Consider the following 71,089-nt stretch of genomic DNA (forward strand, 5'->3'; position numbering starts at 1 on the left):
GGTAAGGGCATGAAAATAATTGCTGACCTTTATATAGCCAGACACTATTCTCACAACACGACGGAGTCGCTATAGTAATTAATATTGGTTCCATCCAACTAGTGAATGGGAGGCTTCCGAATCTGTGCTCTTAATCTGACTCTGCCCTATTTGCCCACAGGCCTATGAGAGATGCCTTGGTTTTAGAAATTCCAACTGTGGGGGAATCCTTAGGAGGGTCTGGAGGTCTGGAGTCTCCAGACCTGGAATGCCACCTTCGGAGCGCAATGCTAAGGCAGGTTCCCATTGAGGACCCGGGGGCTCTATAATAAGGGTGACTAACTTTCCCAGTTTTTTCAGAGCTCAGAGGATTCTTGGGATGTGGTACTTTCCACTGGGACGGTCCTGGGCAAACGGGATAAGTTGATCATCCTATCTGTAACCAAAGGTCTGGGCAAGAACAAGTGCCCTGGACTTCAGGACCCACCTGCGGGCCATCCTCCTCCTCACACCTCAGGACAGAAACTCACTGACTGGCCTGCTGATTAGGAAGAGGGCAAAGTAACAGCCAGCTGGCAGCAGCTCTTCCCAGACGCTTGGGAGAGGCGGACAATGTCACGTGGTAATAGCGCAGGGACACTGTGGCCCTTGAGCTTAGTGGGAACAAGGTGCCTTCTGGTGTGGCCAATCCGAACACAACGGGAAGACTAAGGGGAATTCTCAGGTGAGGACTGGCAGGCAGGTAGGCCGCATGAGCCTGGTGACCTCAAAGGAAGCCAGAGGCGGGGCCTAACCCACTCTGACGACAGGGAGGAAGTTTCTTTTCTGGTTCTTGAAACTTAATTCCTGCCAGGAATGGCCTCGCTTCTACCCACCTGCCATCTGGATTCACACTGACTGCATTCCTAGCCCAGCAGCCCTCACCCTTTTTCCTCTCTGACCTGCTCACCACTTGTGTCCTTTTGTTAGTCTCTTCCGTTGGGAAGATCTGAAACTCAGTGAAGCAGCACCCACAAGATTTCAGTAGAAGGAACTTGGGTTCTGAAGCACCGAATCCAAGGGCAGAAGTGCTGGTGGGCCTCGGGAGGGGTCAAGAAGCCTCAGGATCACAGGCAGCGATTGCTTCCTTCATTTCCAGCCCCACTTCTCTGTGGCCGGTTCCATTCTTTCAGCTCATTTGCATCTCTGTGTATTGGCAGAAGACAGGATGTTTACGTAATTTCAATTCCAGCCACACCCAGGGACTGACAGACTGTCTTGAATCTCAAATCCAAGTTCTCTCTCTCTCTCTCTCTCTCCATCTCCCTTCCTCTCTCATATTTAAAAACCCCAAATATTAAAATAAATAAATAAATAAAACCTGAACCCTAGGAAGTTTGTCAAACATACTTGACAAGAAAAGATTATATATCGTTATGAAACAGTATTAAATTATTCATTTATCCAGAGTGATCATAGAAGATATCAAAGACAAATATAGGTTACTTATTGTTAGCTTAGCAACACTTTAGTTCTTAGGATTGAAAAGATTGTTTTCTTAAGTAATCAAGGACTTGATTAAGACAATATAAATCACAGAGCTACTTTAATAATACATAGACTCTTTGTTTTCTAGGCAGAAAACTTTTCATAATAGCTTATCTAGAGTAGAACAATAAATACAGGAAAAAACTGTCTTCAACAGAGCAAAAAAGAACTAAAGTCTAATTCTGTATGGGCTTATTTTTGATATTTAAATTCATTTACTTAAATTTATTCCAATCTGATTCAGCTTAACAACACATAACATTTCCTTTCTCAGGATTCCTTTTCCACAAACTTTCTACAGCTTCATCCCTCTTAGTTTGCCTCTTCTTACTCAGAAATAACCAACTTTAGTACAAACTACTTTCTTTTAATTCCCTTAAACTGTATCTCCACACCTTATATCTTCTATTATCAAAACAATAATTTCTTTCTATTTTAATTAGAATTCGTAACCCTTAGAAACCTTAATTTCTCATGACAACTTAAAAGTAAGTAATCAGTTCTGGCTGTTCTTGCTCAGTGGTTAGAGTGTCAGCCCATGTAGACAGCGCCTGGGAAGGCACATGGGCATTTCTTTAATTATTGTCAGCTGAAACCAAGGCCACGCCCTGGGAACATGCTTTGCCAAAAAGTCAAGAGTGTTATCAGCACTGACTCTTACCTTTGCCCAGGTGTCGGGTAGTGGGACTTTGATATGTAAATCCAGTCATGCACCAGGAATGCTCGGGCCTACTCAAGAATGCAAATAATCTCCTTTGATCCTAACTTTTGGTGAAACTTCCTGGTATTTGGGGGTATAAATAAACAGGCTGCTTCGGCTCTGGGTCCCTGTCCCTCCATCAGAGAGGACAGTGGTCCCACCTGGCTCCCAGCTTTTTCCTTCTATCTTTGTGTCTGGTCTCTTTCTTTCTTTTATTTCTCAATCCCCAGCCACCTCTATTCAGAACCGGTTCCTCTCTCTTTCCGTGCTGGACTGGGAAAAGAGAGGCCCCGCCATAAGCCCACACACCAGAGGGTCATGGATTCAATTCCTGGTCAAGAGCATATCCATGCCCTGGCCAGGGCACGTGTGGGAGGCAACCAATTGATGTGTCTCTCTCACATTGATGCTTCTCTCTCTCCCTCTCCCCTCCTCTCTTCCACTCTAAAAAAAATCAGTGGAGCCCTAGCTGGTCTGGCTCAGTGGATAGAGCATTGGCCTTCGGACCAAAGGGTCCCAGGTTCGATTCCCATCAAGGGCACATGCCTGGGGTTGTAGGCTCAATCCCCAGTAGGGGTCGTGCAGGAGGCAGCCAATCAATGATTCTCTCTCATCATTGATGTTTCTATCTCCCTCTCCCTTCCTCTTTAAAATCAATAAAAATATATATTTTTAAAAATCAATGGAAAATATATCCTCGGGTGAGGATTAACAACAACAAAAAAGTAAGTAATCAGCATTCTTTAGATTGGCAAATTTATGAATACATTTCACAACCTTTAGAATCATAGGTTCTTTCATTGGCAAATATATTTACAATTTTTTAATATGAAGTATAAGACATATTCATTAATAGATCCAAATTTATCTTTCTATTTCTCTGTAATAAGAAGTCAAAAGTAGATAAATTTAGACCACTCTAACAATGTTTTAGAATTTCATGTTATTTGAGATATCTAGATATTCAATCATTTTTATCATTTAACTTATTAAAACTCTAGGTTTCAAGTTATGAAAATAATTTGTGAAGCTATGTTTAACATATAATTATTATTGAAAGGTTTTGTCTTTAAAAAAACCGTTTTATTGCCCTGGCGGGGTAGCTCAGTTGGTTGGAGCTTCATTTCTGATGTGTCAAGGTTGAGGGTTCATTCCAAGTTAGAGCTGTGGACGAAAGGGGCCACATGCTAACCTGACAAGCTCAGGGAAGGCCTGCATGGTGGCCTTGCAAACTCAGAGATCTAAAGTCACCACAAAGGATGGTCTGAAATTAAACTTTAACTAAAATCTGTTATGGTGTGTAGTTACCTCCTAGGCCAGTATTTTCATTGACAAGGTCAACCTTTACCTTAACTGAGCCTCTCTGTCTTTTTGCATCTATGATAACATATCCTTGAAATGTCTGGGTAACTTCCCTCTTTCTGGACCCCTTGGGGCACAACCAATGTGCCTGGGCGCCATGACAGATACCACAAATTCCTTCATTGTTATTGTTATCTTGTTAATTGTTGAGTGTTAACTATCCTGCACCCACCTAAGTATGTGTCTGTCATTTTTTTTCTTGTGTCTGTCATTTTGCTTTTCATCCAACCCCAGAGTTCACCCCCCCTCTCCCTCCCCCGCCCCGCTTTGCTTTCTCCCGTCTCACTAGTCTATCACCAATGGATTTCATGTAACCCACCTATGTCTCCTCCTTTGATTGCAATGTATAAAAATAGACGAAAGACCGACATTCTCTGGAGCACTATCCCAATCCATTGAGATACTGCTTCCCAGCAATTGTTGACAGTTTGGCTCAAATAAACTCACAAAAATTCTTTACAGGTTTGAATGCTTTTATGTTGACAGGGCACATACAAGAATCAACAAATGGCTCAGCCGGTGTCACTCAGTGACTGAGTGTCGACCCATAAACCAAGAGGTCGCTGGTTAGATTCCTGGTCAGGGCACATGCCCAGGTTGCGGGCTCCATCCCTAGTAAGGGGTGTGTGGCAGGCAGTCGATTGGTGATGTTTCTCAATCATTGATGTTTCTATCTCTCTTTCCCTCTCCCTTCCTCTCTCTCTAAAAATCAATAAAAACATTAAAAGAAAAGAATCAACCTATGAATGTGTAAATAAGTGAAACAACAAATCAATGTTTCTTCCTCTCTCTCTAAAAATCAAAATAAAAAATGTTATTTATTAGTTAACTATGAGATATTAAAGTCAATTATTATCCAAGCTATTTTCTTGACAAATGTTTACGAGCTAACATGAACTTATTTCTGTAAATACAGGTAAAACAAAAATACATGTAATTTTAATGACTCTAAAAGACATGTTTATTTAACCAAAACTGAAACCAGCTTTAATATAAAATATTTCCCAGATATGTGACCATGACAGGCATATGGGTTAGTTTCATTTTTCTGTTTTGCTTAATCTTCTGTGATTTTTATTATGTCATAAAAGTTGACAAGGGAGCATTTGAGATCTTGCTTCCTGGCATTTGTCCTCAGTGTGGCTCAAATAAACTCTTCTAAAAATTCAAAAAAGAAAGAAAAGAGAACAGCAATCAAGATTAGTTTCTTTATATATCCAATTTATATAAGTATTTAATTATTTTAAGGCATTTAAATATTACAAATTAGCAATACTATCTGGAGGTAGAAAATACCATATTATACATACTAGTAAAGCATACAGACCAACACAAACATGTCACAAACAGATCAGAACATAAACAGAATTACTAATAGTTGTATGGAAGGCACAATTTTTCTCATTTGCTCTTTACAATTTTGGGTGGGGGGAAGAGAGAGAGAGAAACATCAATAATGAGAGAGAATCATTGATTGGCTGCCTCCTGCACACCCCCTACTGGGGATCAAGCCCGAAATCCAGGCATATGCCCTTGACCGGAATCAAACCCAGGATTCTTGAGTCCACAGGCCGATGCTCTATCCTCTGAGCCAAACCGGCCAGGGCTGCCCTTTACAATTTTTAAGTAGGCTGGGGAAAAGGGGATGGAGAGGGTGGGGTGTCCGGGCATGAGAGATTTCAGCCACTTTTGTAAGTGTTCCTTTCCCAATTTTTTTGCCTCAGGCTTCCCAGCCTCAGGTAGTTGTGGGCTGTGTTTGCATTTCCAATTGCCCAGCAGGAAAATCATATGAGACTTTCATAAGAGAAATATGAGACTTTCATAAAATCATATGAGACTTTCATCTATCAGACTTTGAAAAATCAACTTCCAATTCTGCCAAATTTCTGATCAATTATTAAACCCTTTAAATCTTCTTCTAATACACCAATTTTTATCATCTTATATCTCAATTATCTTTTTAAAATTTCCACCTTGTTGGGAAATTTCTGCTGGCCAATGGTCTGATGTCCATGGTCTCTTACCTGTAGCAGTCTAGGGAGCTAAGCAGTGTTCCAGCCACTGAACGTTTATTTAGAAAGTCACAGAGGTAGAAGTGAGGGTAGAAGAAATGGGCTCAAGAAACAAGTGACTGAAGCGAAAGAAGGGCCCTTGTTGCTTAGGAGAGAGAGAGAGGCAAGGAAAAAGGGTCTGGGAGCAAGGGGATGGAGAAAGGTGCTGGCAGCTCCTTAGAGAAAGCTGCCCAGGAATAGATTCTTAAAGATATAAAGGAAGTGGAGATTTCTCAGAACAAGTCAGAGCCAGCACAATCAAATTTCCTTTCTTGACAAGTTCCTGAACTGACAGATCACAGAGCTGCACTTGTTGGCAAATTGGACCTTCAGCAAGACCCTTAACAATCTCTGCCATGATCTTCTTCTTCTTTCTTTCTAATCCTCACCCGAGGATACTTTTCCATTGATTTTTAGGGAGAGTGAAAGAGAGAGGGAAAGACAGAGAGAAACACTGATGTGAGAGAAACACATCGTTTGGTCGCCTTCTGCACAAGCCCTGACCAGGACCCAGCCAGGCAAGGTACGTGCCCTTGACTGGAATCAAAACCAGGACCCTTTGGTCCGCAGGCTGAGGCTCTATCTACTGAGTCAAACCGGCTAGGGCTGCTATGATATTCTTATTGATTAAAATGAAAAAGAAAAAAAAATGGGTTAGATGATAGTATAATTAAGAGGAAAATTAACCTCTAAATGACTAGAGTGGGCTTTCTAGGATCTGAGAAAGTTGTACTTGAGGCAAAGGACTGATCCCAACAGATCGTGGACATATCCTGTCCTGGGAACAGATGTTGCTAGAAATGGATGGCTGAACTCACTATCTGGGGCCTAACACCAGTATCAGAGGCATTTTCCTGGAGATTGGGGTAAAGAGGGAAGAGGAGGAAGCCAGAGGAAGCCTACCTCACTTCAGGTCATGGGAGGAACTCCAGTTGGGCACTCAGAACAAAGTGTGGATGGGAGTAGCATCCTGACAGGCTGTTTTTGGTGTTGTGATAGATTAAAATTGGCCACAAATTCTTTACCACATTTCTCATCAATGGGTTAAATCTATTTCCTCTCCTCTTGAATCTGGGCTGGCCCCATGACTTGTTCTGTCCAATAGAATGTAGCAAATGTGTCCAAGACCTGACTTTAAGAGATCTTCCACTCCCTCCTATGCATTTTGAATACCCCTTCTTACAGTTCATCTGCCATCTTGTAAGGAAGCCCAAGCATCCATGTGGAGAGACCTGAGGAGAACTGAGGCCTTTGGCTAGCAGTTCTAGCTAAGCAGCCAGCCAGCAACCAACAACCACTTTTGGCCATGTGAGTGAAAACATTTGTACTTTTCAGACATTCTATTACCCAGGCAGAAAAACATCTGGTTAATACATAGAATTTTAAGAAATAATTTTTCTTAAGAAATAATTTGCTTTAAGAAACTAATTTTTGGTTAGTGTTTTTTAATAACAAGGGTTGGCAAACTTTTTCTGTAAAAGATTAGATAGTGGTGGATGAAAAAAGGGGTTCTATGGAAAGTAGGTTGATCTGATCATAAATTCCTAACTGGGCAGGTCATGGTGGGTAGTCATGCCCCAGACACATAACTTTTTAGTAAAAGGTTTATCTTTGCCTTAAGCAAGACCTGTCCATTGTTTCTATGCATCTAGGTTAAAATAATTTTGAATTAAGCCATAACCACTGTCAAGAAAGCACATAATCTTGCCCAGCCAGCATTGCTCAGTGGTTGAGTGTTGACCTATGAACCAGGAGGTCACAGTTCAATTTCCGGTTGGGGCACATGCCCAGGGTTGCGGGTTCGATCCCCAGTGTGGGGCATACAGGAGGCAGCCAATCAATGATTCTCTCTCATTTTTGATGTTTCTCTCTCTCTCCCTCCCCGTTCCTCTCTGAAATATATATATATATATATATATATATATATATATATATATATATGTATATATATATATATATATATATATATATATATATATGTATATATATGGAAAGAATAAAATATATATGAAAAGCACATAATCTTAACATCCTGTAATCCAATCCTCCCTCATCCCCACTTTTTTCTAACTTCATGTAGTCTTTCTTACACTCTCTCAATTTCAAATGCATAAAAGAAGTTGCAAAAATGCCCTGGCTGGGTAGCTCAGTTGGTTGGCATGTCATCCAGATGCGCCAGAGTTTCAGTTTCCATCTCCAGTCAGGGCATGTGCAGGAATCAACCAATGAATGCATGGATGGGTGCAACAGCAAGTCGATGTTTCTCTCGCTCGCTTGCTTGCTCTCAACTCAATCCATCAATTAATTAAAAACAAAACAAAACACGAGGCTGCAAAACTGTTCATCTCAGGAGCATTTGAGATCTTGCCATATGTTTTTCGGTTTGACTCAAATTCTTATAAAACTTCTCTACAGGTTTGGACACATTTTTTTAAATTAAAAATATTTTTATTGATTTCAGAGAGGAAGGGAGAGGGAGAAAGAGATAGAAACATCAATGGTAAGAGAGAATCATTGATTGGCTGCCTCCTGAACGCCCCACACTGGGGATGGAGCCTGCAATTGGGCATGTGCTCTGACTGGGAATCGAACTGTGACCTCCTGGTTCATACATTGACCCTCAACCACTGAGCCACAGTTTGGATATTTCTTATGTTGACATAGTAAATATTTTAGGTTTTACAGGCAAGATGGTCTGTTGCACTACTCAACGCAGTCATTGTAGCATGAAAGCAAACTGACAATAGGTAAACCTATATGCATGGCTGAGTTCTAGTAAAATTTCTTTACAAAAACAGGTGGTGGGCTGGATTTGACCTATGGAACCCCGCAATGGGTAATTGAAACAGAAAGTGATGCCTGGAAGTGGGGTGCTTCCAAAACCCTAAAACACAGAGCATTGACTTTGGAAGCAGAAAGCTTGCAGAGTCCTGAACAGTAGCAAGGAGATTGCAAGTGCAGTAAGGAAATTGTTACTGGAGATTGTTAGAGACCTAAATCACATACAGGCAGCATGCAGTTAGCAAGGATGATACAAAATGTATCCAATGAACTTGTGGTCTTGCTCTGGAGCAGCGGTTGCCAACCGGTGGTCGGCGGATCACTGGTGGTCTGTGAGGTCCGAAAGGTTGGCAACCGCTGCTCTGGAGAATTCCAGGCAAAATGTTCAAAGTTCCAAAGGACTTGCCCTGTGCTAGATTGCCACCCTCCCCTCCCCACCTCTCACCCCATCCTTTTCTCTTCACTGGGTTTCGATTCTACACACTGTCAATGCTGTTTGGACTCCTCTTACCTATTGGCTTTTGGATTGAATTGCTCAGAGAGGAAGAGGAAGAAGGTAACTTGTTTTATGTTTTATAGTTCCCTGGAACCCGAGGAGCCACACCTAGGCCTGATTCAGCAACTGTGCTGCCAAAGCGAGCACGTAGGCCTGATTCAAATGATGAGATAGATTCTGGACCAGGAGCCTGAGGCAGAAGTCCTAATGGGATGTTCCTTTGGGGAATCTTTGGAGGAGATGAATGTATGTTACATGTGGAAGGAATATAGATCATTTGTGACCACTGGCCTACTACTGTGGATTACAAAAGATGCCTGCCAACCCCTTCTCCCAAGGAGTCTATTTCTACTCCCCTTGAATCTGGATTCCCCTATAACTAAAATGCCCACATAAGTGATGGTTAGGGCTGGGCCTTAAGGAATTTACATTGTTGTTGAAATGCCCCTTCTTGGGATACACCCTCCAGTTTGTGAGAAAACCCAAGCAACCATGTGGAGAGGTCCATGTGAAGAAGAACCAAGGCCCCTGACCCACGACCCATTCTGACCCGGCCCCCAGCCAGCACCAACTGCCAACCATGTGAGGCCACTTTGGAATTTCCAGCTGTGCCAGTGCCCCAGCTGACACCAGGTGGAGCAGCACAGCCCAGGAAACAATTGTGATAAAGTGTTAGTTTTAAGACATTAAGTTTTGGGGTTGTGTGTTATTCAGCCATAGACAACTGAAATGATTGTCTACCAAGTGCCAGGCACTATTCTATGCCCTTCTGACCTACTAGGGTAAAACAGGAATGTAAACTGACAGGTGCAGACGAGAGTACTGTGTAAGGACAGAGGAAATGCCACTACCCAGCTGAAGGCAGTCTGCAGAGAGAAGCAGAGGGCTGTGTGAGTCTGGGCAGATCAGCATGGGATGGGCAAACTACCAAATCCAGATCCCAACTTTTGGCCAGTCAGCACAGCAACTTCCTCCTCCAAGCATCTCCCCGAATGGATTGTTTCACCTGACAAAGGTGAGAGTGGGAAGAGCTGGAGAAGGTTGCCGGGGGTCTGTCTGGCTCTCTAAATCTAGTTCATGTTGGACAATGTTGTCCTGACCTTCTGGAGCTTTCTGATGCAAGAAATGTCCTGATTCTAGGTACCTCTGGACAAGAGATGGTGAGGCTGGTGTTCATGCCTCAGTGGACTCTGCATGTTCCTGAGGGATAGAGCAAGGGTCTGTCCCTTTCCTCACTTCCTGGCCGCAGAAAGGGACAGTTCTGTGACCCTAACCTCCTCTCAATCCTATCTCCTGGCCATTACCTAGATCAGTGATGGCGAACCTATGACACGCGTGTCAGCACTGACACACGTAGCCATTTCTGATGACATGCGGCCGCATGCCGAGGATGAAACATTTGCTGCTCCTGAGGATGAAACATTTGCGACTAGAGTCTTGGAGTTAGTTTTTTCCTCAAAGTGACACACTACCCGAGTTATGCTCAGTTTTTTGGCGAAGTTTGACACACCAAGCTCAAAAGGTTGCCCATCACTGACCTAGATGCATGGAGGAAACATCTCCATTTTCCCCTCCCTTCATTTTTCTGATGGGGGCCAATCTGACCCGTCCTCACTCATTGGCCAGGCATTTTCCTCTTAGGCATACATAGGCTGTTATTGAGTCAACTTCATCGGCACCAACTTCCTAGTGAACAACTCCTGACTTTTGTGTTCTAAAATAACAATAGTTCTTCCCTTCTCCCCTTCCCACGTTAGCAAGACAATCATAAACATTCACTTAACAGGAATTTTTACAAATATTCATTCTGTGCCAACTATGTGCCGGTTCAGTTCTAGGAACTGAGGATACAGCGTGAACATGGAAGTTCCTGCACTCACGGAGCTGATCTGCTGAGGGAGAGAGGCAACAATAAATAAACGTCTAATGTTGGGTAGTGATATCTGCTCTAAAAGAAAATCAAGCTGCTTAAGCAGATTTGGGTGGGGGACTTTCTACAAGGTGGTCTAAGAGGACCTCTTGAGTGAGTGATCTGAGTGACACATAGGGGAAGAGTATTTCAGGCTAAGGGAACAGCCAAAGGCCCCCAGGCAAGAAGAAATGGGGCAAGTTCAAGGACCGGCAATTAGGCTAGTGTGGCTAAAGCAGGCAGAGTGATAAAGGCAGGGAGGAGAAATAAGAACCAGAACTTTCTTCTGAATAAAATGGCAGGATGTGATTTACGCTGACAAAGATCTTCCTGGATGCTGTTTGGAGAACAGACTGGGGAGGGGCATGGAGGAGGTAGAAGCAGGGTGACCTGTTAGGAGGCTACTATATAACCCAGGCCAAGATGATGGTGGTGGCTTGGTTAGGAATGGTTAAAACAGAGTTAGCAAGTGATGAAGCCTTACGACTTGGAGGTAGCACTGACAAGACTTGCTGAGGGCTTGGAAATGGCACTTAAGAGTAAGAGAGGCACACTGATGACACCTTTTAGGCTTGGGGCTTGGGGAACGGGTGAACAACGGTACCATTCTCTGAGGTAGGTAAGAGTGGGAGTGGAGTGTAGGTAGTAAGTTGTTGGGGGCAAGATGTGCTGAGTTTGAGATGCCAGTATGATAGGCAGTTGAATATTAGTCTGGGGGATCTTGGCTAGAGACAGAAACTTTGTAGTCATCAGCATCCAGACATTATAAATCAACCCTAAGGAGTACAGACAGAAAAGAGCATCATGGACATGGCCTGGGGCCTTCCACAAGGGGACGAGGAGGAGAAGCCCATCAGAGAGACAGGCGTGCCAGTGGAGTGAGGAAGACCAGGAAAGTCAGGTGTTCCAGGAGCCACGTGAAGAAAGTGGATTCTATAGGATCACAACCAAGGGCCAACTCCTGAGCGTGGGTTTTTTCCACCTGTGAGGTGGAGACAGTAACAGTTCCTTTGCGGGGTAGCTGGAATTGAATGAGATAAAATGTGTGAAGCAGTGAGGCTTGTGTCTGACTGGCATATAATAAACTTTCAATCTCTGTCTGCCCCACCCCCACCCCCACCCCCGCACTGCAGAGTGGCTGTGAGAGCCCTCAGCTTCTCCGCCCACATATAAGTGATAGCGCCTCCATGAGTCCTCCTCAGGGCTGAGGTTTCCTCGCTCACTTAGGCACTAGGTAGGCCTGAGGAGTGGCCTCTGGGTCAAATGTGAACCCACAAAACCTCCAGCCCTTACTTGCAAATGAACAAGGACTAAACATGTGGTTTTGTTTTTATTTAAAGTTTTGGAGCCAGAATTCTGCCCCTGCCTCCCAACAGCTGTGGGATCTTATGCAAGCTTAACCTTCCTGAGCCTGGAACTCTTTCATCTGTAAAATGGGGACAATTCCTCCTTCACGGGATTGGGTCCAGACCTGTGTAGATTGTAAATAAAGCCGGCTGCTCTCCTGCTGCTTGCCTGCGTGGAAGTTACTGAGGCTCCTCGCTTCGCTCCTAAAGCGTGTATCCTCGTGGGGTGGGATGCACTAGAAGAGCCCCCCCCACACACACACACACTAAACCGAGGCGGGCAGGCCTCTGAGATCCCGTGGCCCGGGCTATTCAGGAGAAGCGCACGCACCCACTTTCCTTCCGCAGGGCTCGGGTGAGCCACGTCTGCACGCTGGGCCCACAGCCGTAGCCTAGCCGGCCTGAGGAGGAGGGTTCCGGACTCCCAGGGGAATCCCTCCGCAGCTGTGCCGCCTCCCGCCCGGCCGCAGCCCGCTGCTTGGACGGCCTCTCTGCACCCCGACCCCGCAGGCCCACCGGCTGGAACGCCGCCGCGGCCCCCAACCCCCCCCCCCCCCCCAAAACAGTAACCGGCTGGCTCTCTCCTCCGCCCTCTTCTTTGCCACCACGCCGCAGGCCAGGCCCACCTCCCAGCCCCGGAGCACCCCAGGAAGTGGCGGCGCCCCCCGAGGGCGGGTCGGAGGAGGAGGCGCGGCTGCCCGGCGAGCGACGAGGTCCCGCCACCGAGCTCGGGAGGCCGGCGCTTGGGGCTGTCACCGGAGTCCCGAGCCGAACCCGGGCAGCACCTCGCCGGGGGCGCCTCGGGGCCGCCAGCCGCCCCGGCAAACAGCCCCGCCCCCCGCCGCCCAACTTCCCCAGTCCCCGCCCCCGGCTCGGCCCCGCCCTCCACCCCGCGCCCCGGAGACCCCGCCTCGCGCTCACCCTGAAAACTCCGCTCCGGCCCCGGCCCCGCCCCCGGCGGCCCCGCCCCGCCCCCGCCCGCGCCTCGGGCGCCCTGCTCCGCGCTCGGCGGCCGGGCGGGCGCGAGTCTCGGCGTCCGCTGTGTGCTCGCCGGCGCTCGCTCCCGCCTCCCTCCGCCCCTCCCCCAATTCCCGTGGTCTGGCAGCGCCTGGCCGGCGGCCCGCGGGCGGGCCGCCCTACCCGTTGGAGCCCACCCGCCTCTTAAGGCGGCGGCGGGAAGATGAGGTTCCGGGAGCCGCTCCTGGGCGGCAGCGCCGCGATGCCGGGCGCGTCCCTGCAGCGGGCCTGCCGCCTGCTCGTGGCCGTCTGCGCGCTGCACCTCGGCGTCACTCTCGTCTATTACCTAAGCGGCCGCGACCTGAGCCGCCTGCCCTATCTGGTCGGGGTCCCGCCGCCGCTGCAAGCCGGCTCGAACGGCGCCGCCGCCATCGGGCAGCCCTCCGGGGAGCTGCGGCCGCGAGGGGCAGCGCCGCCGCCTTCGCCTGTGGACGCCACTTCCCAGCCGCGTCGGGGTAGCGACTCCAGCCCCGACGCGGGTTCTCTCCCCGGCCTCGCGAGCAACTTGACCTCGGCCCCCGGGTCCCCTGTCACAGCACTGCCGCTGCCCGCCTGCCCCGAGGAGTCCCCGCTGCTCGGTAAGGACCCGGGTGGGCGCCAGGCCGAGGACTGGGACTCCCCCGGATTTCCCCGACCGGCCCCCTCCCCCCTGTCCCGGACGTGTGCCCACGCCCTCCTCCAGGACAGCCAGCCTACCTATTCCGGATCAGTCCCTGATCTCCAAAGCGGTTCCGGGCTGGAGGGGGGAGAGAGGTTGGGAGGGGAGTCCCTTTGGATTCATGGTGGAAGCCGGGGCGGGGGGCTGGGTGGGGGAGCCGCAGGGCCCTCTGGCCCCAGAACCAGAGAGAAGGCCTTGGAGACCCCTCTGCTCTGGCCCAAGCCTCAAGAAGGTTTGGATTTTGACTGCTTAGGGCTTGGAACAGCCTTCGCCCTGCTAACTCTGGTTGGGACCACAAGGCAGCTCAGAGTAACCCACTCCGGTTTGGGGGACAGTGAGCTCATCTCCCAGGTCACCTGTCTGCCTCAGAACCACTCTCAACTGAGTGGCTTAACCTCTTTTCCTGAGCATTCACGCCAAGTGACTTTCCCCTAAACTTCTGGTTCCTCGCCTGTTTAATGGGGATAATAAATGGTACCTGTTTCCGGAAGTCGTTTCGGAAGATTAGCTAAAGCAGTGTAAACAAAGGTTTGTATTAATGAGGGTAAACCCTCAGTAAATTGTCACCCTTGTGTTCAGGATCCTTCTCCCCTGCTTCTTGCCCTTGTAGGTTCCCCAAACCTCCATGAGGTAGGTCCCTCCAGGGGCGGGTGGTCGTTTGTGGGAATGGACATGTGAGCCCTGGAGGCTGGAGGGCTGATCCCTAACCAGTCAGCACCGCGTTGTCCCTTTCCCCGAGCAGCCTGGAGTCGCAGTGATCTTGCCTTAGAGGATGTGAACCTTAATCACCAGCGCCTCTCTTTTCAACTGGACTGGGAGCTTGGGTGGGGGGGGGGGGGGGGGTGATCGAATTCCCTGTGTCGGGAGGAGGCTGAGCCTCCTCAGGAACTTCTCTTGACCTGCATCCACCGGCAGTCAAGCCCAACGCGGCCACAGGTTTGCTTCCAAGATGACCCGACAGGTGGCTGCTCATTTCTACTGCCAGGGCTGAGGGAATGCTGTTCCCGGTGAGGGGCCCTGGCAGGCAGGCAGGCGTCCTGCCAGTAGGAACTCACACTTTTCCGCAGAATCCTGGCAGAGCAGGCCTCTTACAGGCTCTTGCTCAATTTCTCCAATAATTACTTCAACATTTTTATATCCACTTTGGGAGGCAGCTCTAGCAATCGGTCAGGCATGAACTGTGGTAATAAGGGGGACTTTTCTTAAAGCAGAAAACGGAGTTCTTTTGGACTTGATGATGGTCTCTGGGAAGCAGAAGTAGGCCCAGAGCGTGAAGCCGAGTCTTCGCCCGCTGCTAAGTGCATGAGATACAGTCCCTCCGAGTCTCTCGTGTACAAGATGGGGTTGTCTATGTTTAACGCACTTAGGTTATTTTTAGAACGAAACGAGGTTGTGTATGTTAAGTATGTGACAACTAGGACTTGGGACTTGAGGTTTTATATCGCGGGCTCCCATGGAGAGTTGGAGAAAAGAAGGAAGAAAGAGTGAGTCCCCTTACTCCAGCCAGAGAGGCCAGTGTCCCCCGTCACAGCACTGTCGCTCGGTCCTTTCGTTTTTGTAACAGTTGCCTGGACTTTTAAGCAGAAAGAAAGAGAAATGAATTAGCAAGTGGAAGTACCCCAGAGTTCATTCGATTGATGTTTGAAGTGTAGGGCCTTCCAGATGAATCAGGAGAGGCTGTGCTAACTCACTCTGCATTGTTTTATAATAGCATTCCTAGTGATTGGTGAGGAGTTATTGGCCTCTCTGAGCTAACTCCGAATTGGTGGCTGGAAGGGACTTTCGGAGAGAGAAGCTTTTGGAGGGCGAGGAGAGAGGCCCTGCGTCTTCTCCAGCTTGGCTGTCTATGTGACGGCCACGGGACCCTGGTATTTAGGCGGCTTGTTGAGGCAGCCCCGGAAAGAAGAGGCGGAGGGTTTTTCTCCATTTTAATTGAGCCCTTAGGTTTGAGTGGTTGGGTGCAGCTCTCTGAGGGGAAGTTCCTGGCCGGGAGGGAGCCTTAAGAGAGCTGAAAGTCTTCCTGGGAGTGAGTGTGTGTGTGTGTGTGTGTGTGTGTTGGGGGGTGGGATGGCCCATCTGTTCAGCTGGGCAGGTGTCTACCAAAGCCCTTGTGGGGTGGTTTTGAGGTTGGTGGGAGAAAGCATCCCTGGGGTTTAGAGCTGTGGCCTTTTCACTACTTGCATTTCCTTTCTACAACGTGGCTCTGCCTTCAGGTGTCCAGGGGTCTGGAGCAGATGCTTCGATCCCTCCCGGCTGGTAGGTGGTGGGTAACCGCCGTGCCCTTCCATGGGGGAGACATGCTGGGCTGCCGATGGGTCACTGTTAGGTCCGTTGTGGGTTGCCAGAGCTTTGAGCTTGACTTCAGGTAGACTTGGTTTGAGTCCCGTCTCTGTCTACACTATCTGTGTAACATAGGGTAGGAGTATAGTATTTGGAGCCATAGTAGGCCCTGCCTCTGGCACCCCCAGGAGCTAGTAGTGTGAGGCTCCTGAGTTCTCCCAGGGTGATCTGGCCTGTGGGTCGTGGCCTCCCGCCCACCTGAGGGCGGAGCAGCATACACCCCACTGAACTGTGGTGGTGAGGCCCCTTTCCTGGCTGCCTGGGTGTTTGCCTTCAATATAGTCAGCCCGGGAGGGGCCGAGACCTTGCGTTGTTATCTCTGCTCAGGTTTGGCGGCAGCTCAGTGTGGCGCTGGCACTGCCATCCCAGAGAGGGGCTGGGTAGGGAGGGGCAGTACCCTCAGGTTGGACTGGTTAGGGGAGGCAGGGCTGACCTGAGGACTCCACTGGGGCCTGCCTGGGACTTTTGGCACAGTCCCCTCAAGGGCACGTGGGGGCAGTGGGTGGTGGTGAGTACGAGACTGCTTAAACACAGCGGCAGGCCCCTCTTGCCCAGCGGTGCCATGAGGAAGTCTCTGACCTACAGGTGGGCACCTGGGCCGGCAAATAGCAGCCGCAGGTAGCCAGGGCTCTGGGAGCCCTTTGTTCCTAAACCAGTTCCCCTGGCTTTTGTGGGGGCTGTCAGCCGGGCCTCTGCCTCAGTTTGTGCCCACGGGAAGACAGAGCATTTGCCGGATCTCTGCAGAGCTCTCAGCTCTCAGGTGTTCCTCTACCAGCGTGCCATCCTCGCCCCCCGCCTCTCCCTCATAGGCACACATGTGGACACAAGCCCAGGACAGTGTGTACTTGGAGGACATCTGTCTTGGCCTCTGCTGGGGCAAGGGCTCTCTCCCCACTTTGGGGTTGAGTCTTGGGACCTCATCACCTTCCAGTTTGGGGTGGAGCCTCATCCTAAGGGTTCGGGGAGGCACAAGGAGCCTCCCTTGTGTCCAGATCTTTACGTTTTGGGAGGTTATGTAACTAGTTTTGTAAGCCAGTATTGTCCTGTTGCTTTTCTGAGGGAAAATATTTATTGACATACACACAGACATGCCTTCTAGTCCAACAAGCTGCGATTGAGAAATACCCTCCATGGCTGTCCGGCTTCCTCATGGGGGCAGGAGTGATTCCCGCCTGCTGTAATTCCTCCCAGACTCTGAGCAAGTGTGGGAGCCTTTGCCTGATGAACCAGGTGGAGACTCCCTGGGGCACAGGGATCCAGAGCCAGATGTAGGATTGGACTCGAACCGCAGTGCCTTGGAAACATAGCATCCCAGGATGGGACTCTCTAGTCCCCTGGCCCCCAGCCCTCATTGTGCTAGAGGGAGTGGCTTGCCGGGACTGGAACCCAGTCTCCTGCTTCCCCACCCAGTGCGCTTTTCTTTTTCTTAATTTATTTTTTATTTTGAGAGTGTGTTTATTAAAGCTGGGGACAGTGAAACAAAGGAAGGGTGGAAGGCTTAGGGTACAGAAGAAGCAAGAGGAGAGAGAGCCTAGGTGGTCCTCTGCCTTGCCTCTCCAGAAACATGCTAAAGAAATGTGCCATGCTGGGCTGCTTTCGCTCACTGAAAAGTCAGAGAGAAAAGGGGATCTTGGAGACAGATTCACGGGGTAAGCCTGGGATGAGCTGCCGCTCCCCAGTGCTCTCGTTTGGACCCTTAGAGTTTAGGAGAGAAAAGTAAATATACACGCCTGAGAGGGAAGGAAGGCGTGGGCATGCTCCCGAGAGAGCCTGCCCCTGCTCTTCCTTGAGGTTATTGCTCAGTAGGTACCCAGTGCAGAGGCTCTGGGCAGCCTGATGTGGCATAGAGACCCTGGGAAGATCTTGTGAGGTGTGTTTTAGGGTCCCTTTGTAAGATTTTACAGGAGGGCAACTTGCCTGGATGTCCTTGCTGGCTAAAGCATCTGGTAACTTCATTCATTAAATTCCAACAATATGCCTGTCCTGTGCTGGGCACCAAAGCTAGAAAGAGGAAGATGACAGTCTTTAGGAACTCACAGTTTAGGCAGAGGAGGCACAATTAAACTGTGCTGACGACATTGAAGGACACGTGTGTGTGTGTGTGTGTGTGTGTGTGTGTGTGTGTGTGTTTAAGTCTCTCCCTTGCCTTAGCTACCCTTCTTTCCTTCTTTTCTTCCTTATTTCTTTCTCTTATTCAGACATCCAGAGTTGCAATCAAAGTTCTTCAGTCCTGGTTTTATTTGATTGTGTGAAAAAAAATGTCCCTCTGATATCGGAAGCCTCATATTAGCTCTGCTGGGTAATCTTTAACTTGCTGCTTTATAATGACTGTGATGAGACATTAGCAAGCCATATGGCTGGGTGTTACGGTCTTTGGGTAACAAGCAGGGTAGGGATTCCCAGCCTGGGAATTCGCTAATTTATGGGTTGTGAATGGCCAGACAGTTAATGTCAAGGCAGCCCCAACCCTTCCATTGGGTTCTGCCCTAGGGGCCTGCCAGACTTTGGGGGCTCAGCTGGGTTCTGGGTGTGTGTGGGATGAGCCCAGTCATCCTGTGGTCAAGTCAAACCTGGTGATTTCTCCAGCCGCTTACCCAGGGCCTCCTACCCATTGTTCCCTGCCTGTTCACAAGAAGCAGAGACTGGAATTCTGCTTGAATCCACATCCACCTGGAAAGTCTAGTTTTTCTTATCCTGTTAAGCACCAATACAGCTGTCCTCAGACAAATGGTCTGCCCTTTCTGCCTAAATCCCTCGAGGCCTGGCGCTGTGGCTATTTTCCACTCGGCTCTGGCGCTGCCCAGTGTGGTCTCGGGACAGTGAGGTCACTGTGAAGCCTCGCCAGCCAGACCCTGGCTCCCGCGGGAGTGAACAAGGCAAGGGATGGAATTCTGTGACCACCACAGGGCCCCTCCTGCCCCTGAACTTGCTGAGGGGTCCTGGGAACCAGACTGCGGCTGTGCTTGTCAAGGCCTCAGTTGTGGGGGCCCCTGTGTTTACCGGGGCCCACGCAGGTCACCAGCGTGGGGAGAGATCTCAGATCCTGTTCTAAAGGTCAGAGCTCTTCGGGCTGGCAGGTTGTGGTGGCTTGGGGGTCGGGGACAGGGTCTGGCAGGGAGCTGGTTATGGGTGAACGTGGCCTAAAGGGATTTGTCCTTAGAAGGCAGAAGGGCTGACTCACACCCTCAGTGTTTCAGGTTCTGCTTTCCAGCCTGGCCCCAGCCGGCTCCCTTCCTGCACCAATGAAGGCCAGTGGCTATATAATTGGCTCTTGCTGAGTTGTTTGGCAGTGATTTTAATCTCGGGTCTGGGTGTGTGAGGTAGCTGCTTCTCTATCCCCAGCCGCCTCTCCAAAGCCCCTCACCAAGCCCAGAGAGAGGAGGAGGAGGAGGATTTGCCTCACTGGGAGGCTAGGCCTGTAGTTGTTGGCTTGTTCCTGTTTTTTTTTTTTTGTTTTGTTTTTGTTTTTGTTCTTCTTTAGGAGCCGATAATCTCTCTGTGTGAGATTTTACACAAAAAGCTCATTACTTTTTCTGTAAAAAGTAATGCAGGCTCATTGAAAATAATTGGAAAAGTTAGGAGGTAAAAAAGCATACCTGTATTCCTGTCACCCAGACAAAATACATTGGCATGTTTTCTGCTAGTCTTTTTTCCTTGTACATGTTTAAGAATATAGATGCTATCTTTATTTGAAGGACAGATAGATTAGTATAGATAGAGATAGCTTGGTGCCTAGTATTTTCATTTAAGATCCTATCACAAGCTTGGTTCTACACCTTTAAAAGTCACAAAGGCCATATTATTCTGTCAACTGAATATGTATAACTTTCATCATTCAGCAGCTGTTGAACACACACACACAGTTTTGAGGTTCTTTTTTTTGTGGTCTTGTGAGGCTTGTGCATAAAACTTTATGTACTTTTTGGATTGTTTCCATAGTAGAGTTTTCTAAAAAAAGGAAATAAAGGAGTGGGTGCTTTTTGAGTAGGGCTAGGTTTTTAAGCCAGTTTTACTAAAGGATAGGCCCAACAAAAATTACATGTTTGCTTATTGCAGGCAGATGAGTATTGTCTATTGCAGAATGAAGGATGTGTCTAGAATTCTGATAAAAAAGGAAACTAGGTGCGGAAAGTGCTTGGGGCAGGGGAAAGGGCCAGGTTGCAGGCCCGGCTCTTGGGATAAAGCTGAGCAGAAGTCTGCTGTCAATAGAAGTGGGGGGTGTGGGGGTGGGGGGGTGGGGGGGGAGACGCGGGGGTTGATGCCCCATGAGTCAGTTTTCTAAGTAACTTTTCCATTTGTCTCCTTGGCTAGGCTAGGCTTATGTGGACTGGGGCACTGGGACTATGGTGCTGGGTGAACAACCAGCTAGCTAACCCAATGCTGTTGGCATGACCGACTTGACTATTTCCACAGAAGGTGTGGGAACAAGCTAGCAAATCAGACTCTGAAATACACAGCCAGCTCTCCCTCCTCCAGGAGGTCCTGAGATCTGGGGAGGGGTCATGAAGTAAGAAACCTGTAGGTTCCCAGGAATTCCTTTTTGCGGGGGGGGGGGGGGACCTCAGAGGCCAGGAGAGTCTGGCGTGAAGTAGGTGCTTGTTCGGGTGGGTTAGAGCCATTCAGGTCAGTGTACCAGGCTCTTCCCCAGGTGTCTATTTTGAGGTTATTCTACTTTGAGTGTCTTCACTGGAGCTCAGTTCTCCTCTTCTGAGGGACACTTTGGGTTTGGGAATCTGCCAGGGGTCATTTGGCACAGAGCCTGGTGATCAGGGGGAGGCTGCAGTGAGGGAAGGGGCAGGATTATGTCATACCAGCATGACCAGTGCTGTATGAGATCTGGCTGCTTCCTGCCCCACCACTTGGGTCATAGGGAGGGGCCCTGGCAGGGGGTTCAATCATTGCCTGGCTCTGTGACAGGGTACATTCTAAAAATGCCTTAACATTTTTCTTTAAACGTTTCTTCCTGTTTTGCATAACGTCCTTTTGCCATTGACATCCTGTAACTGCAGAGTCGTTGGCGTTCTAGGAGCCACCAACTTAAAAAAACAGGAAAGGACTCTGAGGCCAAGGTGCACTAAGGAAACTGGTATTTGCATTGTAGGAGGTATTAGGTAGTTCCTGGCATTCAAATGAGCTTTTCAGTCTGCTTGGGCAGGGTCTCTGCCTGTCCAGTAGGTAGATTTGGGTCCCTCATCCCAAAATTAAGAGGGACCCCAAGGAAGAGGATGAGTGGGGACTCATTTGTTCATTCAGCAAACTTGTATCGGTAACTATACTATATGAAGCACGGGAGTTAGATGTAAACAGGAGCTGACCCCCATTCTCTGGGATCCCCTCAGCAGTGGACAGACTCTGGCAAGACCGTGGTTAGAGAGAGGAGAGAAGGGAGCATGGTGCTCCCAGGGCCAGAGTCAAAATGCTGGGCCCCTCTCCCTGCCTCAGGCTGTTTGAACAGTCTCCCTGGTTGGGAGGGGCAGGGTTCTACTGCTGAGCACAGCCTGTAATTTCCTGTAGTTGCTGCACGTGAGAAGAACGTCATAGCTGAAGCCCGGCTGTTGCGTTCAGCCACCAGCAGGGTAGGAGAAGACAGGAAGTAGAGGCAGAGTGAACAAAAGATGATAAAAGAGGGAGCTGGGTAGTTGGGACCATGCTGGGCAAGGGAAGGCTGAGGATAGCTTAGACTGAGGGACCGAAGGGAGGAAGGTGACGGGAAGGGGAGGTACAGAAGGAGGGGTTTCGTGGTCTGCAGAGGGTAGGAGCAAGCCTTGAAAGCCGCTGGCGTGAGGATTCTGAGTTCTGGTTCTTCTAACTTGCTAGGTCATTTTGGGCAAGTCCCAGTTTCTCTTCCTCCTCGGGTCTAGGTTGGTGAGGGGAGGAACCCTGGTTATGTCTGCAGCATGAAAGGCTTCTGGCACCCACTACCCATTGCAAGAGCTCTTGTAGTGCGGCTTCTGGTGAGGATTTTGTCGCCCCTGACTAACAGGCATAAAGATTTTAGTTGACGGGTGACCTCTGAAATGTCACGGGGAATGTTTCTTCCCGTCACTCTGGCTAGCCATGTGATATGGGAAAGATATTGTCCTCTCTGCGCTCACCTGTAGATGTGAAGTTTAGGTAATAGGCATAAAAGGGCCTGACACAGTGCCTAACAGAGTAGCTCTGAATCTATGTTACCTACTATTGGTAGTACTGATAGTTCTTATTTGTGAAGATTTTGGCGTTTGCTTTGTAGGATTTCTTCCTTTCTTTTTTTTTAAAAAAAATTGAAACTGTCATTATATTAAATGTTTAAAAGCATAATTCTTCTATCTGCCATTGTAACAAAACATGTGCCTAACACTGTAGCAAAACTCAATTTTCCTTCCAAATGTGTACCTACTATACTCTGTTGCAATTGTAGCGCGAAACTATTTTGCTTTCTGTTTTCATTCGGCTGTTACGTTGTTTATAATTATCCTAATTATCTTATATAGCAGCTCTCTAATATTCTTATAGATGTTCTCTTAGCATCCAACATTCCAGATTTCACCATCATAGATAATCTTGAACATTTTTGCTGTGTGCCGCTCATTGCTTCAAGTTGAACTATTTCCTTGGGATAAATAGCTAGAGAGGAATTTCTAGGCCAGAGGATATTGCTACTTTGTTTCCCAGGCCCTAAATTTTAAATTCCTGGGCCAGGGATATTGGCTTTTAAGGAGTGTGGATTCCAGGAGTCAGGTCTGTTTGGAGTCTCACGCTTACACTCCCAGCCCTTGGGCCTTGTGTGTGTGTTAAGGTCCCTGGGTAGGGCCTGCGGACACTCTGGATTTGAAGCTTTTTCTTTAAGCCTTTGCCTCTGGTTCCTGCTGAGGTTTCTCAGTATGCAAAAAGCCTTACTGGTGGCTCTTTCAATGCCTTTGCCAACTAGTTCATTTACACAAGACAAGAACTTTTCATTTTCCCTTTATTTATGGAGCCAAACCTATAGAATGAGGGCAGACCCATTTAAAAGTCTGACTTTAATATGGTGTTGATCTAAAACTTTGCAGATTGGTGGCTAGAAATACTACATTCAGGCATCCATAGAAACTATGTTAGGTTCTGATGGGCTAGCCAGGATGGCTGACCATTTAACCCAAGTGAATGAACTCTGACCTGACGGCCTTGGTTTATGGAATCCAGAAAGGGTCCCAAGCAAAGAAAGATTTTGTAAGGGGGGGGGGGGGGGAAGGGGGAGGTTAAATTGATCAATAGTCCAAGGTCTGCAAATATGAATTGCCAGTTCTGTCCCTACAGCCACCCCCCATGCACATGCCCTTTTTATAGATAAACAGGAACCTGCTGACTTGCATAAACGGTAGAATGACTTGAGAACTAGTGATTTTGTTACAGGAGAGGAGAGGAGCTTGTCTTCCCTGGTTGCTTGTGGGAGTGGGGTTCTTGGGGGTACTGCTGGGATAAGCATTTCCAGAGGCTCCCAGTGGAGGATGTGATATGGCAGAGAGCTTTATTTCTGCAGAATTACACCCCTCGGTTTCCAAAGTCCCATTTCCTGTAGTCCAGCCATAGAAGTGTAGCAGGGGTTTCAGTAGAGCAAAAATCAGAGCCAGTGTCCAGAGTTTCCTTTCCATGGTGGAGCCAGGTCCAGTCCAGCATCAGGCTAGCTGTGTTTCCCTGCTGTGGTCCATTGCATGTGGGTGAATGCAAGAGAAACGAGCGAGCACGCCCTAAGCAACCAGAGTCCCAAAGAGAGTGAAATTCTTTGTTTAGCGGATTATGTATTCCCAAATGTTCTTGTGCGTCTATCTTCCCTTTGTTGGACACCCCCTCCCGTGATCTGCAGGGACTGGCCTGATATTCCTGGTGGAGCTGCCCAAATGACATGCCTATAATGTCTGGCTTCCCTTTTTGCTCCTTTCCTTTTATGAATAACTAGCGAATTACACGGGTATCAATTTCAGTGACCAGAGGTTTACAAATCCAGCAGGCCGGGTGGATTCAACCTGGGACAGCTGCGTCCTTCGTCTTGTAGCCACTCCATATGTCCCCTCTTCTGCGGCATTCCACAGCAGTCAGCTGTGACGTACGGACAGGGGGCTCTCGGGGTCCATTTGGAATCAGGCCAGAGCTGCTGTCCAGCACATTGTTCCTGGGGGACCCAGGGCAAGACTTCCTTCCTGTGTAAAATGGGGAGATACTTCTTACCTCAGAGGGTTGATAAAGGATTGAATGAGGTGAGGTTTGTGGCAATACCAGTACTCTGTATTTTGATCAGTGCCTAACCCATCCATCCAGAAGACATCCATTCAACACAGTGGGCTGCAGAGTATAATTTCCTCCCAAAGCAGTTGTGTGTGTGTGTGTGTGTGTGTGTGTGTGTGTGTGTGTGTGTGTGTGTGTGTGTTTTGTCATCTGCCCTAGGGCAGAGTTAACGGAGAAGGAAAGGTGAGGCTGTAGCCACAGGTTAGGGACAGGATTTAGCATGAAACCAGGGTTTAGTGGAGACTGTGGCCTGGCTTATACATGAACATACATACCTGCCCCAGGCCACAGGGAGAAGGCCTCCCATTTTGTTGAACCCACAATGCTGGGAATTTGGAGTATGTGTTGCCATGTGTCAGTTGCGCCAGGATTCTGTGGTGACCCGTAGTCTTCCCTTCTCCGGGTGGACGTTGTGTGTGTGTCTTGGGGAGATACCATCATAGCTGAGTGGTAAGGGGGAGGAGCTGGAAGGAGCATTGGATATTTGGTGGAATCTCAGGAAGTGAGAAGGGATGTTAAAAAATGGAGACTGGATGTAAATGGGCTTAAGCTGGGGTGCCCAGTGGCCTGTGTGCTCTTAGAAAAACTTAGGCCTAGGCTAAGTAGACAGCCTGTCTTTGCTTAGGAGCTGCTGTTGGAAGTCAGGATGGCAAGCCTTTCAGTCCAGCTCTGGGGCCAACCTACAGAGTAATCTGAGAGAAATCTTCTCACTAAGGCCTCGGTTTACCCATCCATAAAATGAGATAAGGGGTTGCTCTCTGGAGCCCCTGCCTGCCTGGGAATTCTGATGTAGCCATGCACTCTACATGGCTTTGCTGCAGGACGGTAGAGTGCTGTCCCCTTGAGGGCCGGTCATGTAGAACTGGGGTGATTCTCAATGGGTCCTGGGAGCCAGGAGTGAGTCTTACTGGACAAATCCACACCCACCTGATCCTCCAGCAATTTCAGTGTCTAGGCACAAAACCAAAACTTGGGATGAATGAGGAAGTTGGTCGGTTTGAAAACCCAGTCAGTGGGAGCCACTGTGAGTCTAGGGCCCTAGGCTCCCGCAACCAGCAGTCAGCCACTCTCACAACAGATGGTGCTAATGCAGCACTGCTCAGGCATGGGGCAAGTTCTTCATATTACTTTCATTCACTCTCACAGCAGCTCTTTTTCTTGCCTAATTGTCTTGGTTAGAACTTTTAGCACAATGAAGATAAGAGAGGACATCCTTTTCTTGTTCTCGATCTTAGGGGGAAAACATTCTGTTTTTCGCTATTAAGTATAATGATAGCAGTGGGATTTTTATAGCAGTGTGCATACCCGATGTTCCTCTTTATCAGGCGAAGAAAGATTCTAGTTGAGTGTTTTTTATCATGAAGAGGTGATGTGTTTTGTCAAATGCTTTTCTGTGGGCCGACCACTGAACCACACTAGCAGGGCCGATTGATTTTTTTTTTTAAAGATGTAAGTTGATCTTGAATTCCTGGGATAAGTCCTACTTGGTCATGGTGTATAATCCTTTTTATATGTTGGATTCAGTTAACTAGTTTTTTGTTGTTGTTGTTGTTGTTAAGGATTATTTATGAGATATTGATCTGTATGGCTTTTTTTTTTTTTTCAGCTTTATTGGGGTATAATTGACAGAAAAATGATCTGTAGTCTTCTTTCTCATGATGTCTCTAACTGATTTTGGTACCAAGGTAATACTGACTCCTAAATGAGGAGGGAAGTGTTCCCCCTTCACGTTTAGGGAGAGCTTGTGAAGGATTTGTATTCTTTAACTGTCTAGTAGAATTCACCAGTGAGGTCATCTGGGCCTGGGTTTTTCTTTGTTGGAAGCTTTTTGATTACCAATTCAATTTTTTTACTTGTTACAGGTCTGTGCAGATTTTCTATTTATTCTTGAATCAGTTTGGTAGTTTGTGTCTTTCTAAAAATTTGTCCACTTAACCTAAGTCATTTAATTTGTTGGCATACATTTGTTGATAGTATTCCCTTAAATTCCTTTTTATTTCTATAAGGTTGGTAGGGATGTTCCCTCTTTCATTCCTGATTTTGGTAATTTGAGTCTTTTTTTTTTTTTTAAATCCCCTTTCTGGTCAGTCTATGCCAGGGGTCGGCAAACTCATTAGTCAACAGAGCCAAATATCCACAGTACAACGATTGAAATTTCTTTTGAGAGTCAAATTTTTTAAACTTAAATTTCTTTTTTTAATTTTAATATATTTTATTGATTTTTTTACAGAGAGGAAGAGAGAGGGACAGAGAGTTAGAAACATCGATGAGAGAGAAACATCGATCAGCTGCCTCTTGCACACCTCCTACTGGGGATGTGCCCGCAACCAAGGTACATGCCCTTGACTGGAATCGAACCCGGGACCCTTGAGTCCGCAGGCCGACGCTCTATCCACTGAGCCAAACCGGTTTCGGCAAACTTAAATTTCTAACGCCACTTCTTCAAAATAGACTCGCCCAGGCCGTGGTATTTTGTGGAAGAGCCACACTTAAGGGGCCAAAGAGAGCCGCATGTGGCTCGCGAGCCTCAATTTGCCGACCACAGGTCTATGCCACTTTTTTTTTTTTTTCAAAGAACCAACTTTTGGTTCATTGATTTTCCCCCTTTCCTATTGTTCCTCCGTTCTCTTTTTTCATTAATTTCTGCTCTAATCTTTATTTTGTTCCTTCCGCTTGCTTTAGACTTACTTTGCTCTTTTTCCAGTGTTTCAAGGTGGAAGATTAGGTTATTGATTTGAAATCTGTAGATCATGCACTTGTACCATTTTGATAGGTACTGTCAAATTGCCCTCCAGTTTATGCTCATCAGCTGTGAATGAGAAGTGCCTATTTCCCACATCCATGCCGGCACTGGGTGTTATCAGTCTTTTTACGTTTGCCAATATGATGATCAAATATGGTATCTAGTTTGAATTTGTTTCTCTAATTAGTGGTGATGTTGAGCAAACTGCCATGTGTTTGTTGGCTATTTGTATTTCTTCTGTAAATACAAGCATCAATCAGTTGCCTCCCATACGCACCCCTGACTGGGGATTGAACCTACAACCTAGGTATGTGCCCTACAGGAATCGAACCCACAACCTGTTTAGTGTATAGGATGACACTCAACCAACTGAGCCACCCAGCCAGGCACCTGTCTTTTTTTACTTTATCTCTAGTAGCTTTGATAATACAGCCAAGTTTTAAATTTTTATGTATTTAAGTTTGTGTTTTCCTATATTACTTTAAGTCCCCCCCCCCCCCCCACACACACACACACACTTAGGAAGGTCTATATCATTCCAAGATTATAAAATGTTTCTTCTGTATTCTTTTCTAAGCTGGTTCTTTAACATTTTAGTACTTGTCTCTGACAGTAAAAGATGAGCAGAATTGTTGTTCAACCCTTATGTTTTGCAGGAAGGTTATGTCATGCCCCAAAAACATTTGAGGTCCCAGGCCCTTCTTCCAAGTCTGTCACTGTTGCTAGTGTTCAGAGTAGAAAAGTGGAACTTTAGTCTCTTGTAATAACCCTATAGGCTTTGAAGTTCTAGGGAGTCAGTGAGAAGGCAAAGTAATATTTATTGATATCTAATAGTGTCAAGTACTGTGATAAATATGTGTATGTGTTAGCTCATTTACCACCTGAAAAGGACACATTGTTTTATACCTACTCCTTAGAGAAGGAAATTGGAGGGAGCTGGCTACATTTAAAGTGGTCCTGATACCCCAGAGGTATTGCCGGGAGTGCATGGTTGGCCGACTGCCCAGATGGCCCATCGAGCAGCAGGCTCTCTGCAGCCCAAAGCCTGGTTCTAGATGTAGAGAGAAGAGGATGTACTTGTCACCAGCATTACTGGTCCAGAAATCCAGTCAGGGCTCCAGAATATCGGAGGAGCAACTTAGTAATAAAACTCCCAGGAGGCTTATTTACCTGCTGGGACGCTAAACTTCTGATTTACTGGGAAGATTAGAACTGTTGTCAAGTGCCTTAGAGTTCTCTGGGAGGGAAGGCAGTTAGTCCACAGCCAGGGAGTCAGAAGTCAGAGCAGGGAAGTGAGTACTCTAATGGGGGGGTGGGGGTCAGGCTGATGGATCTGACCCCACAGGATTGCAAACCTGCTCAGGGACCTTGGCTTGTCTAGAGGCCAGGGCTCCTGTCTCCCCTGTACAGTGCTGGAAGGATACATCCAGCCCCATCCTCCACCGCTCCCCTGTTTATTTCCTTCGCTGCTTTCTTCCTGCTTTCCTTTCTCTCCATGCAGCCATCAAACTATTTCATGCCCGTTATTATCATGGACTTCCTTTTATCCTCATTCCCACTTCCGTTTCTCCACCCCACCTCCGGCACCCATTCTAATGCATTTAATGTGTGACTATTTTTGTTCTTGCCAAATGGGAGCTGCTATTTTACATATACTGTATTCATTTTTTAACATATATTTTTATTGATTTCAGAGAGGAAGGGAGAGGGAGAGAGATAGAAGCATCAACGATGAGAGAGAATCAGTCATTGGTCAGCTGCCTCCTGCATTGTCCCCTACTGGGGATCGAGCCTGCAACCCAGGCATATGCCCTGACCGGGAATCGAACCGTGACCTCCTGGTTCATAGGTTGAAGCTCAACCACTGAGCCACGCCGGCCAGGCTATATTCATTTTATAATTTTATTTTTTAGATGAGCATATAGTAAAATTATTTTTTGGTGTATAGGTCTATGTAACACAAGTATATATTTGTATGGCCACCACCACAATCAGGATACAGAACTTTGCTATCACTGCAAAAATCCCCCATCTAGTCCCATTCTTCTCCAGCCCTTCACCCCTGGCAACTCCTGATCTGTTCTCCAGTACTATCTTGTCTTTTTGAGAATGTCATATAAACAGGTCATACAGTATATGTACATGTATTTTTAACTTATGTAAAGAGTATTCTTTTGTAGCTCATTCTGATTCTAATTTATTTCACCCAGCTGTTTAAAAAGATTTTTTAATTAATTTTTTTTTTAAGAGAGGGAGGAAGGGAGGAAGAGGGAACCGTCGTTGTGAAAGAGCATGCTCAGTTGCCTCCCTTACACACCCCAACCGATCGAACCCGCGACCTTCTGGTGCATAGAACGATGTTCCAACCAACTGAGTCACACTGGCCAGGTTCCACTCGCTCAGTTCCTAGTTCTTTTTGGTAGAGAACGGTCTTTAGAAACCAAGAACTGGGCTCCAGATGCACACCCTTGTTTTTGAGGTCCATTCACATCGCTGTGTGTGGCCCCAGTGTCCATGGTGTTCATCCCAGGTTTCTTTCTCCCTTCCTTCATGACAGACTCCCCCACCAATTCACAAATACCGCTGTAAGGAACAGCCAGGGCAAGCAGTGGCACAGGGATTTGAACCCTGGCCTGTGACCTTTTCCTACCATGCTGCTTCCCACGGAAATGGCATTTGCTTCCTATAGAACTGTATGTTGAATTTCTACATCTTTTCTAACAAATAAGCTAAGAAAGTGCAGATCGAAGTGTTCTCCCCCAGCATCCTGAGGAGGGGAAAGTAATCAGAAGAGGAACGGAGGTAAACGTGGCTTCTGCCATCCTCTGCCTGGAGTTCTCAAGTGGCAGACCCTGGGCTACCTGTTAGTGACTGTCTCCAGGCCGAGCGTGGAGGCCTCAGAGGAAGCGGGAATGGGGAGACTGCCTCAGTATGGAGGGGGAATTCTTAAAATAAAAAATAACAGATTGTTGCCCAGCCGGCATGGCTCAGTGGTTGAGGGTCGACCTATGAGCCAGGAGGTCACGGTTCGATTCTCGGTCAGGGCACATACCTGGGTTGTGAGCTCGATCCCCAGTGTGGAGTGTGTAGGAAGCAGCCAATCAATGGTTCTCTCTCATCATTGGTGTTTCTATCTCTCTCTCTCTCTCTCCTTCTCCCTTCCTCTCTGAAATCAATAAAAATATTTTTTAAAAAAACCAGACTGTTATTCTAATCCTTTCTGAGAAGTTCAAATCATTCCTCCCAGAAGTGCTCTCGTTCTAAGAGGAGAGGGGTGCAGCAAGGTCTTCCTGGGCTCACAGAATTTCCAGGCAGTGGCCTCCTGAGCCTTTCCTGGTAGTGATAAGAGGGCAGGCACGCAGTTTCCACACATTCCAGCAGAGAGGTGGAGGGAGGGAGAAGGGCTGGGTGAGGAGGAAATCTATTTTTGGGCCAGGACCAAGCAAAGCAGAAATTCCTCCTGGGACAATTTTCCCCAGTGGACAAACACTGGGAGGCCTGTTTACTGGGCTTTGAAAGCCCGTGATCCTCAACACTGTTTCTTGACCTCAGAGCCTTCTATCTATCTCTGTGGTTGCACTTCAGGTGAAAACCTTTTTGGGGGGAGGTAGAAGAGGGTAAAGGGATAAATGACGATGGAAAGAGACTTGACTTTGGATGGTGAACACATAATACAGTATAAAGATGATGTATCATAGAATTGTACACTTGAAACCTATCTGCCGGCCCCAATTGGCCCTGATTGAAACTGGGCAAGATGGCCCCGATCGCCGGCCTGGCTGAGGGACCCCACCCGTGCATGAATTCATGTACTGGGCCTCTAGTATAATAATATTAACCAATGTCACTCCAATAAATTCAATAACAATTTTTAAAAAGAAAGCCTTTTTGGGTCACCCCAGGACAGAAGTGTACTGTCATGCCCCCAGTTCTGGGATCTCCAGAGGCTTCTCAGCATTCTCTCCTTGATTCTTCTGCTTTAGAAGTCAGGAATCGTGACCTGTGTGTACAGAAATGTGCTTGAGGAGGGTTAGGTCAGTGATGCCAAATAAGATTCACTTATATGCCACCTGGGATCAGTTGGTAGCTCCTGGAGCCCTAGGTTGAGAAGGATTGTGAGACAGAATCCCATGGGCACAGTGTAGGGAGAGTAGAGGGGCATGTGTACCTCGATTTGCTGTCCACTCTGTAGATGCATCCACAAATACGAGAACTCTAAAGGGTTAATAAGGGGAAGATAAGGGTGGCTTTTGTTGTTGTTGGGGTGGGGGTGGGGGGACTCCAAGAATGTTCTTGAGGAAATCTGTCAATCTCTGGCCTTCAGTTTCAAACTCTCATGTGTAACATGGGGCTGAAACATAATTCTCAAAGTCCTTCCAGCCCTGGTCTGCCAGGATTCTTCCATGTTCTAGTTCAAAGAGGGTCCAGACCAGGCGTCCTCAAACTACGGCCCGCGGGCCACATGCGGGTGTTTTTGCCGTTTTGTTTTTTTACTTCAAAATAAGATATGTGCAGTGTGCATAGGAATTTGTTCATAGTTTTTTTTTTAAACTATAGTCCGGCCCTCCAACAGTCTGAGGGACAGTGAACTGGCCCCCTGTTTAAAAAGTTTGAGGACCCCTGGTCCAGACCTTTGAAAGTGATGGAACCTGACCATGGCTTTGCTTCCTTAGGTTAGGCCTTGATACCATTGGTGGCAGGATCCTGGACTAAGTGACCACAAAAGGTTTTTCTGATGATCTCACAATCCACACCAGACTTTGAATTTTGGGATTATTTTCTTAAGGAACAAGTGGTATTTAGTGAAGTGCCCGTTTGATGTGGCAGTGTGAGGTTTAGCTAAGGAAATGCAACGTTTTCATTAGGCTGTCCACTGCCACAAAGTTTTGAATTATAGGCCTAGAACCTGCAGGAAACTTACTTTAACACTAGAGGCCTGGGGCACGAAATTCGTGCACTGGGGTGAGGTGGGGGGTCCTTCAGCCCAGCCTGCACCTTCTCACAGTCCGGGACCCCTCACTCCTTACCACCCGCCTGCTCGCTGCTCCTTACCAGTTTGGCTTACTGCTCCTTAGCGCTGCCTCGGAGGCAGGAGACTCTCCTGCCACTGCCGCTGTGCTCGCCAGCCGTGAGCCCGGCTTCTGGCTGAGCGGTGCTCCCCCTGTGGGAGTGCGCTGACCACCAGGCAGAAGCTCCTGCGTTGAGCGTCTGCCCCTGGTGATCAGTGTGCATCATAGCAACCGGTCGTTCTGCCGTTCCGTTGATTTGCATATTAGGCTTTTATTATATAGGATTGAGGGTGGGGGGTGTGCCCATCAATCACAGATCAGGTGCTGTGCCTGGAACCAAAGGCATCTTAAGAACACAGAACGGGGAGTGTTTTTGCCCTTGGTTACCTTGGTTGTACATGTGTATTAGGACAATCTAGATTCTCAAACATTAAAGGCAAGATGGTTCCCTGCTCTGTTAGCTCTGCTTCTTAACTTGTAGTTGAACTTGTGCTGTGTGGACAAACACATGTTTGTGCATGCTGCGCTGCCAGTAACTGTCCCAAGTATACTGGTAAAAAGGAATGGCATGGCATACAACCCCTGCCCTCACAGAGATGAGGGAGCAAGCAGGGTGCCCTCATCCTGCAGGGCTCAATGTTGTGTCAAGGGTATTTTGGGCATCTGGAGCGGGGACTGATTGGCCTGAGGAGCTTGAGGAACTCTAGTGGTTTAGCAAATGTGAAAGGGAGACAAGGAGTCGACGCTGGGTTGGCTCTAGATTAGCAGGGCTTGCTGTGCCGAGCAAGGGAGCAGTGGAATTTGTCTGAGTTGAGCTCACACATTGAAGTTATTGAGTGGCTTACACGCAAGGCCATGACCTGGACTCCCAACTGAGAAGCCCACGTGGCAGGGCTTTAGCTGGGGGAGCCGAGGACAGGCTCACATCTGCTCATCTGCTTACGTAACCCTGCTTCCCAGCTCCCAGAGCCAAGAAAACACACAAGCCAGCCCAGCGGGGCCGAGGGCCTGTGGTAGCACCCGCCATGCGCCTCACAGCAAGGGAGCCTTGGCTTAGCATGAGGACTGTCACGAAGCTTTCAGCCCTTGGTTTCTTCCCCTCGCCTCTCCCTGAGGCCTCCAGCCGAGGCTCTGAGACCTGGCCCCAGGTCTGCAAGATTCTGGGCAGAGCTGGTCACTGCCCTCCTGGAGTCTGCGTTCTGTGAATTTTCTCACTGGGACAGAGCCAGGGGTGCAGCAGAGGACAGCTCCTGTGGGTGGCAGGAGATGTGCCGGACACTCCCGGAGGCCTCCTGGCTGGTACTGGACCCAAGGTCTGGGGCTGCCACTGACTGCCAAGTGCTGTCCACTCCCAGGTGAGATCTGCAGGATTCTCAGAGCGGTGCAGGCTTCACAGAGAGAAGGTGGGGAAAGAATTGCCAGATTGGGCAGGGAAGGCAGGATCTGGGGGTCAGTGTGCCTTCAATGTGTTGGAGACAAGATGGGGGTTGTGAGAAGGGTGCAAAGAGGAGTGGGAGAGTGAGAAGAGGCTGTTCAGTGATAAAGCTCTGCATGAGCCCTTGGAGGAGCCAGTGGGGGTGGAGTTTTTCTGGAGCAGGTTGAGTTCTGGTCCCTGCAATTTACGAAGGGGAAACCAGTATCCTGAGTGCAGACGCTACTTGCCCAAAGGTAGATCATCCAGCAAAGTCACTGATGGAGCTAAACCAGGGCCCAGGCATCCTCTCTCCTCTCCAGGAAACCTCAGGACCCCCTTTCTGGAACTCCTGAAGGGGCAAAACTAAGACCCGCCTGCAGGTGTCTGCTTCAGGAGGCTGGGCAGACCAAGTGTGGATTCCTGTTTTCTGGGCTGGTTTCCGAAAGTATGAGTAAGTTGGTACGGTGACAGTCCAGATGCCTCTTGGGTTCCTGAAAATGGGGTTATGTTTAGAAGCATCTTGAGAAGCAAAGGTACAGCAGGGCTGGGGCTTTGCAGATGTTGTGGGGCCCTCTGAAGTGAGAAGAGCCCAGTGACAGATCTTTTTCGTGTTTTTCACAAGTGCACTGCAGCAGGGCCTCCCAGAAGACTTTGCCCAGCGCCGGGCAGTCAAGCAGTTGAGGCCTGCTGGACCCCGTTGGGAAGGGCTGCCTCTATGACCCGTGAGTTGTAGGAGACTCTGAGGACGCTCCTTACCTGCAAGCCCCAAGACTTGTGAAGATGGGAGGTTCCTCTCCCCATTGCCCAACTTGCCCAGACAGAGTCACCTAGGCTCTGCCCTAGCTGGTTTGGCTCAGTGGATAGACCATTGGCTTGCAGACTGAAGAGTCCCAGGTTCGTTTCCGGTCAGGGACATGTACCTGGGGTGTGGGAGGCAACCAGTCGATGTGTCTCTGTCACATCAGTGTCTCTCTCTCTCTCTAGGTCTCTTCCCCTCCTTGCATTCTCTCTAAAAAGCAATGGAAAAGTATCCTTGGGTGAGGATTAACAACAACAAGAACAGGACCAGAATCACCTAGGCTCCTTGGTAATTACCCACCTAAGTCCTTCCCAAGATCTGCCCAGTTCAGGCTCTCCAAGGGAAGGGCCTGAGAGTCCATATTGTTTACAGATTGCCTCAGGTGATTCTGATGATAGGTTTGGAAAAAACTTAGCCCTAGAGTATAAAGCCAGTACTCACCTGAGGGCCCCCTAGGTTATGGAAGCTGGTCAGCCAGCAGCCCAGTGAGGGACTGATCTGTGAGGCCCTTGCCCCTCCAGAGAGGGAGGTGCATGGCCCAGGAGGCAACAGGGCTTTGGAACCCTGAGGGTCCCCTTCCTTACCCCAGGGGGTCTGCTGTCTGAGCTCTGTGGTAATGAAGAAAGGGAAAGGACAAGGCAAGATCGGGACTCTGCTCTTTAAGATTCTGGCCTGTCTCTCCATGCAACGTTTGCCATTAGAGGAAAGAGGGAAGGGCATTTCTGGCAAAGAGAAAAGTGCAGTCATAGGCCTGGTTTATAAGAATGGGGAGGGAGGGAGGTAGAGCTGAGACCGAAGGGCCTTGTTGCCAAGCTAAGAGGTTTGGCCTTGCCTTGTCCAAGGCGACACAGCCTTGGAGCCAAGGGAAGTTTTTAGTGGGAAGGTAATGATCAGAGCTGTGTCTCAGGAAAATGAATGGGAACAGGTCCCGGGTCCGGTGGTGATGGAGCTGGGTCAGCCCTGGAGGGAGGGGACGGGAGTGGTGTACTGGAGGTGCAGGGGAGGGGAGAAGGAGAGGAGATGGCGAGTTCGCACCTGTGGACAGGGAGGAGGAGCAAGAGTCACAGCTTCCTTTTCTCCGGCTGTCTCATTTCAGGAGGGTGAGTGATCTCTGGAGACAGGGTGCTCGGAGAGCCACGTACTATTGATAAACAAGGTGACAGAGTGTGCACACTGCTTCTCACTGGCATGTTTCAGGTGAACTTGCTCTGAGTTTGTGGGCAGCGTTCTCACCTCTGTTCCTTTGTGCTTATGACTAGTTTGCTTCACAGGGGAAGCTGGTTCCACTATCCGTTCTCAAACTGCGTCCCCTGATAAAATGATTCTGTGGCCCAGTAAATTTGGGAGATGGTGAGTTAAAGTGAAGAAGGTTTTTTGATTGCACAACTTCTCAGAGCCTTTGGTGTGCGTCCTGACTTTCCAGAAGCAGGATTTAGTAGGCAGGGTTCCTGCCCTCATTTGACCAGGGGACATGTTCTTCTTTAAGCATCCTGCTAGGATTAGTGTTTCTTGGAACCCTCTTTGAGAAAGTTTGTCCTACAGAGAATACTGGGGGCATACATATCTCATCAGTTTTTTCATCTAAGCCAAAGAGCTCTCCTACTAACTAATTTCTCTCATCTGGAGCCACGTTCTTCTAGGCCAGAACCTTTGCGGTCATCCCTGACTGGATTCTCTCCCTTCTTCATCCGTCTCTTTCCTCTACTAAGCATTCTTCTTTGAGGTTCTTTCCAACCGTTTTCTTCTCCCTTGTCCCCTCAGTCTCCTCTGGGGTCTCATTTCCTCCAGTCCTTCCCGTTAAGTTTGTTTCATCTGTGCATCAACCCATGAGACATGGGTTACTCATGCCACTCCTTGCTACCTTCTGCTTTTCTCAACACTGACCTCTCCAACACACACACATACACACACACACACACACACACACACACACACACACACACACACGTTTCCTCAGCTAGGCTAAGTTCGGAGAGAACCTGTCCGAAGCCACACTAACTGGGAGGTGGCACAGCTATGTGTGAACCTCAGGATTTCTGAGAAAGTGCTTTCTCCTCCATGCCCTCTGATCCTTGTAGCAGCCTGCCAGGAAGTCAGAGCAGAAGTCGCCCCATTTCCACTTTACAGTTGAGAAACATGGAGTCTGAAGGGAGTGTGGCCTGCATAGGCGAGTGCTTCGCAGGGTGACCCGCCATCCAGGTTTGCCCGGTACAACGAGTTTCCTGGGATGGTTGGTCACTCTTGTGCTGGACATGGTACCTAGTGCTGGGCACGAAGGCCTTTTCCATGGCCGCACTGCCTCTCTGGAAGAGCTGTCTCCTGCGGCCTGGCCACCGGGCACCCCCTGTGAAGCAGCGAGTCCCACAGCCTGCTGACTTCTCCTTCCTCCTCCCCTTTAGTCGGCCCCATGCTGATCGAGTTCAACGTACCTGTGGACCTGACGCTTCTGGCGAAACAGAACCCCGAGGTGAAGGTGGGTGGTCGCTACGCCCCCAAGGACTGCATCTCTCCTCACAAGGTGGCCATCATCATTCCATTCCGCAACCGGCAGGAACACCTCAAGTACTGGCTGTATTACTTGCACCCAATCCTGCAGCGTCAGCAGTTGGACTACGGCATCTATGTTATCAATCAGGTGAGGTCTGGGAAGGTGGAGCCAGGGAGGAAGTATGTGTGTGTGCACTGTAAATATGAGAGTAAAGAGATGGGCAAGGAAAGGAAGTAATTTCCTTGATATCTGAATTTTACAACTCGATCACTATCACCCTCTTTATTTTAATTAGTGTAAATAGGCGAAACGCCATACAGTGTGCTTGCTTGTTGCTGTAACTCTTTAGGCAAGGAAAATTGCTGGGATGCTTTGTTTGTGTGTTTTGTTTTTTTTGGAAGTACCCTTCCAACAAAATGGAGAGAAAAATAACAACTCTTATTCTCTCCAAATAAAGCAATGACTATTTTCTGTCTCTGGGTAGCTGGGTGTTTTCCTTTTAAAAAAATAGAAATACCCATTTGGAGTCAGACTTTTAGTTAACGTCAGATTTATCCGGTTTAACTGCTGTTTCTGAGGTACTCACAGGAGACAGTGCTCTTAGTTCAGGCCTGAATGCCAGGCCCCAGCAAAAGTTTGGGGAAGTTTTATTTGTGGGCCCCTGAAGATCATGTGGCCTGAACTGAGTCTGAGAAAAGAGATCTTCTCTCTGCGTCTCTGATCCATGTGTCTAATTTGGGTTAAAGAAGCTGTTGGCGGCATGTCAGCCTTCAGCACCATGACCTGGAGAAATCAGATTGATCTGCGAGGCATTATTGTTTTTTCTTTTCTTTTTAAAAATATTTTTATTGATTTCAGAAAGGGAGAGAGAGAAAAACATCAATGATGAGAGCAAATCATGGACCGGCTGCCTCCTGCACACCCCACACTGGGGAGTGAGCCCGTCATCTGGGCATGTGCCTCACTGGGAATCGAACCGTGACCTCCTGGTTCATAGGTCAACGCTCAACCACTGAGCCACACCGGCTGAGCAAGAACACAGACATGTTAAAGGAAGAAGGAAGTATAGAAATATAACTTTGGTATACCAAGTTTATTTTGAATACTTACATTCACCTCTTTAGACTATAACCTTCTAGGTGCAATAACACATCTAACTTATCTGTATACCAAATTTCATTCACATTCATCTGAAGAGACAGAGTATGCCCATTTCTAAAAGGCCGAATGTCCATTTCAAGATAAATTCTGAATCTGCTTGAGGTAGTAAGCTTGTTGGTAGTTGACAGCTTCTATCAAAGTTGAGGGACTTTGTGTGGCTCCCCTTGGAACAGAAGGGAAGCTGAAAACAGCAGTGTGTCCATCAAGCCTTTCTGAGGCCCGCTGTGCATAGTCCTGCACCAGTTGCTGCAGAGAGATTCTAAAGAAGTGTAAGGCCCCAGTTCTACCTGTCCCAAAGCTTCCATTCCCCCTTCTGGCAAGTGGACCCTTCCAGAAAACAATCTGTTAACAATCCCAAATAGCACGTGATTGGATGGTGGCCCCCAAATGCTCTGGAAACTCAAGAAGAGGAGCAATGGCCGGGAAGAACCAGGGTTCTAAAGGCTGGAGGGAGACATGGTCATCTTAGCTGGGGCCAGAGAATGGGGACTTTAAGGGAGAAAGCAGCCTTGCGTGTTCCTGGAGAGCGAGATGACCACTGGGTAGGAAGGCAGCAGAGGCTCCAGGGCCCCGATGTTGGAGCTGAGTCTGTCAGACAGGAAAGAGCAGATATCTGCTTTTCAAGGGAACTGAAGCTCAAGGTTGGGAGAGCAGATTGTGGGCAAATCCCTCGGGGCTCTTTGAGTCCTTTGGCCAAGTGAGGCATGGACCAGGGCCCTGAGAAAATCTATTAGTGAGATAGCTGTGGGTCAGTTACCTTAGAAGAATGTTGGAGAATATAAGAGAGAGCAAGTAAATGCCAGGCCAAAAAAAAAAAGAAGAAGTAAATGCCAGGCCACTTCAATCCAACAAGTATTTGTTTAAGAAACAAATGTGAGAGAAACGTCAATCAGCTGCCTCCTGCACCCATCCCTACCGGGGATTGAATCCTCAACCTGGGCATATGCCCTGACCGGGAATCGAACCAGCAACCTTTCAGTGCACAGGAAGATGCTCAACCAACTGAGCCACACTGACCAGAGAAGCCTCTACATCTTTTCCTTCTCTTTCAAGGGTTAATTTTCCTCTCTGTCTCCCTCTCCCTCATTGTTTTCTTCTGCTCCAACTCCACCCTGGTTATTTCTTTGGAAAAATACAATCTGATTTTGAGATAACCAAGTCTAAGGAGAAACTTAGTTTTGCCCTATCTTCCTAGTAGAGAGACAGACAGACAGACAGACATAGAATAGACATCTTCGGTTGTCTCCCATACGCACCTTAACTGGGAATCTAACCTGCAACCTTTTGGTGTACTGGATGACACTACAAAGAACTGAACCACACCAGTCGGGAGAAACCTAAGCCTTTTGAAAGAAAGAGGCCAAGGAGAAACACTGCATCATGCCCCCTCCCCACCCCCCCACCCCAATTTAACTTAGCAACTTCTTGTGTTCTCTGTTTGATGGTTGTTTCAGAGGAAGAAAGGGAGTTCTGAAGGGCGTTTGTAGCATCAGGCTTCGACCTTCATGTACTGTTGAGCAAATAGGCATCGTTTGAGCCTCTCAGTGTCTTCCTGTCTCAGACGCCCCACTGTCATTTTGACCATTTATCCCCAACCCCAATTAAGATTAGAGAGAAAGAAAAAAGGAAAAAAATTTTAGAAAAAAGATAAAGAAAAAAAAAAAAAACACCCAAAAGATTAGAGAGAAAGAAGGCTTAACATAGGAAGGGGCTCTGAGACATCTAGTCCAGTGGTTCTTAAGTTTTTAAGAATAGAACCTCAAAAAATAAAAAAAATAAAAAGAATAGAACCTCCACCCCCTAACTTCCCCTTCAGTCTTTGCTGGGATTTGCCTGAAGCTCTGAGGCCAGATAGTGTGACAGTGTCTGCTCTGTTTCACAGGTGAAGCAACTGAGGCTCAGAGAAGGGAAGGAGAAAGTCACATAAGTCACATAAGCTGCAGCTCAAGCCCCTGTCCCCGATTCCTGATGCCCTCTCACTGCACGGGCAGCAGCTCTCTCCTCAGGGCCATTCAGTCCCTCCCTGAAGAGTTTCTTCCCAAAGCTGGTCTCCAGGGCTGGGGGTGAGCTCAGATTGCCTGGGTTCTGGCTCTGCTGCCACTAACCAGCTAGTGCCCTTCGGCGTGAGTTCTTCAGAATTTTTTTTAAACGTTTTTATTGATTTCAGAGAGGAAGGGAGAGGGAGGGAGAGATAGAAACATCAATGATGAGAGAGAATCACTGACTGGCTGCCTCCTGCATGCCCCTACTGGGGTTCGAGCCCACAACCCGGGCATATGCCCTTGACCGGAAGGAATCAAACCTGGACACTTCAGTCCACAGGCCAATGCTCTATCCACTGAGCCAACCCGGCTAGGGTGAGTTCTTCCATTTGAGCTGAGCTGAGTTCCTCCGTTTCCTCCTCGGTGGGAGGGTAGGGTTTTAGTACTTCCCACACAGGGCTGTGAAGCACCTGACACCTGGTGAACCCTCAGTAACACTGGTTATTACTGCAATGACTGGAGTTTCTCCCTCCTCACCCCCCTTCTTCCTGCCTGTTGTCTCTAATCAGTGCCGAGGTGATAAACTCTTTACTGCTCTCCCTCTTCCTGCTTCACCCCCCTCAGTCACTCAGGACCAGCCTTGGGACTCTCCCTCTCATTTGTGTGGCTTCCAAGGAGTCAGAGGAGAGCAGATAAGGACATAAAGCCGAGAACCATCAGATAAGAGAACCTCAGGGGATGTAGGGACCACGTCAGCTTACCAGCTCCTTCAGAACAGGGTTGTGTCTCAAGTTCCACACACAGGGGTGAGCTTTCACAGGCTTTTGTGGCTCCTACCCCTGTCCACATTAAGCTATTAAGCACCCCATTTTGGTTTGGGCCCTTCCAGGCACCATGAGAACTTACCGTACATCTCACAATAAGGGGTGGGGGGCTTACCAGTCGACACGGAGAACAAGCATTGCTGTTTGCTCTCCGGTCTTCTGCCCGAGCACACCAGTGTCTGAGACTCGCTTTAGGGTTCTGGCACGGCCAGCCTGTTGGAACTAAGGGTGCTGCTCGGAGGCACAGAAGTCCTCCCCGAGGCCCAGCACTGGAACCGTGGTGCAGAGGGGACATCAGGTGTCATAGTGGGTGGGGGGCGGGGTGCATACTGCACTTCCTCATACTTTAAGGAAACTAAAACCACCCAAGGTAAAGGGAAGACAGGTTGCCACCTGGCAACACCAGCCCTGAATAAATACAGGATGTGTGTGGGATTACCCGGCACAGGAGTAAGTTACCACAGGTGAGGAATGCAGGCCCACCTGGCCAGGTGGATTTGTAACCACCGTGGCAGCCCTCTGCCCTGGAGCCAGCACCCAGGACTGGTGTCTCCACTTCCGTTTGTATATCCCCTGGCACCTCAGATCTCGCTCAGCTGCCCAAGATCTTTCTGGTTCTACCACGCCCCGCCCTTTCTTTAAACCCTTCCGTGTGTCCCTGCTGCCCGCAGGCAAGGGTCTGCAGGGTCTGAAGCCCTGAGGTCAGCACCCAGGACCCTCTGCAGTCCAGCCTTAACCTGCCTCAGCCACCTCCTCCTCAGGCTCCATTCACACCTTTGTGTCACAGCCATCCTGGATTCTCCATCTTCACCTAGACCAGTGATGGGCAACCTTTTGAGCTTTGTGTCAGACTTCGCCAAAAAACTGAGCATAACTCGGGTAGTGTGTCACTTTGAGGAAAAAACATCATTTCGCAAATGTTTCATCCTCAGGAGCAGCAAATGTTTCATCCTCGGCATGCGGCCGCGTGTCATCAGAAATGGCTACGCGTGTCAGTGCTGACACGCGTGTCATAGGTTCGCCATCACTGACCTAGACACTGCTCCCACGGGTGCCTTTGCTTATGCTTTCCCCCCTGCTCTGCTTACCTGCCTTCCCTCCCCTACCTGCTCTCTTTCTGGCCACCATTTGAGGTCCCTCCTGCCCTCCCTCCTCCCCCCGCCCCCCGCCCCCAACTTACTAGCTCTGTGAAGCCCCAGGTGGGGCTGACCTCTCCCTCCCTGCTGCTCCCAGGCCACTTAGCACATCCTAGCGAGGGATGAGGGGTGATTGCTGTGTGCACGCTCACCCAGCTGGCGGCTCCTGGACGCCCAGCCCCCAGTTCTGACCGCCTCTGCTCCCTGACCACCCGGCTCTGTGTGCTCGGTCAGGGTTGGGAGCACGGAGCCGTTCCTCCCTGTGACTCCTGCCCTGCACTTCCTCCCACGCTCAGGACCCCTTGCTCCCTGTTCTCCTGTGAGGACTGTGCCTGGAAGGGAAGCCTCCTTTCTCAGTCAGGCCAGGGCATGATCCTTGGGAGCCTGCACAGCCCCTCCCAGGCCTTTCCCCAGAGTTCTCTGCTCCTTGCTGACCAGAGCAGGCCTAGGACACAGCCCTTGGGGAAAATGGAGAGAATCCATTTTAACCCTGTGGTTGTTGATGGTCATAAAACTTTATGGTCCTTTGGACTGAACATCTTTCACGGTCTCACTTTGGATTTTTACTCTAACGACCCTCATTGTTTCTGCTGAGGGAAGGCTGGGAAGGTAAGTAGCTTGGTTGGGTCCCTGATGGCTGGGGTTGGACAGAGATCGCATGAAGCCTAAGGAATGCCTCTCTTGCCCTCCCTGGGGAACAGCTCCACTCCCGCTTGGTGATGCTGTGAATCCCGCAGGTCATGGGGGGTGGGCCTTGCCTTGGGAGCAACAGCCTCAGAACCCTCTGTGAGGCTTGCCCATGATCCTGCTCACAGGTAAATCCTGGCCAGAAAGGCTGGGGCGTGGGGGGCGGTGGGAAAGGTGGGAGGGGAGGCCCAGCTTTTTCAGGCTTTGAAGTTTTTCCATCGGTGCATTGTTGTGAGACGGTTCCAGGCTGCTGGTCTGGGACCCAGTGTGGGCAGGTTTGGAGAGAGCCCGTTGTACCCTCAGTGAGTGAAAGTATCTGTCACCATTCCTCAGCAGCTTATCTCTGGCCCTGGGCCAGGCAGTGGGCTCCTAAATGAGGCCCAGGTGAATTGGGGTGAAGCAGACTCATGAGTCTGCCCCATTACTGAGGATGGCTGCCTGGGCCTGTGGCCCCACTGGTTTGGTTTCTATCTTGACCATCTTTTACCATCCACCATCCCTGCCTTCCATTCCCTGCCCAAGTGGTCAGCCTCCAGATTGGTGTGGGTGGGGACGGGGCTCAGGAGGGGCGGGGCTGATCCCGTCCTGCAGCACCCCCTGCTTTGAGCTTCCTGACGGGACGGGAGGGCTGTGGGAGGACTGGGGGTGTCTGTGTCCCACCACTCCCTGTGCACTGCCCCGTGTGCAGGCGTCTCCTCTGCTGTGTGTTTTCCCCTCTCTGTCCATGGTTCACCCCGTTCCTCCTGGGGAATGTGTCACAGCACTCACAGGTACTCACACGGCTGGTGAATTGTCTCCTGGGACATTACCCTGGGAAATGCCATTTTCTCTGCTCACCCTTAACTTCAGGGCCAGGAGCGGCCACTCGTTAGTGACTGGCCTTTGCCCTGGTACAAGGGTGGTCAGAATGGGCTCCTTTCCCTTTGCAGCCGTGCCATTTGCCTGCCTTCCTTCTCTCCCTTGCTTCCACCTTTTCTCTTTCTTTCCTTCTAGTGGGGGCCTTTTCCCTTTCCTTGTTAACCCTGTTTGTAGCCACGCCCGCTGATGGAGGAGCTTCTTCTGGGGTCTGCTGCTTACTCTCCACCTGCCTCCTCTTCTGCTCCCTCCACCTCCCAGAGAGAGGAGCGCCGACCCAACCACTGCTGTGACTGCTGCCGCTGCCGCCGCCACCGCCGCTGTCCCACCCTGGTAACGTGCACACGCCCCCAAGTCAAGCCCAGAGCCCAGGCCCTACAGTCAGGGGGAAGCTGTGACCCGCCGTGTGCCGGCCCCGGGCCCTGTGGGCTCCCGGGCAAGGCCGGGGGCTCTGGTGCCTTGCTTGGAAATGCCAGCCTGTTGTGCAGAGGTTTAGGAGACTTTGCCTTCCTGAAATTAAGCACCGTTGGGCTCATACTCTGTATGTATATACTTCTGTATCCTGCTTTCTCTTAATTCCATGTCATCACATCTTCCCATGTTATTTCATAGTCTGCATAATCATCACTTCCCATGCCTTCGCAGTAGTGGAAGCATGCAGTCCTGCCATCATTCACTTAGCCACTCTTCTCTGTTAGCAGCATTTAGACCATTCCCACCTTCTCACTAGTGTGAGTAATGCTGTAATGGACATCATTGGGTCGAAAGCTTATTCTGAGTTTGTGTCTACATTTCGGTTTCTCTAGGCTACGTTTTCAGATACAGAACTATGGGTTCAAAAGCAGCTTACACTTTTTATAGTTCTTAAGATAAATGGCCAAATTGTTTTCTGAGAGAAGCCTTTATTTTCTAAAGTGTTTTTCTGCAGAAAGTCCGTGCCGCAGGCCCAGGGAGAGAGACGGGCATCCTGCAGTGGCTCCTGCGGAGTTGGGGTTTAAAAGTTCTCTGTGTGTCCACCTCACCAAGAATCGCCACTTTCAACTGGGGGGGGTTGGGGCACAAATCCTTCCTTGACTTGCAAAACGTGGCCCTTGTTTAAAACCATCAAAGGCTTCCTGTGGCCTAAACCAAAGATAACGCCCGAGTATTTTAGCAGCGTACCCAGCTTCCCCCTCCACCTCATCATTAGTCCACCTCCACCTTCATATCTTATTCTGGCTTCCACGTTGTGTACTTCTTGCAGTTCCTTAAATGCTCTCTTCTCCCCACAGCCTTTACAAATGCTGCTCTCTCTCCTAGGACTACTAAACGTGGCTACCTTCTTTGAAGCCTTCTCCAGTCCCCTAGGACTAGGTTAGTGTCGTCACCTCCATCCCATCTGTGCTTGGCTCTGTGACTCCCCTTCCCTCCCCCCTCTCCCCTTCCCCGGTAGCTGTGCACCACAAAGCGCTCATCGCTCAGCACCCATGGCAATTGCCTGTTTAACTTGCAACACCTCAAAAGCGGGGCCTGTTTATTTTCCTTTTTTTGTGTCCCTGCTGTTAAACATGAGGTAGAAACTCAATGAATGGCAGGAATGAATATATCAAACACGAAACACAGGACCCTCTGGCCCTCGCTTGCTCTTCCCTTTCCTTGGTAACTGCTTTATTGAGATGTAATCACATACCATAACATTCACCTATTTAAAGTCTATAACTCAGTAGCTTTTAGCATATTTATCTAAACCATAAAGTCAAGTTTAGAGTATTTTTATTGAGCCAAAAAGAAACACCTCTTAGCTACAAATCCCTCCATTCCCCACCGCCCTAGGCAACCACTCATCTTTCTGTGTCTGTGGATTTGCCTGTTCTGGACGTTTCGTATAAATGGAACCATAATAAACATGTGATCCTTTGTGACTGACTTCTTTCACCCGGTATGTTTTTAAGGTTCATCCATGTTGTAGCATGTATCTGTAGTTCATTCCTTTTTATGGCTGAATAACATTCCATTGTATGGATGTACCACTTTTGTTTATCCATTCATCTGGTGATGGGCATTTGTATTATTTCCACTTTTTAGTGATTGTGAATAATGCTGCTATGCACACTGTGGACATATGTTTTCATTTCTCTTGGGTCTGTACCTAGGAGTGGGATTGCTAGATCACATGGTATTTCTTAGTTTATCTAATTGAGGAACTGCCAGACTGCTTTCCACAGCGGCGGCACCATTTTACATTCCTACCAGCAGTGTAGGAGGATTCTATTTTCAGTGGACACACTATTTGCTCTTTCTTATCTTTAGTGTAAATGGAGGCTCTAGAAAAAGGTTTTAATAGCCCTGGAGAGCTATCTGATACTTCTTAAGACATTCCTCCCTGCCACCCAGATCTGCCAGAAGGGGCACTGGGTTTCCACATGATGTGTCTGAAGGTAGCTTCTTTCTTCTTTCCTCTCCTCTGAGGAGCGTGGCCTTTAGGCCTGTGCCAGGCCTCCCACCTCGGGTCTCCTCACTCTCGCCCAGGCCAGCATGCCTGACCAAGCTCAGGCTCCTGTTCTCTCTGTTCTGGCCGTTGTTGGTTCTGCTTGACCAACTCTTCCACCCACTATCAGGATTGTATGCCCAGTGATAAAAGGCTTCTCTGTGAACTTTGGACGGGGGGACTGCCGTCCTGTCCAGCTGTGGAAATGCCCTATAGTTTTTGACCTTGCTTCTTTCCTCTTGTCCTCTCCCTCTGTTAAGAGGAGCTGGTTCCCCTGGAAGGAAGGGATAAGTATAGCTCTTTTTTTAAAAAAAATGTTACTGTTGATAGTATTAAGGATAACTATAACTCTTTTTAAAAAATATATATATCTTATTAATTTCTACAGAGAGGAAGAGAGAGGGACAGAGAGCCAGAAACATCGATCAGCTGCCTCCTGCACACATCCCCCACTGGGGATGTGCCCGCAACCAAGGTACATGCCCTTGACCAGAATCGAACCCGGGACCCTTCAGTTCACAGGCCAACGCTCTATCCACTGAGCCAAACCAGTTAGGACGATAACTATAACTCTTATCTACCAATGTAAAGAAGCCTGCACATTAGCCCGGCTGGTGTTGCTCAGTGGTTGAGCGTTGACCCATGAACCAAGAGGTCACTGGTTTGATGTTCAGTCAGGGCACATGCCTGGGTTGTGGGTTTGATCCGCAGTAAGGGGTGTACAGGAGGCAGCCAATCAATTATGATTCTCTGTCATCATTGATGTTTCTGTCTCCCTATCCCTCCCTCTAAAAAAAAAAAGAAAGAAAAGAATAAAAAAATATTTTTGAAGAAGAAGAAGAAGCCTGCACTTTTAAAAGCCCCGTCTTTCAGAAGGACACCTGCACCCAGTGCGCCAGCTCCTCTTCACTGAGGGGGCTTCCGGGCATTTCACAGTCTCTAAAGGCCTCTCTTTCCTCTGCTGCTACAAACACTCGAATCCTGTGAGTCACAGGGTAACTCACTTGAGGCTTAATCCTTTGAAGAAATTACCCCTCCAGAGAAGCAGGATTTGGGAGGAATTGAAAGTTGATTGGGAAGGACACACACAAACACGAGAGGAGTTGTCTCCAGTCTCTGGGAGACATTTTTAATGCTTTTTATTTTTTTATTTTTTACAGAGAGGAAGAGAGAGAGAGAGAGTTAGAAACATCGATGAGAGAGAAACAGCAATCAGCTGCCTCCTGCACACCCCCTTCTGGAGATGTGCCTGCAACCAAGGTACATGCTCTTGACGAGAATCAAACCTGGGACCTTTCAGTTCGCAGGCCGACGCTCTATCCACTGAGCCAAACCGGTTTAGGCTGGGAGACATTTTTAAATATACATATATTTTTTATTGATTTCAGAGAGGAAGCGAGGGAGAGATAGAAACATCAGTGATGAGAGAGAATCATTGATTGTCTGCCTCCTTCACGCCCCCTACTGGGGATTGAGCCCGCAACCCCAGGGTGTGCCCTTGACCAGAATCTAACCTGGAACCCTTTAGTCCCCAGGCCGAAGCTCTATTCGCTGAGCCAAACCAGCTAGGGCAACATTTTGAAAGGTCTGACTATTCAAGGTGAATGGGAAAACCTCTGCTGTAATAATGATAGTATCCGACATTTGTTGCCAGGCACTGTGCAAAGGCCTTTCATGTATTGTCCCATTGAATACATCCCACCTGTTGTCATCTCCATGACCAAGTGAGGAAATCGAGGCCCAGATGCCCATAGCTAATAAGCGAAGAAGATGGCATTCCTGGGGTAAAAATGCATGTCTGTCACAACATCTTGGCTTGGCCAAACGGATAAATGTTTACTTGAGTGAGTGACGTAGCCGGTGCACTGAGTAAATGTGCCCTGTGAGGAGGGGCAGGAATGAAGGCAGGGTGCCTTCCTGCCTCCTGCAGCGGAATGGGCACCTGCAGTTAGTGGTGGGGGTTGTGGACTTGCCAGGGCCTGTCTTTCTTAACAAGAAAGTCACCCATGTTATTACAGCATTCCACCCGAAGAGGCCTGGAACGGACATTTCTGTAATCCCCGGGGGGGTGGGGAGGAAGACACATGCTTGCCTCCTCTGTCCCTCTGCTGCTCTGGTGTTCCCAGGGCTCACACTTGCAAAAAATACCCTGCTATTCCCCTCCCCCAGGATCACGCAGGTGAGGCCCGGCTGGGAAGAAGGACGGGAGAAGCGACGTGTAGTTCAGGTTATTTTGGAAAACTGCCTGCGTAGTTTTCAGTGTGGACCACACACTGGAGCGCCTTACTCAGGGGAAGGAACTATTGCATCACGCGTTGGCCAAGGGCAGAACCGGGTCTTCTCGTTAGGGTTCTTCTCCGTTATGCTGGGAACTTGGCTCCAGGGGGGCCTGTTTGTTGCTCCAAATTACCGGTTTCTGGGAGAGGAAAAATCCTTAGTGTTGTCTCATTGAAGCATCTGCTTAGATCAGACAGTAGTGACCAGGAGGCCAGATCCTGTTCAGACATGACCACCAGGAGTACCCTCCCCACCCCCGCTCCTTACAGGAGAGTGTAGCAAGAGAAGGGAGCATTGGGCAGCCCCCCTGTGGGTCAGCTGCACAGGTGTGAAAAGGCTTTGTTGAAACACTGCCCTTTCCCTGGTTGGGAAAAGTGCTCAATGGGGATGAATTGTGTTTGAAAATATTCAGTGAACTCTTTTAGGGTCTTCATGGAGCCGGAGGAGCAAGATGGAAAGCACCAGGTGCGGGCCTCTCTCCCCATCACCAGAAGGTAGAAGGTGTGGGAGGAATGCGGTAGATCTGGGTCAGAATGAAAGTGGTTGCAAGATTGTCGAGATGATTAAGTGACAGGGCATGCAGGTAAAACACTTACCCTTTGCCTGGTATACCATATCCGCCCCGCCCTCCCCCCTCCATGAATGCTAGCAGTGTATTGTTTTAGTAATAATTATTACAACAGCTTCGTAGTTTTCCCATGCAGTTTCTCAACTCCGAACTTCTTTCTGCCTCATGGCTTACACAGAATTAACGGAAGGCATGACTTAGGTGGTGGGACAGTCGGAGAAACAGTGTGTGCCATTCGTCGGTCACAGCTTTCTCTTTTCACCGAGTGTGGTTAGAAAGCTTAGTCATGGGCTGAAGAAAGGAGCTCTTGTGGAAGATGTTTCCTTAATGGAGATAGTGTTCTCGTGGGTGCTTTGTCTGACTTCCTGGTACTTACTTTTCTTAAGTGGCTGGTTTCCCTGAGGCTGGGCGGCTGTGGTGAGGTCTGCCCGCTCTGCGCTCACAGGTCGCCTCCTGGCACACATTTCCAAGTCCTCTTGGGAGCCTGGAGAGAGGTGTGGGCATCCCACTTCTGAGACTGTGTACCCACTGCAGGCCCTTATGGGATACATTTTTCCCCAAAGCAGAGGCCCTGATCTTGTTTATCCCAGGAGATAGGGAAAGAGCATAAAGTGAGGGTTCCAGGGTGTTCGGCTCCAGCCCCAGGGGTGTCATTTGTGTGGCCTTAGTTTCTTCAAGGTGTGATGGGGAGGGTTCTGGTCAGGATGAGAACGTGTGCCTGGAGGGCTTGTGAACTGCTAAATGTAAGGGTGGCAGTGTCGATGCTGTTACTGTCCTTACTAACCCAGGGCCATGGGCGTTGGTAAGAGCAGAGACCCATGCTGGTGACTCTAAGGGGGCCCTTTGGTTGGAGCTTCCCAGCAAGGAATGCCCTGACATTGTATGTTGAAACCCACCCATCGGTCTACTCACCCAGTCACCCATTCATCCATTCATCCACCCACCCACCTATCATCCAGCCAGCCAGCCAGCAGTTATTTATTGAGCTCTTATTATATATGCCAAGCAGTGTTCAAGGCACTGGGTGAATAAATAGTAAACAGTTCCAGCCTTCATTGAGCATGCTTTCGAGTGGGGGGGGGGGGTGGTGGTGGTGAAATAAACAAGATAAATAAATAAAATATGAAGTACCTTTTCACGAACAGACTTGGTGCTTTGAGACCCAGTGGTTGGCAGGTGTTGTCTGAAGCAGGTGTTGTCTTCTCTCTCATACGCCCTGTTTCTGTTGTGTGTACCACACTGCTTCCCGGCAGACATTCTGAGCACCATGAGGGCAGAGATTGGGTTGGGTTTGCCATATTTCTCTGTGCCTAGTTTAGGGACAGACACCTGGTAGGCACACAATGTGGTTATCAATCACAGTCAACCATATAAAGAGGGTAGAAGTAAAAAGTCCCACAGGTACCCATTTCCTGAATGTCTTTGCTGGAATTAATCTACATATAGTATATAGATAAGTGACGTATGTTTAAATGCCTCTTCACTTAAGAATACTGTTTTGAAGATCATTTCCTTTTAGAGAGTTCATATTTTTAAAAATAACTCTATCCCATTAAATGGATGTACCATCATTTATTTGACCAGTTCCCTAGTGATGCTTATGTTATTGTTTGCAATCTTTTTTTTAAAAAATATATTTTTATTGATTTCAGAGAGGAAGGGAGAGGGGAGAGAGAGAGATAGAAACATCAATGATGAGAGAGAATCATTGATCAGCTGCCTCCTGCACACCCCCTACTGGGGATCGAGCCCGAAACCTGGGCATGTGCCCTTGACCAGAATCCAACCCAAGGACCCTTCAGTCCGCAGGCCGACCCTCTATCCACTGAGCCAAACCGGCTAGGGCTGTTTGCAATATTTTGCTGTGATGAACACTCCATGGGGAATAATGTTCATATGTCATTTGCACATTTGCAAGTCCTGCAGGATAATTCTGAAAAGTGGGAATACTGACTCAGGACATACCACATGGTATTAATTCACAAATGAGGGCAGAAAATGAGGCCCAGGAGTGGATTAATGACCACATGTAGTGGGCAAGTCACCAGTCCCTGTGTTCTGCTCAAAGTCCTTACGGCATCTAATATCAGTCCTTTTGTTTCTGCACTAGGCTGGAGAATCCACATTCAATCGTGCTAAGCTCCTCAACGTTGGCTTTCAAGAGGCCTTGAAGGACTATGACTACAACTGCTTCGTGTTCAGCGACGTGGACCTCATCCCAATGGACGACCGGAACGCCTACAGGTGTTTTTCCCAGCCACGGCACATTTCTGTGGCAATGGATAAGTTTGGATTTAGGTAAGAGCTGTTCACCAGAGTCTATAGGAAACATGTTCCTCTCTGATATGACAACTAGGAGATGCAGTTTCTGCAGCCAGGAGAGCCTCTATGCTCTGGGGAAGAGTGCCTCCGCTGTGTAATAATTCTTTCCACCCTCCCTTGCTGAGGGCATGAGGTCTGTGAGATAAATATAGGGTTGTTGTAAAGTCCTTCCCCCAGATCAAAGGTATTCAGGCCCTGAACTTGCTGTCTTGCGGGGAGGGATTTAGCTGTAAAAGTCACTCTCTACCCTCCATCTTCCCTCCCACCCTCCCTGTTTGTGTATCGTCTTTTTGAGATACACGGGTTTATACCCTGACCCCTCTTTAATTCCGCCCTTGAAGCATGGTGGGGATCACCTAGTTCTTTTTCATAGCACCATGTCTATTTTCCCAGAACCTCTTAGGCTTGGGGGATGGGGCAGGAGGTAAGAGAAAGGAGCAGAGACAGCAAAACTAGATCTTGTCAGCTTGGCTGGTACTTCCCCTAGAAGTGGCTAAGAGTCCATCTCTATAAAAACATTCATTATCAAAAAACATTATTGGCGTGGCCACCTCGGGTTCAAACCCTTACATTGCAAGTGCAGACTGTACTGTGAGGAAAGCAAAAGGTGTCTGGCTGACTTGGCACCTCAGTGATGGTAGCTTATTACACACAGATGACCTTCGATTCATTAAAGCAGGTCCCCAGGGAGCTTGCTTGTGGATACTTGTGGTCAGAATTCAGAATTCCTAAATGGATTCGAAAATGATAATTGCTTTTTTTTTAGGTTTTGTTTTTCTTGGGTTCTATATTGTTTGGCTGACTTTTCTCTTGAAATCTGAGTTAGCGTTTTTCTTAATTTGTGTGATAAGTTTTGGTTTCTCTGGATTCCAGTAAGAGCCTGAGTGTGGTTTGGAACTGCACACAGGGCCGAGAAAAAAACCCACAGCCTTTACAGGACCCCCAGAAGGCCTTTGCATGGCCTCTGGACATATCCTCATTCTGATTCTTAACATTTCTCATCCGTGCTTCCTCTGTATTCCTCAGGAGGCCACAATTCATAACCATTGAAACATTGAAATACAAAAAGGTTTGGAGGGATGAGAGCCCAGATGCCCTGCTGCTTGAAAATGTGTCAAAATAGATTCACCATTATACATACTGCTAAGTCAGGATATGGTAGAAATTTCCAAGAAAATTTTCAGGAATGCTATCTTTTTTTTTTTAAATCAGAAAATTTACCCGTTTTATTGATGCGTTACAATCGCTCTATATTTTACCCTGTTATGTAGAAAATACTGAAAATACAAGCTACTTTGAAAAACAAAGACAAGCATAGAGTCCAAAGATAAACTATGTTTTACACAATGAACCCTCCCCTGCCCCCCACCCGACGTTATTGGTAAATTTTAAATATCTATTTATTTTGTGAAAATGATTATTTTACATACTCCCTAAGTACATCTGCATTATAAACAGGCATTCTCAGAAACTGTTTCTAGAGGCTTGTTGTAAAAGGAAGCGCACAACCAGAAAAGGGAGAAAGCAGAAAAAGTTTAAACCACACACAATAACTAGCATATAAAGTACATTTAATAAAGTTGGAATTCCGTTGCAATATCAAGGAATCAAAGTGGAAATACTAACATTATATATACTGTACATATAATGTACTGCTACATGTAGTGAGATTATTTCTTCAAGCCGAATCAAAACCACACATTAAAAAAGTTTAGCAACTATTCTGATGATGAATGCTGCACCATTCATCAGTTAAAAACAAAATCAAAATAGGAAGCAGGCTTGAGCCATTCCTGTCATTGAGAAGCAATTTTTATTTCCTAACTGAAAACAAACCATCCTGACCAGTGGGTGTTTGCATAATAATGATGACTAAAACACACATCACTGTGCTTGCCTGACTGAGGGCAGTCAAACTTAGCTCCTATCCTGGGGGATGATGGATGGCAGAAATGCTATTTTTTTTTTTTTAAGATTTTTTTAGAGGGAGAGAGCGAGAAACATCGATGAGCTGCCTCCTTCATGCCCCTTACTGGGGATCGAACCCACAACCCAGATATGTACCCTGACCAGAATTGAACCTGCGACACTTTGGTGCGTGGGATGATGCTCAACCCACTGAGCACACCGGCCAGGACCACAAATGCTATCTTGACTATTGGAATCAGTCAGTTTTCAAGCCAGTAAACCTTTGGAAGAATGAAAGCTGGTCTGGTAGATGGGCTGGGCACGTGACAGCGTGGGCACAGGGAGACCCTAGAACAACCTCAGATTCCAGGACTTCCTGGATGAGGACTTCCCGTGCAGGAGCAGATTCCTGTCGGTGCAGAACTGGGCTTATGCTTATGTAACCGACTGATTTTCTACATCACCACAGAAGCCACACAATATTTTTAGAAAGAAGGTTCTATTTTTTGACACCTGTGTCTTCTCTAAGATAATCTGAGTCTACTATAAAAACAAAACAAAGAAAGCCCTCATAAGTCTCCAGTTATAAAGTTCCAGAGAATAGCAATAACTTTAGGAGTGTTTATTTTGAGCAAGTTTTATTTCGAGAAAGTCAAAACTTACTAACCACTGGTCCTCTGTGTGTGTGTGTGTGTGTGTTCTTTTTTTCCCCCCAGCTTACCTTATGTTCAGTTTTTTGGAGGTGTGTCTGCCCTAAGTAAACAACAGTTTCTCACCATCAATGGATTTCCTAATAATTACTGGGGCTGGGGAGGTGAAGATGACGACATTTTCAACAGGTAATGGTCACAACTTAGATCTCCTTCTTCTCTGTCTCCCTTCACTTCTAGTTTTTCAATCAATGCTTGATTATTCTGCAAGGCTTTGACCCTCAGGAAGGATGCAGTCCCCACTCAGCCCAGGGTCTTACATGTGCCCACCTATAGACACTGTACATGTTGAAGATGTCTTTAGGAAAATTAGCTACTGCTATTTAAAGAAAAAATTTTAAGTTTATTGATTTTTAGAGAGAGAGGGGAAGAGAGAAACATTGATTTATTGTTCCACTTATTTATACATTCATTGGTTGTTTCTTGTATGTGCCCTGACTGGGGATCAAGCCCACAACCTTGGCGCATAGGGATGATACTCTAACTAGCTGGGCTACCCACCCAGGGCAGCTTCTGTGATTTTTGCATTAGCCTTGGAAAATGTAAAATGAGAACCAAGTGAAGGAGTGTACTTTGATGCATACCACGTGCCATTTTGTCCTGAAGGAGTAAACATGTGTCCTTCAGCCCTAGCTGGTTTGGCTCAGTGGATAGAGCATGGACTGTGGACTGAAGGGTCCCAGGTTCGGTTCCCGTCAAGGGCACATGCCCAGGTTGCAAGCTCAATCCCCATTAGGGGGCATGCAGGAGGCAACTGATCAATGATTCTCTCATCACTGATGTTTCTCTCTCTCCCTTGCCCTTCCTCTCTGAAATCAATAAAAATATATTAAAAAACAAACAAACAAACAAACAAAAACACGTGTCCTTCATAAAAATTCAGCATCTCATTGTGGTCATGTTGGAGTATGAAACAAGTTTCTTTGAACAGGATCCCACGTTCTTCACAGAATCTTGGTACTGTTTTATTTATTTAACTTTTTGGGCTATTTTTAACATACACAAAAGAGGACAGAGTAGTGTGATGGCTGCTGTGTACCCGCTGGCCCCAGCAACCATCATTTCACAGCCAACCCCCAGCACCCACACCCTTGGGCTCCCTGGGAGTTGGTAAACCTTTATCATGTAGCTTGTCATTGCAGATGGTATAAAATCACCTGCCAGTAGCATTTGAAACCACATTCTGCCCAGTTCTCCCCGGCGGTGGAGGCTTCAACCCTGCCAGCTGTGGATTAAAAGCACCTACTCCCCCTGGGAGCCAGTCTGAACTTGTCTCTGAGTTTGATGTCAGAATACACCCTGGTGCCTTCCTGGATTGCAGAACACTAATTTGATCAGTTAACCGAAGGTGTCTGTCAGAGCAGCACCCAAGTCATTCAAGGTTAACTTTCTGTGAGAACTTGGCATAGGCCCGAGTCTTTAATACAGGCCTTGAAGAACACTTGAGTTTTCAAGTATGCAGCTCGAGTGTCCGCTGCATGCGAGCACTGTGCCAGGTGGGCCCAATCGGGAAGACACTGAATTCATGGACATGGAGTCCAGACAGAAACAAACTTGCTCTCACAGTACCACAGCTGGGCAGACAGTGGGCTGATGTGACAACAGAGACCTGAGTGGTCAAAAAGGTTGGGGGACATGGGGCCCGGAGCGCACAGTACCAGCATCCTAGGCTGGAGGGACTAGAAGGGTGAGTGGTTTGTGGAGCAGCTTTCTTGGGAAGTAAAGGACCTAACTCTTCCTATACACCTACTCACTGTGTGCCAGGTCCTGGGGGCAAGGCCAGCAACCTTTAAAGTCATCCAGGAACTTGGGGGAGGGGGGGTAATGGTAAGATATGTACACATATAATACCTCAATAAAAAATTAAAATAAAGTCATCCAGGATCACTGCCTCTATTCCTGCTTTGGTTTTGGTCCTCATTCCTTTCCCCTAGACCAGTGGTCGGCAAACTCATTAGTTCAGCAGAGCCAAATATCAACAGTACAACGATTGAAATTTCTTTTGAGAGCCAAATTTTTTAAACCTCTTCTAACTCCACTTCTTCAAAATAGACTTGCCCAGGCCGTGGTATTTTGTGGAAGAGCCACACTCAAGGGGCCAAAGAGCCACATGTGGCTCGCGAGCCGCAGTTTGCCGACCACGGCCCTAGACCTACACACAGAACCTTCCACTCGGTTCTGGCTGCCCCTAGTCTTATTCCCTACTCCCCCTTTTTATACTGCTTATCAGAGAGACGTCTCCTTGGCTAAAAACCTTTGGGAAACACTGAATATTACATCCTTTTCTGACACTGGCACGGATCACTGGGTTGCTTGAAGCTTTGAGAAGGCCGCCATGATTTAGCCTTTGCCCATCTTTCCAGCCTCATCCCCAGCCACCTCCAACCCCAGATCCTTTCACAGTCCCCGAGGCTTGTGTTGCTCCTGAGGGCCCCGTGTTTGCTCTCCCTGCCTGCCTTTGCTTTCCTGGCCGCCCAAAGGGCTCTGCTGATGCCATTCATCTTCATGACTTGGCTCTGCCCACTGTTGCTCTATGATGATGATTTGTCCCTTTGCTCTTTGCAGATTAGTTTTTAAAGGTATGTCTATATCTCGCCCGAATGCTGTGGTTGGCAAGTGTCGGATGATTCGCCACTCGAGAGACAAGAAAAATGAACCCAATCCTCAGAGGTGTGTTCTATGTTTGTTTATATTCCTTCTTCCCTCTCTAGGATGGGGCAGAAATGAGGCTCTGGGGAGGGCTCAGTCCAAAGGGGGAAAGCAACAAAATGCAAACGTTTAATGCTTTTTTTTTTCTTAAGATTTTTGTTTTGACACCAACCTCTTCTTTTTTTGTCCTTGTAGGTTTGACCGAATTGCACACACGAAGGAGACAATGCTGTCTGATGGTTTGAACACACTGACTTATAAGGTGTTGGACATAGAGAGAAACCCGTTATATACCAAAATCACAGTGGACGTCGGGACACCGAGCTAGCATTTTGCTACCCTGATAAAGAGACCTGAAAATGGCCGGGGACCTCTGCTGTGTCCCTGCCAGCGTGCTGGGCTGGTCCCTCCTTCTTACCAATCAGCGTGATAGCCCCCTCCGCTCATCATTTACATGCCTTTCCGGCTGACCAGAACAAGTGGGATATTTGGCCCCCAGCTGGACTTGGCATGTGACTTCTTAGCTCTACGAGGTGTTTGTATGTGTAGAAACTGGCAGCCTCTGGGGGTTCTCAGCATGTTCACGGTGTCACCCCAAAGAATCAGAGTGTATACAGCCCCAAGTTTGGTGACTGTGGGACTCGTTCTCAGTGGTAAACTGCAAATTTGTTGTGAAATAGGTAAGAATTTTGTTTTAAATCGTGTATTCTTATTACTTTATGCAAAATTGGAGAGTGCTGCTGAAATTGGATTGGTGTGATATTTTTTGGTTGTCATATTTTAAGCAGAAAAACTGTTAACAGCCATTCTCATGTTACGCGCCCCCCCCCCTCCCTCTTTTAGTGCTGTACAACTGTTCCAATCACTGTGTGTATCTCTTCTTAGCAAAAGAGTTTTAAAACGTGAGCCTCAGACCTTTTGCCCTGCTAACGTGTGAACTCCAAGGCAACTTTAGCCATCAGAGCAAAATCCTTGGGTGTTCTCACATTCAGGTGGCCTTTCTCCACATTGCCTGATTTCTGAATGTAAAACTTTTTAAAAAGAGCAGATTGCAGTTTGTAGCATTTTAAAGACCAAATCAAATTCTGATTACTGATCTAGCTTGATTTTGTATTGATCCAGGTTTCCATGGCTATTGAGTGTCCAAACATGGCGGTTGATTTTTCTGAGTATGCGATGTGAACTTGAATTTCCTATGTATTTTAATGTGGTGTTTCACATGTGAGGAAGGGACTGAGCATTTTTTTTAGGGGCGGCGCAGGAGGTGATGCTGTATGCTGTAGTGGCCATGAGCAGGCCCCTGATTTAGCTGGCCGGCCAGGCTTTGTGAAGAGCAAAATCACCTTTGGGTCCTTTGAGGAGGCAAGGTCCCCCCGGACCTCTGCAGGAAGGCAGAATCCTTGGCCTGCCAGGCAGTGCTCCCCATCTCCTTACCCTCCCCAGGTGGGCAGGGCAGAGGGAACCTCTACCACCTCCTTGGACTGACACCCAGCACCTCCCACCAGGGCTGTGGGGTTGTAAATGACAGCAGTCAGAACTGTTTACCGGCCCTTAGCCTGGGGAGGTGGAGGGAACCTCGGTTCTGGCCCCCTTGGGCCCAGGGGCTGCCTCCCTCAGGTTTGGCCCCACACTGCCTGTCCCACCTTGCAGGACCGGTTCTCCTTCCTCCCCCTTCCGCCCTCCCCTTTTTTGTTCCTTTGCTTTTTGCCTGTTCCCTAAAACTTGCCTGTGGCACTCAGGGTCAAATACACTATTCATTCTCCAGCATGAATGTGCCTTTTAATTAGAAGCATAGAAATTCAGCTGAACCCACTCACACTCCCCCCACGACCACTCTGGTGCCTAAAGCCTCCCTTTCCCCCCTCGGGTCTCTAGCAGGTGCTCCCCACTCCTGGGAGGCTGACCCACAGGGCTGTCTTCTCCAAACCTGCCTCTGCTGGGAGAGGCTTCGATGCCTGGGGTGAGATGCACGAGGCAGTTTCAACTCTGGGCTCAGGGCCTGAGACTCGGCTGTTTAATCCCAGGCTTGACCTTTCAGCTGGTGGCCGCTCAGACTCCTGGGAACCAGCCCTCCGTGTGGAGGCTGAGTTGGTGTCCGGCGCCAGCCTTACCTGTGCCTTTATTGCTTTGAGCATCTCAGATGCTGACTTGGTTCTTTTTCCAGAAGCCTTTGATTAAAATTTATGTTCCACTGCACAAGCTTTGGGGCTATGCAAAGAGTATTCCTTCTGTCAACCCCCTGCTCCTTAACAGAGATGTTAATAAAATTCAGAACAACTGCCCTGAGAAGGAGTTTGGGGAAATGCAAAGAATGAAGGCCTCTCTTTCTGACCCCAGATCCTGACTTTTCCAAAGTGCCTTAAAAGGAAGGAGACAAATACCGTGGGAAATAACTTCTTTGTTACTGTACTCTTTTTAAAAAAAAAGTCTTTTTTTTCCCTTTTTTTTAAATATTTTCTTCCATGTTACATTGGAATATTCAAGTATGTGGTTCATTCTCAGAACCAAGGGAAATCCTGCGTCATCTGTTACTCCTTTGCTGACCTGCCGGTGCTCTCACGGGCGCCACCTGAGCCCAAGGTTAGGCCTGGAGGCCTGCCTGGTTCATGAGATGCTGTAGGTCCTGTTTCCTCCCTGGGGACTTCAGGGCAAGAGGGTTCAGGGGCATTTCCTTTACCTGGAAGTTGTCACCATGAAGTTGTCATGTTCTGTGCCTTTGTTTCTGTCCTTCCCGTTGCTGGTGACCCTGTGAAGTGGCTTTTGGAGAAGATCCGAGGGCAGAGGTGGCCCGGGAGGGTAAAGGAAATGCGGTCTGACTCTCAGCCTGGGCAGGGTCTCCGCGGACCTCAGGGCTGGCCATGGGGTGCCCCACACAGCCAGGACAGAGCTGTCCTGTCCTGGAGACCTGTTATGCTGTGTGTTTTAATTTCCTATGTGTGCAAATGTATGTATTGACTATTGTGAGTGGAAGGGGGGAATGTCTGACTTTGATGTTCAAAACAGAACTGTATTTTTGCCTTTAAAAATCCAATAATATAACACGAATAAATGTCCCTATCTTTGTAACTGCTGGTGGTTTCTCTTCTGATTGAAAGGTTTGGACTCTGCCAGAGCTGGTGGGCAATGGTGGGGCTACCTGCTGGGAGGATTTGAGGTCTGCCTTTTGTGCCTCCCTGGTTCAGGGTGTCATGGCTGGGGGCTTGGGTAGCAGCATCCCCACACACTACCCAGGAAGCGCACAGCTGGGTTACACACACCTCCCTGGAATCAGCTGATAAGAAAAAACTCCGAGATGTTCTAAATTACGTTACAGCGGCCTGAGAGGGAGAGAAAGAGACGGAACTGTTAGTCTGTTAATGGCTGCAGGCCAGCTCATGAAGGACATCTCAGCCTGGCCGGTTTGGCTCAGTGGATAGAATGTGGGCCTGTGGACCAAAGGGTCCTGGGTTCGATTCTAGTCAAGGGCATGTACCTTGGTTGCAGGCTCCTCCCCAGCCGGGCCCTGGTCAGGGCTCTTGCAGGAGGCAACCAATCGATGTGTTTCTCTCACATCGATGTTTCTCTCGGTCTTTCCCTCTCTCTTCCACTCTCCCTAAAAATCAATGGAAAAATATGCTTGGGTGAGGATTAACAAAAATAAATAAATAAACACAATCTTTTTTTTTTTAAAGCGCATATAATAAAACCCTAAAATACAAATAGGCGAAACGACCGGTCGCTATAACATGCACTGACCACCAGGGGGCAGACACTCAGTGCAGGAGCTACCACCTGATGGTCAGTGTGCTCCCACAGGGGGTGCACTGCTCAGCCAGAAGCCAGGCTCAAGGCTGGCGAGTGCAGCAGCGGTGGAGGGAGCCTCTCCCGCCTCCATGGCAGTGTTAAGGACCCCTCAGGGATGTCCGACTGCTGGCCTAAGGCGGCAGTTGGACATCCCCTGAGGGGTCCCATATTGTGAGAGGGCACAGGCGGGGCTGAGGGCCCACCCCAGTGCACGAATGTTTGCACCAGGTCTCTAGTAAATAAATACTAGTAAATAAATAAAAGACATCTCACATTCCTGTTTTGCCTGTTGGAATTGTGGATTAATTTCCAGGTGGCTAGGTCCACAGATTATTTTAGCCAGACACCTAACTCCAGGAGTCCCCATTTGTTTGCATGTGGGCTTTCTGGACCTCTGCCCACAGCCACTCCACTGATGCAGACATTTCTTTATTCGACTCTGCTGCCCCAGAGCTGGCCCTGCTTCACTTTCTCCCACCCCTTTGCCTGTAGCTCATGTAAATCCTTTCAGACTACTTCTTTCTTCCTTTTCCCCTGACTCGATGTATCACATATTTGTCCTCATCCCCCCATTCCCATCCCAAACCCCTCCCCACGTATGCCCCCACCCCCCTGTTGTCCGTGACCTCTGGTTAGGCTTATATGCATGCACACAAGTCCTTTGGTTGGTCTCTCCTCCTTTCCCCCACCCTCCCTTACCTTCCCTCTGAGGTTTGACAGTCATCGATGCTTCCCTGTCTCCGGGTCTGTTTTTGTTCATCAGTTTATGTTGTTCATAATAAAACCTTAATTTTTAAAAAAGACTTCAATCATGGAAGTTAAATATAGCCATTTCCTCATCTGAACCTCATTTTCTTTATAATAGGAATAATAACACATAAATACATTTTGAGGCTTAAAAGATATGAAGTATCTAAAACAAAGATGGACACCTACAAATTTTGTTGAACACCTACTAGCTGCTAGGATACAATGGCAGAGGAGGTTCGAGTTTAAAGTCTAATGGGAGGAAAGAGGGAGCACAGACGTTTTCAAAGAATCAAGTAAGTGAATGGAGCCTGGCCAGTGTGGCTCAGTGGTTGAGCATCCACCTATGAACCAGGACGTCACAGTTCGATTCCTGGTTGGCACATGCTCAAGTTGCTGGCTCGATCCCAGTGCGGGTTGTGCAGGAGGCAGCCAATCAATGATTCTCTCTCATCATTGATGTTTCTCTCTTCCTCTCTTAAATCCCTAAAAATATATATATTAAAAATTAAAAAAAAAACAACACACATGACAAACACCTTACAGGTACTCATCACATAGTAGCTAGTGCCACTTCAAAGTAGAATTTTCCATAGCAACTTCTCTGGCCACATTGCTGCTATTTTCCACAAATGCCAGAATAGTTCTGAGATAGTTGTCAGAGCCACTTAACAAGGTGTTCACAGTGTCATTTGATCAATATGACCCCAAATAAGGCTCTTGTCAGCCCCAGGAAATTTAACTAAAGGGTCTTAGTTGTGACCCAAGGATGTGGGACAGTAAGTACCCAGCAGCAGCCTCTGATGTGCTGCTTGGGTGGAATTGGCATCTGGAAGGAATAGGCCAGAGGGAAGCCGTCCTGCTGTCCGAGCTGAAGTAGCTCCAGGCCCTGTGAGGACAGAGCTGCGAAAGTGGGACCAGTGGGAAAGGGGGACAGAAAGGGCAGCCCCTGGTGGCTCCCCTCTCCTGGCCGTCGGGCTGTGCCTGCCGGAAGGATCCTTGTGGCCCCAGGCCTGAGCAGAGGTGGCCTGGGGCTCAGATCTCAGAGCAGGAGACTGGTCCTTTGGACAAAGTGCTGCCTCACAGGGCTTTGCAAGCTGTACGGTCTGGGCTCAGTGGAGCACACCTCCCTCCCCTAAGATGCACTGTCCACACAGAAGCATAGGCACAAACATGCGTAACACGCCTGGTGTGCCTATGAGGGGCCAGAATGCCTCTTGCTAGTTCTGTGACCTTGAGCAGATGACTTCGCCTCTCTGTGCCTCGGTTTGTTCATCTGTGTAAAGGGTATAGCAATACCTACTTTCCTAAAGTTATTGCAGACAACAAGCCAGTTAACACTTATAAAGCACTTAGAATATGCCCGACTCATACTAATCATTATGTTTCAAATGTTGGTTACTTTTTTTAAATGCACGTGAACACACCTGCTGACGTACATATAGGCTGCTGAACACACATTACCAACATACACACATGTCAGATAGAGTGGAGCTCTTTACTCTTTCTCTTCTAGGGCACGTGTCCAGGGCTTAACTATGTGGTGGTTGGGCAGGTCAACCTCAGGGTAAGTGACCATTCCTCTTCTGGAGACACCCAGGACCTTACCAGTGGTGTGTCCCCACCCCTTCCCCACCTCACCTAAGCAAAGGTGTTTGGAATGACTGCCTTGGGGAGGGAGGGGTCTTGCACCCCCACCCACCCCCTGGGCTCCAAGGGGCCAGGAAAAGAAGGTAGGAGGAGGAGGTTCAAGGACAGGTTCCTGGGGTTGGCCATTTCCTTGGGAAGTGGTCTGTCGCTAGTCTCCCACTTTACACGGGACCCAGACCAAGTAGGAGCCAGACAGAGCCTAGGAGTTGTGAGTATGGATTTGGTGGGCATCAGGTCCCGCCCGCCCCCCCCCCCCCCCATATAGTAGCTCTTTTCCATGTGAGCATGTGACCTGGATGCCAAATCAGTGACCCACAGATGTCCTTTGGAGGCAGGGCTGTGTGCCTATGGAGGTATGTGAGTGAAACTCACCCCGGGCAGGAGACAGGGAAGCTGGGGAGGGTGGGGGAGAGATCAAGGAAATGAGAAGATGATCAAGTCCCCACCACGCTCCCAGGCATCCATTCTCTTGTGTCTTCCAGGAGGTGCGAGTTCAGACTTTCCTTGGAACCAATTTCTTCTTAGAACTGGAACTTCTTACCCCATTAGAAAGGAAATGAAGTTTGTCTGGACGAGCTAGTCATGCCAGACAAGCCTCATTTCCTCCTGGCAGAGTCCCCAGGCAGGGGACGTGGCTGCTGCTTTTGTCTAGACTCTGGGACCCGTACCCAGGCTGTGAGGCAGAGGAACCTGCAGGGCATGGCTGCCATGGGAAGTTATAGGATCAATAGACCAGAAACAGAGGAACGTGGCACTCCAAGGACATCTGCACTGGAGCAAGAAGTGCGCCAGGTCACCAGGCAGGGGGCCCGGGAAGACAGCCAGGAAAAAGCCATACAGTGATCATAACTTTGGCTCTTCTGCCTTCCCACGCGCCACGTGAGTCTGGCTGGGCAAGTCGATTCCCCAGTCTGAGCCTCAGTTTGCTCTTCTGTTTTATGGCTTGCTCTCAGAATCTATACCTGGTCTCCCCATAGTTTTGCCTAGTAGAAAGTGCCCTGGTCTTAGTAAAAATAGCAAGATCTCCCCTGCCTGCACTCTCCCCTCCCAGAGCTGCTTGAGCATCATAGGATAAACTGTTACAGCTTAGCTGAGGCCCTGGCTGGTTTGGCTCAATGGATAGAGCATCAGCCTGCAGACTGAAGGGTCCCTGGTTCAATACCGGCCAAGGGCACATGCCTGGGTTGCGGGCTCGGTCCCCAGTAGGGGGCGTGCAGGAGGCAGCCAATCAATGATTCTCATCATTGATGTTTCTCTCCCCCTCTCCTTTTCTCTCTAAAATCAACAAAATATATTTTTAAAAAAGCTTTAGCTGGGGCGAGGGGAGGGGAGGAGCGTGTGGTTTCTGATGCCATCTCCTTCTTCTGCCTGAGGCCTCTCCAGGCACAGGGCAGAATACTCTCGCCTGCTCTCTCTCAGGTTTTCAAAACTCAGCTTCCTGATCATCCCACCGGACCTGAGGGGGAAGCACAGGAGTGGGGGGTAGGATGCCTGAGCCTCTGCTCAGCTCTGGGATTGAAGGTGGTGTAGGAGCCAGCTTCATACCTAGGTTCCTTTCCAGTGACCATCTTCCCTGTAGCAAACGGACTTGGAATATCCTGCTCTTAAGAAGGCTCCCTGTGGAAACGCAATTCAAAACCACACCGAGATGCCACTTCATACCCATCAGGATGGCTATTAACAAAAATAAATAAATAAAAGTGTTGCTGAGGATGTGGGAACACTGGGACCCCTGCGCACTGCTGGTGGAAATATAAAGTGGTGCAGCCCCTGTGGACGATGGTGTGGTGACCCCTCAGAAAATTAAACATAGAACTACCATATGATCCAGCAATTCCACCTCCAGGTGTGTACCCAAAAGAAATGAAAGCAAGGGCTTGAACAGATCGTCGTATACCCATGATCACAGCAGCATTATTCACAATAGCCACAAGGTGGAAGTGACCCAAGTGTCTGTTGACGAATAAGTTAGAAAACAAAATGTGGTATATACTTAGAATATCATTCAGCCTTAACAAGGAAGGAAATTCTGACACATACGGCAACATGGCTGAACCTCAAAGTCCTTAAGTGAAATAAGCCAGACAAATATTGTCTAATTCTACTCAATATGAGGTACCTCGAGTAGTCAGACTCGTGGAGACAGAGAGTAGAGTGATGGTTGCCAGGGGCTGGAGGGGAGAGTGGCGTCGAGGCAGGAGGGAGAGTTGGTGTTCCGTGAGCACAGAGCTTTAGCTGGGGAAGATGACGGAAGTTCTGGCGGTGGATGGTGGGGACGGCTGTACAACAAAATGAATGTACTAAGTGTCAAAGAACTGTACACTTTCAAAATGGTTAAAATGATCGATTGTATGTTACGTATAGAATATAGACTGAATGTGGCCCCCAAAATTCATATGCTGAAACCCAATTCCCAGTGTGGTGGTATTTAGAGGTGGGGCCTTCGGGAGGTGATTAGGTCCTGAAGGCAGAGCCTTACAAACGTGACTCCAGAGAGCTCCTTCACCCCTTCTGCCGTTAACCTGAGAGAGAGCAGGTGCAAGCGATGGCCCTTCACCTGATATCGAATGTTCCATCACCTTGATCTTGGACTTCCCAGCCTCCGGAACTGTGAGAAATAAATTCCTGTTGTTCACAAGCCATCCTGTCTAGGGTACTTTTATGACAGCAGCCTGAAAAGACGAAGTAGTGTATTGAATCGTGATTTTTAAAAAAGGAGGCTCCCTGTGGCCACGCTTGACCTCGTCCTACTCTAGAGGCGGCTGAGTACCGTGGTGTGAGTCCAGCACCACCTGGAGATTTTGAGAATGAGGTGGGCCGGCGGTGGGGGATGCCACCTAAGGAGGCACAAGTCGTGGGCACCGAGCTTGGTTGCAGAATCCAGCGTGGCGCTCGGCCCCAGATGACTGGCTTTTCAGTTGCTGCCTTTTCCCAAGACAAACATCCTTCCCTAAGGAAGCTTGATGTGGCAAAACTAGACAATTATCTCTTAGCTACAACTATCCCTTAGCTGGGGGGGCAGGAGGGGAGGTTGGGTGGAGAGAGTGAGGCCTGGACTCAGGCAGGGTCTCAAGCCTGGAGGCCAGTAGGTGCTGATTCCCAGAGTGCCCATTTGGCCATTCACTGTTGGCAGAATATAGGAGCTGAGCTGGAGGCTTTTTAAAGGAAGCAATGACAAGCTGGGGCGAGATTCCACCTGGAGATGAAAACAATCACCCAGACAGGTTCTGTCTAGATGGGCGGAAGGCCCCAGGTGTCAGCACGGCGAGCCTGCATGCTGGACTTGGAGGGCAGGAGGGACACTTGGGAGAGATGTCCCCATGACTCGGTGTTGGTGACGGCGGGAGACCCTCCACCCCCATGCTGCTACACGGGCACTGTTAGCGTCGGTGGGTAGGTAGGTAGGAGCAGGGCAGAGAAAGGACAAACTGACCCAAACCCATGCTTAAATAAACAAGGGAACGGGAGACTAGAAAACTCAAACAGCCATCAAAGTTAGACAAAAACAGGGAGAAAGAAATGCAGTAAAAATGACTCCCCCCACCAAAAGGACAAAAATCTTACAAGACATCGGCAGATCCACAACATTCCAACAAGCCCACCAGGTAAGCAGACCCACCCAGGAAATTCTAGGGAGCCCACCAGCTCAAAGGACGAATGGTGCAGGGAGATTAGGACAAAGGGTGGGGAGGGGCAAGAATAAGACAAAAGCCAGAAGCTAGACCCATTGGGGCACTGGAACCTCGCTGGAGTTGCCTGTCTTGAGAGTCACTTGGATGTACTTTCGCTTGAATAAAGCTTTGCCTCTTGCTGCAGTCCCCCATCTCTTTCTCTCTCCCATGCTGAAATCTTCCTTCTGGGAGATCAGAACATGCTCTTGCTGATCTCCAGCACTGCTGAGAGTACAGTCTTTGTGGGAGTGAACTGTAGGTAAATAAATCTTAAAAATAGATCTATCCCTTGACGTTACAGTTCAGCTCTTAGTAATTTATCCTAAAACAATCACATCCATGCGCCAAGATGTGTAGCAGTGTTTGCCCTACCGCTGCTCCTAACACTGAGAACTTAGAAGCCACCATCAATGGAGGACTGTGCTCAGTAAGGAAAACGAGGTGCATCCAAACAATTAGGTACTCCGTGACACTGAGAGTGACGAAGTGGTTCCGATTGGAAAGAGGTCTAAGGGGGAAAAAAGCAAACTACAGAATGCTATTTCCATATTTGGCGGTGGAGCTGTATGAATAATTCAGTGCAGAAATGACTGTAATGGTTTGTGGGAGCAGATGCACAGCAAAAACACGAAGAGACGATTTCCCTTCTCCGCACAGACTGTGCAGCACGGCTCATGCTGCTCCGAGGTAAAATAACAACATCTGGTGTTTCGGGTTTGCCTGCGGTATGAGGCCTTTTTAACAGGGCTGGCCCCACAGAGAGAACAGCTGGGTTGTCCCCCAGAGGGACTGGGCTCTCTGAAAGTGCCCAGGCTAGGAAGGGAGATGGGGCTTCCTCCCACAGGGGAAATGGTGAAGACGGTGCCCTGTTCACACGAGGTGTGACGTGGCATGCTGTGAGAATGTCCGTGGGGGCTGGACAGGAGCTCAGGCGAGAGAGCTTCTAGGCATTCTCTCAGATTTAGAAAAATCCAGTTAGGATATTTTGCCACTCTTTCCTAAGTGCCATTGAACGTGAGCCCGGAGGGAAGTGAGGGGCATCCCACTGCCCATGGATCTTCGGCTTTAGAATCCAGAAGCTCTGTTGCTGAGGCAGGCCCTGACATCTGGATTTTGACACAGACCTGAGCCTGGAGCTATCATGGACTCGTGACTGGGCCAGATGTGAATGCCGGACAATTGGCCTGAGCTTCTGGACCCTGTCCCTGCCTGGGAGGCATGTGCCGGGGCAGTGTGGGTACCAGGCCATGACCGGCAAGAGTGCACGCCTCTATCTTTCTTTGAATCTCTATCTGATGGGGTGCCAAGAGGTGTGTGCCCGGCCCTGCCCCATCCTGCTCAGCTCCCTGGGGCCTGGCCAGCTGGCGCTTCCTGCACAGAGAGCCTGGGACATGGTGAGCCCCTGGCGGTTATCCAGCCGGGAACCTGGGTCATCGGTGGGGGCTTCAGAGCACTTCCTTTCTGTGGAAGAGTCCTGGGGCTGTGGCTGCAGTGACTCTGGTCTGCCCTGGTGACAGCAGCACAGGAGATAGGCCAGCTCCAAGGCCCCGCTCGGTAGTTGCCAATTTCGCCAAAGGCACAGTCTGTAGTGAGAGAGGGAGCGGGGGAGGGTGCAGACGGACTCGGTGAACTGCTGCCCTCACACGGGTTCTCCCCTGATGAACACACCGGCACTTTCCCATCACGGAAACAGGCTTAGGGAGGACACACAGAGTTAGCGTCTGGCCCAGGTCTCCTGAGTGCCAGTCCAGCCACTCTCTCGTCCAGCCTCAGCAGCAATCCCTGCACAAAACAGCGCGGGAGCTGGAGGCTGGACGCTGAGCGGTGCTCTGCCCCAGCTGGGAAGACGTGGCCCTCCCTTTGAGCCTGACCTCAGCAGAACTGCCAAGAGAAGTGCGGTGTAGACTGAGGGCTGGACCCAAGAGCGTGGTTCTTGTTTTTTGTGTGTTTTTCATTTTGTGTTGTTTCCCCCTTTTGGTTTTAGAGGATTGGGAACCTGGCATACTTCATGGGCCATCAGTGCAGCTCCCATCTGGGGAACACCTAGGAGTGATTCACACTGAATTCACCCACCAGGATGCAGGAGGCCTGGGGTGTGGGATCCAGGGAGGAAGGGAGCCCCCTGGGTGCTGAGGACAGATGTGGACCTGAAGCCGAACTGGAGCTGCTTTCTGCCTCTGGGAGCCTGGCTCTGGGCAACAGCCAGCGCCTGCTTAGCCCTGGCCTGACACCTGGTGTCCAGGGAGGCTCAGCACAGTCTTGTCCCAAGGCTGCGGGGACCCAAGGGGGAGGGCGGACAGACAGGCAGTTCTGCCGAGGCCTGAACTTCTCAGCTCTCCCTTCTCCTTCTTGGCACCGCTTCTCTCCCACTGTACACCCTCTCCCCAGAGGAGGGCAGCTGACACACCATTCCAAATCCTCCTTAGCCAATGGCATTTTTCTACATGAAGCCAGGGACTGTGGCTTGGTGCGATGATGATTCATGATTCTAAACAGGCTGAACCAAAAGGTCTAAAAAGCACATAGTTGGGTTTAACTTCGTCAGACTCCAGACCTTAGTGACTTGTGTTTCATGCGGTTTGCTCTGGAGGGAAGCTGACCTAGCCACAATGAGCCCGTGGAATGAGGGGAGAAGCGCTGCTGCTGAGGGCGGAGGAATCTCCACCATGACCAGTTTGTTGGTTAATGCACCCCAGACGCCGGCCTGGGCCCTGTCAGCCGCACTGTGTGTTCTGCCTCTGACTCAGGTGCTCTGTCTCCCACGGGCCCTGGGCTTGGTAGCTGATGAGCGTGGTCCTCCTGGCTCCCCGGGGCCTCCGGGCACTCTCTCCATCTGGGGCATGCCCCATCTCGCAGGTTCACTGCCCGCACCCTCCAAAAGACTGTTCTAGGGCTTTTCTCATGGGAAACAAGGCCTGCCAGGTCTTCTCTTGGCTCTCCACCAATCCTGCAGGGAGGCCACATCCTAGCATGCTGCTGTGGGGGAGGCAGGTGGTATAGAGTGGGAGGCCAGTCTTGACTCATGGGGTGACCAAGGCCACATCATCTCTGGTTCTCAACCAGACTGGATGGGGAGGGTGTGAAGGCCCTTCAGGGACGCCAGATTGTGGTTCCAGGAAAACTTTCTGGGGTGTTTTATTCCTCCAGCCCCCTCCGCCTGTTTGAGTTTGCTACTGGTGCGCCTAAGACAGGACTCAAGGCCAGAAACAAAGGTCTTCTTTGTGAATCCAGGAAATCAGGAAGAGAGGAGGAAAGACAGCCACGGCAGTCCTGAGTTATCCCAAGTGCAAGGTCCAGAGTGCAAGCCTTCCTGGAATGCCCTATGGCTCTTCCTTCTGCAGTCTGTCTCACCATCTGGACAGAAGCTGCAAAAACACACAGTTCAGTTCACAAAATGAAATGTAAAACTTGTCCCAGGGGCCTCTGGTGGCCTAGCTCCTGCTTTCTCCCAAATACTGCTGGACACAGACCCCAAGGGAACATCAGACATTGGGCTCTCACTGAGCATCTGCGCTGGAATGTTAGCGTCCTGCCCCAAACAGTGGTCCTCCTGCTGGTAGCCAACCAGAGGGCCATTCTTTTCAAGGATACCCAGTGCTCAGACGTCAGCTGCAATTTATAAGAGAGGGGAGGGACTTACTAGGGGCTTTGGGGCTACTGGACAAGGCCACCCCACTTGCTTTTGATTTTGATCCTATTATATTTAATTTTCACTTCATTAATTTTTTATCTTATTTTAAGATTTTCTTCTACTTTATTTGGGTTTAGTTTGCTTTTCTTGTAATGCTTTTAGATTAAAACTTAGCTCTTGATATATATTTCGGTATATTCATTTAAAGCTATAAATTTCCCTCTAAGCACATATTTAATGGCATTTTGCAATTTTATGTCATGTTTATTACTATCTAGTTTAAATTTTTTTCTAATTTCAATTGTGGATTTTTTATTCCATCCAATAGTACAATAGAAATATATATTTTAAATGCCTTATATGTGGATTTTCACATTATTGAGGGTCTTGTTGTTGTTAGCTTTCTAGCTCAACTGCATTGTAAGCAGAAAACATCCTCAGTATGAATTTGGCTGTGAAGGAAAGCAGAGAAGTGAGGTGAGAGATAAAGAGGGATGATATGGATCAAATTTTAAGGGTGAGAGATATTAGAGCATGTTTGTATGCTGATGGGAATGCTTATGATGATGTCTATACGTCCTCCTCATGAGAGGTATATTTTATACACATATGACAGGTAAATTATCAAGTGGGATTTCTATGTTTGCCTCACAGTGGTGCTTTAATTAGCATGAGTCAAAGCCCATGGGCCCTGTCACTCATGAAGTCCAGTTATAGCCAGCCTTTCTTATCACATCCATAGTCACTTCCATTTCCTCCTCTACTCACTCCCACATGCTCCTTGGCCCTAGACTAAGCCCATCCACTGTCATTAGATATGATGCTCCTGACTGGGGTTCCTACCTAGGGTCACCAGTTTCCAGCCCCTTCTATAGGAAGCTATCAGAGCCATTCATATTTATTATATGCCAGTCACTATTCTAGGTGTGGGGAGCACTAAAGTACACATTTAAACATGCCACTCTCCCATTTAATACCTCTTGGCTCCCAATTTTCCTTTGTTCCAACCTGTCTCTCTAGCCTCACCCTTCTCACCTTTGTTCCCTTTCCCCAACAGGCTGTGTGTGGGGTATGGCTGGCCTGTCTGGGAAAGAGATGCTTAAATTGGGGAAGGTGAAGGCTCTGGGTGTCAGAACTTAACTGCCAAGCTTGAGCCAGCTGTCCCAGCCTGAGAGACTCTGCTTCCCTTGGCTGGGAG

General features: G+C 48.7%; 1 protein-coding gene across 1 annotated transcript; it reads left to right on the plus strand.

The window, feature by feature from the left end:
- The first annotated feature begins 13,130 nt into the window (after nt 1–13,130).
- B4GALT1 (beta-1,4-galactosyltransferase 1) lies at nt 13,131–59,475 on the plus strand. Its single transcript, XM_079790283.1, has 6 exons — nt 13,131–13,746; nt 36,775–37,010; nt 50,931–51,118; nt 53,767–53,889; nt 56,326–56,430; nt 56,605–59,475. Exons 1-6 carry the CDS (start codon nt 13,332–13,334, stop codon nt 56,735–56,737), a joined length of 1,200 nt encoding a protein of 399 aa, XP_079646409.1. The 5' UTR covers nt 13,131–13,331; the 3' UTR covers nt 56,738–59,475.
- Nucleotides 59,476–71,089: the final 11,614 nt, after the last annotated feature.

The sequence above is a fragment of the Cnephaeus nilssonii genome (assembly GCF_951640355.1).
Source record: "Cnephaeus nilssonii genome assembly, chromosome: 14".
NCBI lineage: Eukaryota > Metazoa > Chordata > Mammalia > Chiroptera > Vespertilionidae > Cnephaeus > Cnephaeus nilssonii.

Coding starts and splice junctions, on each gene's coding strand:
- B4GALT1 (XM_079790283.1), top strand. CDS start 13,332: ATGAGGTTCCGGGAGCCGCTCCTGGGCGGCAGCGCCGCGATGCCGGGC. Junction 51,119..53,766: donor ATGGATAAGTTTGGATTTAG/GTAAGAGCTGTT, acceptor TTTTCCCCCCAG/CTTACCTTATGTTCAGTTTT. Junction 53,890..56,325: donor GATGACGACATTTTCAACAG/GTAATGGTCACA, acceptor TGCTCTTTGCAG/ATTAGTTTTTAAAGGTATGT.